General features: G+C 49.2%; 2 long non-coding RNA genes across 4 annotated transcripts; both read left to right on the forward strand.

Moving 5' to 3' along the window:
* The first annotated feature begins 8,011 nt into the window (after positions 1 to 8,011).
* LOC142931266 (uncharacterized) lies at positions 8,012 to 29,467 on the forward strand. Of its 2 annotated transcripts, none has more exons than XR_012947280.1 (3): positions 8,012 to 8,160; positions 24,047 to 24,198; positions 24,979 to 29,467. It is a non-coding gene; the product is annotated as an uncharacterized LOC142931266 (long non-coding RNA). The 2 variants fall into 2 exon arrangements; XR_012947279.1 differs by having other exon boundaries at positions 24,047 to 24,166.
* Positions 29,468 to 35,558: 6,091 nt separating this feature from the next.
* On the forward strand, positions 35,559 to 47,353 carry LOC142931267 (uncharacterized). Of its 2 annotated transcripts, XR_012947282.1 has the most exons (3): positions 35,571 to 37,490; positions 39,851 to 39,937; positions 44,958 to 47,353. It is a non-coding gene; the product is annotated as an uncharacterized LOC142931267 (long non-coding RNA). The 2 variants fall into 2 exon arrangements; XR_012947281.1 differs by having other exon boundaries at positions 35,559 to 39,937.
* Positions 47,354 to 72,089: the final 24,736 nt, after the last annotated feature.

Genomic DNA, 72,089 nt, shown 5'->3' on the forward strand with positions numbered 1-72,089 from the left:
CGTGACTCGCGGGTGAAATTTAATTTGGGTTAAGCCACGTGGCACTATTACTCCCCCACTTCCGGTTAGAAAAAAGGTAAATATTCACACTTGGGAAACGCTCCTGGGCAAACAATCTTTTAGCAGTAGTAATAATAAACAGTGTGCACACACACAAAGGTACTGCGAAATAAAATAAGAATATGTTTTACCCTTTCTGCCAATAAAAAACAGGAGGTGCTAAGATGTTCAAACACCAAATAGAAACATTTTGCAAGGAATAAAGTCTGCATTAACCGCACGTACTTGTGGTGAACATGCAAACAAACATGCTCTGATAATATAAGTGTAGTGGTTGAACTTTACACTGACAACGTTTGTCTTTCTTCACCCACGTCTTTATTTTCATCGTCTAACACGTCCTCCACACTCCACCGTATCCCGGACACCACGGCTCGCTCGCCGTGCTTCGCCCGTCTCGCTCACCACCTTGGTTCACAGTATCACGCCGTTCTGCTCCGCACACACACGTCTTCAACTCCTCTATTACTACACTCTCTCCACTGCTGGTTATCCTCCTCAGCTCCTCCGCTATACAGCGTCGTCGCACACAGCGAAACCCAATCTCACTTCTCTGTCTCCGCACCACTTCGTCTTCAACTCCTCTATCACTAGGCTCTCTCCACTGCTAACTGCTCCGTCTTGCTTCAGCTTCGCTATCACTATGCTCACTCCACTGCTAACTGCTTCGTCTTGCTTCAGCTTCGCTATCACTATGCTCACTCCACTGCTAACTGCTTCGTCTTGCTTCGGCTTCGCTATCACTATGCTCACTCCACTGCTAACTGCTTCGTCTTGCTTCGGCTTCGCTATGACCATGCTCCAACTCTCTTCTAAACTCTGTTTCCGAACTCCACGTCTTCACCGCACAGCTCCCAACTCCAATCTCCCCTCTCTCTCTGTCTCCCCCCAATTGATCTCCATTCTCATGATCGCTAATTAATTGGTCCGCGTGCCTCCGCACGCCTCGCGTCTTCAACCACCTGCCCCTTTTTCCAGACACCTCGACGCCTCCTCGGCCCCAGCAACAGCACCAACCAATCACAGCAACTTCTGTCTTAATTGGCCCGACCGTTACCTCATCACCCCAGCCTCTTCACCTGGCTGTCCTAACACGACCCCACTGTTTCCGGCGTCTCCTCAGGCTGACCCCAGATAAACCCCACACTGTCCGTGTGATCAATACAATCGCGCAGTTTCCCCAGCACACCTTCCTACTCCACAACATATGCATTGTCCTTGAAACTCATTGGCCTACACCAGAGACGGCTTTCTTTAGGGCCGAGTCTCACCAGTGTCAGATACTGGCAAAAAGGCTCCACACAGAGAGGTATTGTTCCCATCCTCGGTCAATTCCACCGATCCCAGATGCAATGAATGAATGCATTTAGTCATTCTCCCTTTTAGATGAAGAATTCGTTCCAAATGGGATGCAATCACACACTACAAAATAAAAAAAAACAAGGGGAGTGATTTGGAGGAAGGGGGAAAGAAGGATGAAGACTGTCAGCAAAACGTAGGAGAATGAGAGCCAAGGGAGGAAAAGTAGAATTAAAAAAGTTTTAATGCTTCGAAAGAGCAGATGAAAAGGCATACAATAATTTGACGTGACTCATTTAGCTCAGAAGGCGTCGGGCATCGCAACGGAGGAATTCTTAATTAAAGTTCTAGTGCCGCACAGTTCCACGGCTCGGTAATTACTTGGCATTTAAAATAAATCTGTAATTTTGTTTCATTTAATTGTCTTCTCTCCCGCTTATTTTGTATACTTGCTGAGCAGGACAAATAGTTTTTGCCGGTCCGGAGGGTGTTGGGAGTGCAATGTTTTTGTCATATTAATTACGGAAATAATGAAATAGCTTTGTTGCATTTTGTTTTGCTAAAACTTTAATTGCTTAAATACTATTCAAAGGGGATATTGTGATACGGTAAAGGGTGTTGACGTTTGTGATGGACGCGCATAACATGTCAACAAAAATAATGGTGGCGAAATAATTGGTTCAATTTAATGAACAAAATAATGGCCAAACTTGATTAAGGCATTGATTTTAAAATATAACGTAGAAGCAACAAGCCAAACGCAGTGCACCTGCGGAGGATTCTAGTGAAAGAGAGTCGTCGATGCTTTACCAGATAAGTACAAATACGCATTCCCCTCTACTATCAATGGGCACACGCCAGAATGTCCGAGCGAGAAACACCCAAAGCTTTGCGCAGATGCCAGTTGGTGAACTTTCTGTCCTGCCACGTCTTGGGCCAACTCGAAAGTACGGCAGGGTGTTTTGGGAAGTTTCACAAATCTCTGCGTGGTCCACCAAACCTTGCCTCCAAAGATTCCGAACCCACGCCCTTGCCCAATAACGTGCAAATATGACTGTAACAATATCCAACTATTACCATCATTACCATCTCCAAATATTACCATTACCAGTTGCAAACATTACCATAACCATATCCAAATATTACCATAACTATCTAAACATATTACCATAACCATTTCCAAATATTACCATCCCAAAATATTACCATAACCGCCTCCAAATATTATCATTACCATCTCCAAATATTACCATAACATCTCCTAATATTACCCTAACCACCTCCAAATATTATCATTGCCATATCCACATATTACCATAACATGCCCAAATATTAAGATAACCATCTCCAAATATTACCATCTCCAAATGTTACGAGAACAATCTCCAAATATTACCATAGCCACCTCTATATGGGATGATAACATTTACACCAAATGAATAACCTGGAAATTGGCCACAACATCCTTGTCTTTAACTCCTAGTTAAAATAATTGAACAAATCACGTGGGTGTGGAGCGGTGGCTCAGTGGTTAGGGCAACGCACGATTAACCCAGCCACCTCAACCGAGTTGGATTCCTGACCACGGCTACCATCGGTGTGGCGAGTTATATCTGGAACCCCCTTTTTGTCCCCCCTCCCATGCACCACCTCCTTTATCAATCTGTCACCAGCATGGTGAAGTATGGTCAAACAAGCCATGTAACCAAAAGGCCATCATCCTGCAGGGCTTGCAAAAGGGTTGTGCATTGTTACCGTTGTTGATAAACAAACAAGAGGCTGTGTGTAGTATTATCCATGCTCTGCGATTTGTATCGTCTAAAATCCAAATTGACAATGTCTCAAAATACACACATCGTGCTGCTTTAGTGCCAACTACTGTGATTTGTTTTTATATCTCTCCTCCTTAGATCATTTGTACATTTGGAATTCGCACCATTTATGAAAGTGTGCAAGGCTATCATTAAATTGCTATGTTGTTTTTTTTGTTTCCCTCAAGGACGGGTGATGTGCAGACGTGATGTTACAAAAAGTAAATTATAGAGTTGTCGAGCAGAGTTTGGGCAGATTGTTTATGACGATGTGCCCGACGCTACGCGATGCCTACTCTTTTACTTCCAAAACAATACCACGGGATATGTTTCGTTACCGTATGAATCGGTGACCAGAGCGATCCAACCATGAAAGTTTTGAAAGAATCGCCGATGCACGAAAGGGCTCTCCGGGTGATGTGACTGACCGACAACAACAAAAAAAACTTTGACCTTGCTGCGAAATCACATTTGTTACGTTGTTGTTGTTGTTGTGCCACTCGTCTTTGTTAATACTTAAACGTGAACTTAATTTGGAGTGGGGCGTCAATTTGGCAGAAAGGGGTGCTCTTCATGGGAATTTTTATTTGTGTGCCAATATTCAAGCAAAGAAAATGAAGTTACTACAAGCAATACTTAACATTGCAATTCAAATGCTACAAATTAATTACATTGTGCTTTGGAGAGAATGGGGTGAATGAAAAGTAACAAGGCACAATATAACAACATCAAAAAACGCAGTTAAATATGCAGTGTTGGCGTTATTGACACAATAACGCGATGCTGTTGTGGTTGGTTTAATTGAGATGTCAAACAATTATACGCACTCAACAAATATATTTTCCTAATTCTGGCTTGTAAAATCATAATCACATTCCATGCTGGAGCCTTCTCATTATAAGCACGCTGCCACGGTGCGGTGGTGAGCAGCACACCGGACTTGTAATCCGGAGGATTCCCCAAGTTCGATTACATTACCCGGCGCGGCAGTTTCCATTTTTCTTTGCAAAGTTGCTCGCTGACACCACTTCTGGTGGTGAAGAGCCTCCAGTGGAGGAGGCGCCAGAGAGCTCCCTCGCCCTTCGTGGGTTTCGCCGCTTCAATTCGCTCGGACAGGGGCACTGTTAGTGTACTCCGATGGGCGCGGTTGGCTACGTATGGTGTAAAGGAAGTTCAACCTACATACAAACTGTGTGCAGCTACTCGGCAGGCAGCTGTCCCGCGCGCTTTCGCTTTGTCGCGCATTTTTTTGGAACGCATCTACCACCGCATAGAGAGGCACCTGTACGGTACTACAACTTGCCCATGTTCTTTTTATAAACAGGTGGGAGTGCTCACACTTTACCCCACCGCACGTGTGAGCTACCAATGGCCTGTGCTGTAACCATTCATACTGTTACCATGCCTGGAGATCGGGCTGGCGATTTTTTTTATTTCCAAGTCCAGTTTGCTGACCTTTACACTACAGCCTTATCCATCGCATGCATACTGGTCGTTGATCATGTAAGGGCGATGTCTAGAACAGGAAGCACGATAGCTAAATTAACCTGAGCATGATCAGACTGTACCAGACCCAGACATCTTGAGATCTCGGAAGCTAAGCAGGCCTTTATCCTACTTACCACTTGCTGGAGGGCGGCTGCCTCCAACTGCCCCATCCCATCCTTCACGAGCCTACTCATACATTGGGGCCGATCTTGACACCGTTGGTTACAAGTCATCGGCAAGTCCGCTCAGCTCCATATCCTCTTGTACCCACGACAGCCAATCTTTTCTCCAGCCCGTGCCATGCCCGTTTAGCCGCTGTGGTTTGGCCAGGAGACGCCACAGACACTGGACAGCCCGGGGCCTCGGGCACGATGTTAGTTCGTGTTCTTGCATGCGGTTTAGTGGTAGTGGAATTGAAGGTGAGAGGGGTCACAAGTAGCTGTGCAAGGAGTGCAGGACAGGGGTTCAGGTTTGTTGGGAGAGAAACCGAATGTTAGCAGTGAAAAGCCAGCCTAAAGACATCCCTTAAACAAGTACGGGATCAGTGGGGTCTCCTTTACAAAAAAACAAAGACAAAAATCCCCCGTGTAGCCTTAATAGACTGTTGGGGCAGTGCTGTTAGCGAGCACCTATGAAGGCCTTCACGGCACACGAGGGGGTGGGTGGCCAGCACCACGCCAGACCGCCTTTGTCTCACCCAGTGGCGATGTTTACACATCGCACCAGGTACTCATTTGAGGCTGAGTCGACCTAGGGGATGCCCAGGACTGGTTCAGATAACACCGTGTAACAAATGTTTATTTATTTTTTGTTATTTCCTAATTGCTTATGCCTTTAAAGTATAGAAAACGGCTATTATTCCCCACACACTTTGCTTGTGTGACCAGGACAGTGATATTTTGAAATTTACCTATTTCTAATGTTAAAACGGGCGAATTTGTGTATTTTCGTTCATATAAAGTCAGAAAAAAAAACAACATATGAATCAAATTAACATGTATTTATACTGAAGCAATTCATAATTGACTACAAAAGATTTAGACACCAAGGCGCACTACCACAGGCTGGACTGGCCACAGCGGACCCAGTTCTGTGGGGAGGAACATTCTAGAAAAACTACTCACTTCTAAATCTTTCGTAGTCATTTTTGTATTACTTTAGTATGAATACATGTTAATTTTGATTCGCGTGTTTTTTTTTTCTGACTTTATGTGAACGAAAAGACAAATTCGCCGTTTTCTCATTGAAAGTAGGTAAATTTCTAAATATCACTGTCCTGGTCACAAAAGCAAAGTTTGTGGGGAACAATAGCCATTTTCTATACATTTTAGGGATAAGCAATTACGAAATAACACTTACTAGCCAGGAACAAAAATTGTGTTATATAGGGTAATCGTCACTGGTGTTCGCCGTGGGCGGGAATCGAACCCGGTGTGCCAGGTTCGTAGCACAGCGCGCTAACCGCTACACTACCGCTCCCCACACACACACACACCCATACACGCGCGCCCACGCACGCGCGCCCATGCTCGCGCGCACGCGCGCCCACGCACGCACGCACACATACACACGCACACACACAAATGGAATCGGACAGACATTTCAACGCAGGGCACTCTCGAAATGCGTGTGGAGAGGCATTTTACATTTGCCTGAATAATTAATGGACATTATCGTTTGCTTTAGGATGTCACGTGGGCGCTGACATGAAATCGGCACGTGTTCTTTTTTGCGTCCCATTGGAATATACGAATTGTTTCGCGGACTTTCATGTTCGTTGTTGTGAACAGGGGTGGTCTCATTACCGCACTTGTTAAAGGCACGATGTGCTGTTCGTGTCTTCCCCCTCACCCACCACCCTGATTATTGAGCGAATTAATTAACATTTGTGCCACAAATTCAACACGTGCTCATAACAAGCAAACAAAACAAATAAACCAGAAAAACATGAAACCAAGAACACGACTGCTGTGATAACCTCGGTGTGTGTGCGCTATTGTGTGTGAAAAACTAAGCGGGGAGCGGTGGCGGGGTGGTTAGTGCACTGTGCTACCGACCCTGGCGTCCCGAGTTCTATTCCCGCTCACGACCAATAACAGCCACAGTGGATATTCGAACCAGCCCTGGGCCTCCCCTTGGTCTACACAGCCTGATATGAGTACCTGGTGCCGTGTGTGGTCAACTTCAGCACTCGGGAGACAAGGGTGGCCCGGCTTGGCGTGATGCTGGCCACATCGCTTACTCGCCAGCCGTTCCGGCCTTAATAGGCGCTCTCTAATAGCATTTGCACCAACAGTCTGTGTAGGCTATGTCGGGGATCTTTGTTATTACTGCATGCACAGCCCTTTGTCAGTCGACTGCAGGATAAAGACCTCCCTATGCCGTGATGATCGTGAGGGTTACTGCCCCATTTCTAAACCACACTAGCGAGTTCAGGGTGGTGACGACACAGAGCATAGTTGTGGAACCATGGAGGTGCAGTAAAACATTTGTTTTTATTTACTGCCACTGTCATCTGCTGCCAAACACATAGCCTCACGGGTGAGAGAGGATTGACGTAGTGAAAATGAGAAGATTCGGACAACGGGCCAAGATTTAGTGAGAGTGAGACATCTATGAAAAAAGAGGTTGATAGCTCATCGGATTCCTCCAGTCTCAAGGTTCTGATTTTGAGATGAGTGATCTCAGCGAGAGAGATGTATGTGAATGAGAGAGATGTAGCGGGCACAGGTGGTGCATCGGCCAGTCATATCAGTTCGTTATCCCATGGCACCTGGGTCTGTCCCATGACCTCTTTCCAGCGGGCGATCGACACTTCACGTGGCCTTAAAGTGCACCTAGCTTGGCACAAGCGCCGTGGTGACTTCACCGCCAATTCGTGACGAATCGCGGTTGCTGTTGTTGTAAACAAAATACAAAGGAGTTGGATGAGAGAGAGAGATGTGAACAAGATAGCGATGTGAGAGATGCATCAGAATTTGAATTGGAGGTGATATTTTGATCGCCTCTATTTTTCCATGAATCCGGGGGGGTGGGGGGGGGTGTTTGATCCACTCGGGGCTCCTGGGCGTTGTGCCGAGCTTCCCCGTGCGTAGCACCACAGACGCGCCCGTCCGTGTCCTTCACCAAGACCCTCTTGGTCTGGCCCTTTCCCCCCATCCACTTGAATTATTCTCATCTCACGTCACCCCCTAATCCCCCCCCCTCCTTCTCTTGCTGCTGCCCTAATTTTCCTCACCTTGGCCTCTAGTCCTCATTGTGGCCACTATGGGTTGGTGGTGGTTTGTTGTTATTTTTAGCCGAGTGCCACTACGCTGGCCGCCCCCTAGCCCAGCCCTCCACCCCCACCCCGCCCCACAACCCCCTACATGTGAATGGGAGAACAGCGACTGCCGCACACTCTGCCGAGCGAAGAGTCAAGTCGAAAGGGCTCTCCGCGTCGGCGGCGCGAGCAGCAGCCTCCAGAGCAAAAGGGATCGCGACTCTTCATAATTAAAGGCAAGTTGACCTCAAGCGATGTATTACTTGGGAGGGATGGGGGGTGAGTTATGAGTTAGGAGGTGGGGGGGGGGGCACCACGGTGGGTGGACTGCTGAGTGCCGACACGAATATTGAAAGTGGAGCGCTGTTTGATTCGAGAGCCCCCACCCGAAAGTTTCGTCAAGAACGGGTCGCTCGCCACACAGCCAGCGCCGTTGCATTCCCATCGCGTCCTTCCTCTTGGCGTGATCCCACAATTGAGTCAAAATTCGAAATTCAAGGACTGTGCCTCGTCTCGTCATCATCCTCGTCATCATCGCCATAATGTGGATTTAGGTCTGCAATTACACTGCCCTTTGGAGGGAGAATTAATTATTATCATGATCACACTTGTTCATCCAGGAAAGCCTGCCTGAGTCTAAAGACGTTATTACGTGGATCCTGCCAAGTCCTTTTTCACAGTAGGAGGGGGAGATGTTTCAATGTTTAATGCTAACGGAGTAATTCTCAGAGCGTTGATTTTGCATTGGGATGCTTGGCCAATAGCATTCGCAGTCCTTTTGAACCCATGCGCTGAACCTACAACAATGCGAGTGGAGTTCAAAAGAACTGCATCATGGGAGTTCAAAAGAACTCGCAAACACCTGTTTGTGAAAGACCCAACGCAGAAGATTCCTGGGTTTGATCTTCTGCGAAGCTGATGGTCCACCCTAAATCGCATCCACTGCACAAACCATGGCAGATGCGGACACCTGATGCACAAATGTCAAATGCAAAACTCTCCAGTGGTGTGCGACTGTGGTCATCCAGAACAGAACGTGCAACGTATAATGACGCGATTCCCGATCCACAAATAGACGGAGATGTCGCAGCGACGCCGCTCCGTTGCTCCTGACGCGGTTTTTCTGGCTTGATCGCCTGAATGTGAAATCGTGGTTGTTGCTTTGAATCTCCATCAGCCATACGAAATAATAAAAAAAAAGTTACGGTGCATCTTGTTTCGGTATGGGAGGAAAGCGCAGGGTGCAGAAGAAACCCCCATGCAGAGCAGGGAGAAACGTACAAACTTCGCGCGGATGTGCTGAAGTTGCGATTCGAACCCAGGCTCTGCTTGCTGCGAGCCACAAGTTGTGACGGCCGCGCCACCCTGCACCGTCGCGCGTTGCGAACGCTGCTTCCTGACTTGATTCGAAGCTTTCGTGACTGCAGGAATTACTCTTTGGTTTTTTTTCGGTAAAAAAAGTCACGTATAAATAAGAAATAATTAAATAACATGACAGCGTACGACGTTTCGGTTGCAACACAAGCAGCCGTCGTCAGGTACAGAAGAGCTAAATTTACGAGAGAGAGGAAACACATAACCCCAGATGTATATACAGACACCCACGTGTTGTATCTGTGTTAGTTCCCCCCTACTTGGGTGTCTGTATATACATCTGGGGTCATGTGTTTCCTCTCTCTCGTAAATTTAGCTCTTCTGTACCTGATGATGGCTGCTTGTGTTGCAACCGAAACGTCGTACGCTATTATGTTATTTCATGAATCCTTATTTATACGTAACTTTACCGAAAAAACCCAAAGAGTAGAGCGCTTCCTTCTGCCCCTTCCCACAATTTTGGCAACGTTAATATTTGAACTTCAAGGAGTCGCTCGCAGAGTCTCACGATCAACATCGTCCGCCGTCTGGCTTGTAATTCTTCGAGTAATTGAAGAAGTGATGGCTGCTCTCAGAAAAAAATGAAAAACAGCAGGGCACCTGGAATTTGCAACATCTCGGCATAAATTCTGAAGTCCGGAGGCACAGCTGTCATCAAATGGCTCACAGGGATCTTCCAGCACACGTAGAGGACAGACTCGGTACCAGCAGACATGGAAGAAAGCCATCACGCTGCCTTTCGACAAGGGTAAGGGGGGGTAGACACGAGTGCAAGAGCTATCGGGGCATCGATCTACTCTCCAGCACCGGCAATTCGTTTGCATCACCTTTGCTGGCAAGAATCCGAGTAAACTTTTCGAAGTGCGCCGCATGGAACAGAGCGGCTTCACACCCGGACGGCCCCACCATAGACCGCATCACCACATTGACCTCTCTCAGACAAACAAGGGCAGAGTTTCGGCGTCCGTTCTGGGCAGCCTATGTAGACCTCAAGGCGGCTTTTGACTCTGTCGACCGCAATGCTCTTTGGCCGCTCCTCACAATGCATCGCATTGCCGCAGATGATCGTGAATCTGAGGAAGAAGCTCTGCCTGGACACATTCAGTTGCGTTCGTGTAGACCAGGGGGTGGGTGAACCTTTTTTTTCTGCCAAGGGCCATTTGGATATTTATAGCATCATTGGCGGGCCATACAAAATTACCAACTTAAAAATTAGCCCGTTATATTTGGTCAAACATTTTAATGAACTCGCCCCTAATGTGAGGGCTGGAACTGCTCCTCTTTGGTGAGGCGTGTGATGATGCTAGCTGGTATTGATGACGTTGCTACTCGCAACTGCTTGTCCAGGTTTGCTCCTAGATTTATTGAATTTCGAGTCCCGCCTGAGGTTGCCTTGGCAGGGCCAGACGCAAATGATTTCGCGGGGCCTTAAACGGCCCGTGAGGCCCACGGGCCGGACGTCCCTCAACCCTGGTGTAGACAGAGAGTTGTCCGAGTGGTTCAGTATCCAAAGCGGCGTAAAGCAAGGCTGTAACCTTTGCCCCGAACCTGTTCCTTTCCCCACTTGACTGGATACTTCAGCGCACGGTCCACAAAGGCCTGCTGGGTGTAACCATAGGCAACGAGGAGTTCACCGACCTGGACTATGCAGGCGATGTTGCCTTGCTTGCTCAAATTGCTTGAAGTTTTACTCCTCTCCCTGGAGACCGTGCATAGCGAAGCCCTCCCATTTGACCTGGAAATGAACTGGGCTGAAACAAAAATACAGACCACTGATAAGCAGCCGCACAACCTTGCCTGAAGGGCAAATGGCGGGCAATAATGTTGAATCGGCAAAATCGTTCAACTATCTCGGCTGCACTATGCAACAGACAGGCAGCAGCGAGATAGAAATTGAAAGGCGAAACTCAATGGCACGCGAGTGCACGAAGCAGATCGACAGACACATCTGGGCACTCCACCATGACAACAGCAACAAAGATTCGCTTATGTTCTTGGTTCTTTCGGTAAAGTCACGTGGAAGGGAAAAAAAATAACAAAAATATAAAACAATAAAATCCCTGCAGTCACGAAAGCTTTAAATTAATTTTAAAAAAGTATTCGCTTGCGCAACGCACGCATCAATCCCGTACTCGCGTATGGCTCAGAGACAACGGTCAATGACGGGTGTCCCCGGGCACGAAGCCGCATGCCTTCGACCGGTTTGTGGCTGCCAGGGATACTTGCCATCCGCTTCAGTGAACGTATCACGCCAACGGCGAGCTCCGTCTTCGCACGGTGATGCCCGGCAGTTCACGACCAGGCCAGAGGCAGAAGACATTCGGCCTCGTTGGGGGGGGGGCCGTCCATAAATGACGTCACGCGATTTTGGACGATTTTTGACCCCGCCCCCCGCCCCCTTCGTCACACGACGTCACAAAAAGTCAGACCCACCCCCCCTCAAATATGACGTCACAAATCTCTGCCCCCCCCCCACCAAAAAAAAATTATCTAAAACATGCTTCAAATCGCTTTAAACTGTTGTCATTGTAGTGCGTATGATGTTGTAGGAGAAAACATTTATTAAAAAGTATATTTAATTAAGTAGAACGTGTTGTCTATATTTAAAGTTGCGCATTTTGATGTGACGTCACATTTATCACCCCCCCCCCCCCCTCGTCAAACATCATCACAAATGTCTGAACCACCCTGAGGGGCATGCACGTGATGATGATGATGATGAATCATTGAACTATGGAGGAGAAACATGATCGGTGATGACCCCTCTTCAAATTAGAGATGTCAACGCGCGACACCTCAACCTCGTTAACATGGCGTTTGCCCCAATGCTGTATTCCTTGATCTTCCAACTGCGAAGAAGTAAAAAAAAAGTTTATATTTAGTGCAATATTATTGACGAATGTAATTTTTGTTGGTTTGTTGTTTGTGCAGAATTGCCAACAAGTATTGTTCTTTTGCGATGTTTCAATTTGACAAATCCCCAGTAAACCGGGAACGTTGGTCCACCAATACGAACAACATTCCAACGTTCGGCCAAAGTTGTCCCAGCGTTTGAATGTGTATTGGGGTTTTACCCTGTGGTGGGATCCCACCCACACCGTGTATATTGGGATTACACACACACACCGTGTATATTGGGATTACACACACACACACCCTGTGTATTGGGAGTACACACACACCGTGTGTATTGGGATTACACACACACACCCTGTGTATTGGGATTACACACACACACACCCCGTGTGTTTTGGGAGTACACACACACTGTGTGTATTGGGATTACACACACACACCGTGTGTATTGGGAGTACACACACACACCCCGTGTGTTTTGGGAGTACACACACACTGTGTGTATTGGGATTACACACACACACCGTGTGTATTGGGAGTACACACACACACCCCCTGTGTATTGGGATTACACACACACCGTGTGTATTGGGATTACACACACACACACACCCTGTGTATTGTGATTACACTCACACACCCCCTGTGTATTGGGATTACACACACACACCCCCTGTGTATTGGGAGTACACACACACCTTGTGTATTGGGATTACACACACACACACCTTGTGTATTGGGATTAGACACACACACCCCCTGTGTATTGGGATTACATACACACACACCTTGTGTATTGGGATTACACACACACACACACACACCTTGTGTATTGGGATCACACACACACACACCCTGTGTATTGGGATTACACACACACCTTGTGTATTGGGATTACACAAACACCTTGTGTATTGGGATTACACACACACACACACCTTGTGTATTGGGATTACACACACACACCCCGTGTTTCTTGGGATTTCACACCCCGTGTTTATTGGGATTACACCCTGTGTTTTAACCTAGAAAATTTTCACGGCATTTTCAACGTAGGCTATACGGTACCTTTGCAAAAATACCCATCAATTCGTAGAAAACTTGCGTTTCTAACCCATCAGAAATACTGCCAAGCACATTTATTAAATTATTACTTAACGTTCACATTGTTTGAAACTTTGCGTCAAATTTGTTTCGGGTTACTCTCCGCGCCTATAGATATGTTCAAACTAATCAATGTGCCGTGAAATGAAATGTGCTTACAAATGGATTGTAAACCGCTACTTAATTGTGCTGAGCAGAGTAATTAATTGTTTAATGAAGTAACTAGTCCCTTAATTAAATACAGACACCATTGATTAGCCTTAACCATGTGTGAAAGTGTAATACTTTATTTGTATTACAATATCGGTCAACATATTATTTCTAATATCTACACTTGTTCGTCACGCTTTTCTTGAACACACACAATTTATAATATTACGTGTTAGCTAACAATACTTGAAACACTTTTTTCAAGCACTTATAAATTGCATTGTAATTTCACAGCAACCTTTTTAAATAAAAATGTTACGATGATGGCCTCCTTTGCCACGTTGGTTGGTCACGTGGGGGTTGTTTGGCCAAACTTCACCATGCAGCTGAGGCGAGTTGCTGGGTTATTATCGCAGTGCGCTAACCACTGCACCACCGCTCTACTAGATACGAGAGTACAATACAAGGTGGTCCAGATGTCTTGTGACCCAACCCCCATTAAATTATATTTCTTATTCAGGTTTATTTAAAACAGAAATTAACATGCAAAGGTGAAGAACGTTAGGGGTCTATTACTTGGGGGCGGGGGGGGGGGTCACAAGACATCTTGACCACCCTGTATAGTACATTAAACTCCAGTACAATATGGTAAACTATAGTGCAGTAGTTCCACAAAAACTGCGATGAATAGCAATGGAGGAACAGCAGACTTACAAATGGTTAAACAAAGGGCATAACCAAATCAAACTACGCGTGTATACATATGTTTTGGTTCGCATTAATAATATGTATATATATTTTAAAATATTTGAATTGAGTGCAGAATAATTCATTTTTTTTCACTTGGCATACCGACAAAATAAAAATCGGACGTGACATTTTTGTTAAAAAATCCACGTATGTAATTTGAACTTTCATACAAATGCTTGTTTGACTTGTGTGTTGGTGGTTGTTGTTGTTGTGTTTGATTTACTAAACCATCTCTCTCTCCCCCCCCCATCCGGTAAAGTCGATCTTTCCAGGGTTAGAGAAGGGTGGGGGCTTTGTCAATGCCACCCACCCCACCCACCCCACCCCACCCACCCCACCCACCCCTTCTCCTTAACCAAACCAACCGGTGCTGTGTGCTTTTTGTATCTGTGAGTATGGGCCAATGCTCTGCACTTGCGAGAATATTTTCTCTCCGGCTCTTATAACCAGCTGGCACGGGCTCACAAAAGACACGCGCACACACGTACGCACGCAAGTACGAGCATGAATATGCACACGCGCACGCATGCATATGCATCACGAACTAATGCATGCACACACGCACGTACAAATGCGCAAACGTACGCAAGCATGCATACACACACACAAAAGGACAAAGATCCCCTGTGTAGCCTTAACAGACTGTTGGGGCAAGTGCCGTTAGCGCGCACCCATGGCACACGAAGGGGCGGGTGGCCAACATCACCTCCGGCAGCCTGTGTCTCCCGACAGGTGAACATGCACGCTGGACAATACATTTAGGCCGAGTCAACCTAGTGGCAGACCAGGATCGGTTAAGATAATCAAACTCGAGTCGCCGGGTTCGTAGAGCAGTGTGGGTTAACCATTGCATGACACTGGCAAAGACAGATGTACAGACAAAGACAAAGATCCCCCGTATAGCCTGCCCAGACTATGGGGGCAAGTGCTGTTAGCAAGCACCTATAAATGCCAGCACGGCACACGAGGGAGTGGGTGGCCAACACCACGCCCGGCCGCCTTTGTCTCCCCAGTGGCGATGTTTACACATCAAACCGGGCACTAAATTCAGGCTGAGTCGACCTAGGGGAGGCCCATGACCGGCGAAAGATATAATCGTCATTGGTGTTGGCCGTGAGCGGGAATCGAACTCGGGTGGCCAGGTTCGTAGCGCAGCGTGCTAACCGCACACACACGCACACACACGCATACACACGCACACGCATACACATACACGCACACACGCACACACGCACACACACGCACACACATACATGTGTGCCCAAGGGGTTTTTTTTTGTAGACATCGGCACAAAATTCCAAAGAAGGTAACAAACAGATTGAAGCAATTTGTACGAATGTCAACCGATGAAGTTTTGACAGCTAAGGATGTAAGAAGGTAGGGGGGAGGGTGATGTCTCTGGCATAAAAAAAAAATGAAACACGACAGCTATATAATTTATCGGGACGATAAAAATCACATTAAACTTTTTGCCCCGAGACACAAATGACCACGAGTAGCCCAAACAATAATCGCTTAAATGTTTGCCATCACCGTCTCGATGCGCTCTAAGTCCCCCGTGTTTCAATTAATTAAATCAACGCAAACTATTTTTTTTAAAGTCCTTGAAGTATTTTTTCTTCTTCTTCTTCTAAAATTTACTATTTGGGTGGTAATCGTCTCCCATTCTTTTTTTACAGCCCCATGCCAGTCGTGGAAGCTCCACATTCCTATGACGGGGGAGCGGTGGTGTTTATCCATCCATTCAATGGGGTAGCAAAAGTGGATGTCATCCCAGGGATAGAACGAGTCCGAGAGGAATGTCTATCGAAGAGATGGAGCAATGAGAATCATCCCATGAGGCGGGTGAGAATTGGATTGTTAAGATTGCAGGATGGTGAGATGTGGCTTGCCGTGGCGGCTTAAGGAGGCTTTCATCCAGCAGTGGATTAAACAAGGCTGATGATGATCGCGAGCAGAAGCAGTTGAATATATGGGACCGGTTTCTCCAGAGTGAATCTCATTATTTTACACGAGCCTTTTGCCCGTCCAAGGACGGGTGTATTGCAGTGATATTCATTGCATCCATTAGTGTGCAATTTGTACGGGCGCCGTGGCACAGACTTATTTAATTTAAAGGTTATAATCCCTTGTTCATCATGACGTCCTTTTTACTTCTATGTCTCAACAGCGTTACGGAGATCGCGTGATGTAAGGGTTCTGCCTTTGTAGTGAGGGTTGTAAGTTGACGCTGAGGAGGGGGTAAGAGGCGCCACCCCCTACCCCCATGTCGAGTGACGTCACCCGCTCATGATTATTAATTAGGGGGGTGGTCAATTTGGAGGACGTCACCCGGTCATGATTATTACTTAGGGGGGCTGGTCGACGTGGAGTGACGTCACGCGCGTTACACACTGACATTCTTGGGTAAATATAGTAGTCAATTCATGTTTATAGAGGGCCTTTACTCAAGGCGTTTTACGTGGCTTAAAACAATAATGATAACAAAATATAATGGTTCAGATGGCAATGGGCGTGCTACAAGGCTTGAGGAGTGTATGTATGTATGTATGTTGGACTTCTTTTGCACCGTACATATCCAACCGTGCTAATCGGAGATGCGGGGTAAGGACAACAAACTAAACACAAAAGGAGTTCTGCAGAAATGAATTTTGAATAAAGATTTTAAAATGCTTAGGACCAGTGGTTTCCTAATATTGGAATGAAGAGCGTTCCAGACGGCCGCAGAAGCGTATGCGAAAGCGCGCAGATGCGGTGACCGTCTTTGTTCGATGGTCAGCTAAAAGGTGCTGCGAGTGACTGCGATTGAGGGTACTCTCTGGGGTCACGACGGGGTAGGGGAGGGACGAAAAGGAGTGGAGCGGCGAGGGGAGAGGAAGGGAATGGGCGATGGAGAGAAGAAAATGAGACGCTATGGTGGCTAGGAGATGTTAACTCCCTCGCCTGGTGTGCAGGAGATCGTGGTTTCGATCCCGACCCTTACGTCTGCCTGTCTATTTGGAGTTTGCATGTCCTCCCCGTGGTCACGTGGGTTTTTCTCCGGGTCCTCCGGTTTATCTCTCCTGCTGTTACAAATTTCCACGCGATAAGCCACTTAGTTGAGCTATCACTTGCGGCTAGGTCGCTTCTGAAAAAGAGCTAATAAAAGCTAAATGGGCCTTACCCTGATAGAATAAAACAAATAGATTCTACTTCTTTGGTTCTTTCGGTAAAGTCACGTAGAATGAGAATAAAATAATAAATTGATCAAATAAAATAACACAATAATAACACAATAATATTCTCACGACGTTTTTTTAAAATCAATTTATTATTTTATTCTCATTCTACGTGACTTTACCGAAAGAACCAAAGAAGATGAATCCTTGCAGTCACGAAAGCTTTAAATCGAAATAGATTCTAGTTTATAGACGAATTAACATTGAAGCCAATTAACCAGCGGTGCGACATTACAAAAGGGCGGACAACACAGATGTTGGCATAGTTAGGTGCAAAACAAAACAAAAACGTGATGCGCAGAATAAAATAAACTGATGCGAGAACGATAAAAAGTCTTCAGCTTTGTAAAATAATGTAATGGAAAAACAAGCACGGTACTTATTTTGTTAGTGCACAGGGTCGGTTAGGTCTTTTTGTGAGTCTATGGGTCTCTGTGTTAGTCTATGGGCCTCTGTGTGAGTCTATTGGTATTTGCGTGAGTCGATGGGTCTCTGTCTGAGTCTATGGGGTCTCTGTGTTAGTATATGGGTCTCTGTGTGAGTTGATGGGTATTTGTGTGAGTCGATGGGTCTCTGTGTGAGTATATGGGTCTCTGTGTGAGTCGATGGGTCTCTGTGTGAGTATATGGGTCTGTGTGTGAGTCTTGTATGTACATGTATGCATATATATGTAAAATGTATGCGACACTGGCTTTAAGTTTAGAAACTAACACTGCTGCATTCGAAAATGTTCAATAATTTGAGATTGGCACTTGACGATTCAATCAATTAGTCTCATGTTGTTCGTAAAGAACAATGAGCCGATACAAACAAATAAGCGCAGAATTAAATAAATAGCGCCTACAATTAAAAGTTACACAACGTGTGCTGACATTTAATCATTTACTCGGATTAGATTTATTAAATGTGTATTTTTTTATTCACATAATACAAGTGTGCTTTAATGGCTTGACATTTTGCTTGTACTTACCTATGGATTAACTTTTAAAGGTATTCCATGCTTGAAGTTGATTTTAAGTTTGTTTATACTGGTAGGAACCTCCTGGTTCCAGCAGCCCACGGGGGATTATTGTGTCCGTCCGTCCGTCGTGCATCCAAAAATGGGAGGGGTGGTGCTGGGTGGGGAGGGGAGGGTGGGGAGGGGCTGGGTGGGGAGGGAGGGGCTGGGTGGGGAGGGGAGGGGTGGGGAGGGTGGGGAGGGGCTGGGTGGGGAGGGTGGGGAGGGGCTGGGTGGGGAGGGGAGGGGTGGGGAGGGTGGGGCTGGGTGGGGAGGGTGGGGAGGGGCTGGGTGGGGAGGGTGGGGCTGGGTGGGGGGTGGGAGGGGTGGGGCTGGGTGGGGAGGGGCTGGTCACCCCGTGGTGCCCTTATAAAACTCAACGTGTAACCTACTCACGCCGGCTTGTGCCCGCCCTCACAGTCGGGTATATTTGCGGAATACACCACGTGGTGCCGCCGTTGACCCTGGCCATTGACCGAGCAACCCAACGTTCCTACCAGCTCCCTCCGCAGGAGAATGTGTTACAAGACACCACACTTAAAAAAAAACATTTTCATGTCGGCGACATCGAAGCGTTGTGAGTTCAGACCTTTCACAGCTATCAGCCATCACCAGCCTTGTTGGCAGAGAATAATCATGGAGTCGCTTCCACTGACCCTGTCCACGTATAGGGGCTGGGTTTGTCGAATCACACGAATGTTGTGAAACTCCGTCCCGCGGCCGTTGAGGTGCAGAGGTGGCTCGTCCAAGGGAGACGATGGTACGGCAAGAATGTGAGCTAATCTTCATCTGTTCCATCTGATACAGGATTAAAGTGTCGCCCTTCGTCGCACGCGTGGTTTTAAAACTAAAAATAGTTTTTGTTTTTACCAGACAGGACCTACTGAGCTCTATAGCTATTTTTCAGAAGCGACCTGGCTATCACAAATGATATCGTAATGAATTGGCTTACCATGTGGACATTTATAGCAGCCACATACTCGAAATGCTCGTTGTTTTGAATGTGGAGGGAAAAAGCGGAGGACTCGGAGAAAAATCCACGCGACCACGGGGAGAACATGCAAACTTCAAATATACAGCAGGCGTCAGGCGATGTAGTTAACATCTCGCTACCGTGGCACCCACAGCCTTTCACAGAGTGCTTCGGTTTCCTCCCACGAGTAAGCACTCATTAATTGGCCGGTAACACCTTAATGTAAACAAAATAAATCAGAACATGCCAATTCGGAACGAGTACAGCACACCGGTGTGTTGGAGAGCCAAGCCACAACATTTACAATCTGAGTACGACGTTTCGCCAGTAATTGCAACTAGCTTCATCAGGCGACAGCCAGATTCGTGGAGAAGTCTAACTGTTTCGTTCCTCATATAGAGGCGTAGATGTGGTGACCACGCTTCTGCGCTCTTGTGTACGTGACAACCCTTACTGTGTCGGGTGGTGGCGGGTTTAACGACACATTTATATATTTACGCGATCTAACCAAGAAAAAAAACACTTCTGTTAAAATAAAAAAAACACCCGACAATTGTATTTAACAGGTAAAAACCCATCGAGCTATACGAACCCTCAATCAGAGGCGAGCTGACGGCCGTACGTGACGGCTCCTGCACAAGTGGTGGACATCGTCATCATCGCCGCACGTGGGAATTTCTTGTCGCTGCCGGTTCATCTGACCTCGTGTTGATGCTCACGTGGAAGAGGGGCAAAACCGGTGGATAGAACCCGGAGAACGATGCACGCTGGGACCACCACGCGGGAGAGAGGAGAGAGAGGAGAGAGAGAACTCGCGGACAACAGATCTACAACGACACGTTTGATGGAGATGTCGTCGACCGCGGTGCTGCAGAGCTTGGGAAATTGTTGATTCTGGTTCACTGGGTGGCTGCTGCTGCTGGGGCTGCTGGGGCTGCTGCTGCTGGGGCTGCTGCTGCTGGGGCTGCCTGCTGGCTGCTGCTGCTGCTGGGGCTGCTGCTGCTGCTGCTGCTGGGGCTGCTCCTGCTGCTGCTGCCTGCTGCTGCTGCCTGCTGCTGCTGCCTGCTGCTGCTGCTGCTGCTGGGGCTGCTGTTGCTGCTGCTGGGGCTACTGCTGCTGCTGCTGCCTGCTGCTGCTGCTGCTGGGGCTGCTACTGCTGCTGCTGCTGCTGGCTGCTGCTGCTGCTGCTGCCTGCTGCTGCTGCTGCTGGCTGCTGCTGCCTGCTGCTCCTGCTGCCCTGCCCGCTTGTCCCTGATTCCTCCTCGCACCGACTGAGTCGTCCTCTCTCTTTGAATGTCAGCAACTGCTGCGCGCTCCGTTGTAAGTCAACGTCGTCGTCGTTGTTGTTGTTGTCATCATCATCGTTATACATCTTAGATGCCAATCGGACCCGAGTGTTAGCAAAATCAGAGTCGGAATAAACCTGATGAAATGAGACTGCATTTAATTTTGACCTTATTTGCCACAAGTGCCTGGGTGCTCTGATTGCGTGACTCGTGAACATGACTAGTGGAGAGACAAAGGTGGCCGGGGCATGCTTGACGCGGGTCTCACCACCCCCCGCCCCTCATTCCCCCCACATCACCCCCCCCCATCATCAACCCCCTCTCTTCACCCCGCACGCCTCATCACCCCCTCTTCACGCACCTAAATGGGTGCTGGGGAGGAACACTTTTACCCGGTGACTCGCGGTCCATAATCTAGAACAAATACAACTTGGGCACCTCTCTCTCTCTCTCTTTTTGCGTGGCGATCTGCATATGAAGATGAATAGAATTAGAATATTTGTTTTACTTTAAGCCTGAATGTTTTAAATAATAACCTGAATATTTTAAATATAATCGTCCGCGATTCATAAGCTCATGATTAGGTACAGGCAAGAGAGGATTTATTTATTTATTTAAAGCTTTCGTGACTGCAGGGATTCATATTCTTGGTTCTTTCGGTAAAGTCACGTAGAAGGGAAACAATAAAATAATACAAATATAAAACAATAAAATTATCACGACAATAAAATAATAAAAATATAAAACAATAAAATTCTCACGACGTTTCGACTGCAACACAAGCAGTCATCAACAAATTTTATTTTTGTGGTTTTCACACCTGATGATGATTGCTTGTGTTGCAGTCAAAACATCGTGAGAATTTTATTGTTTTATATTTTTATTATTTTATTGCTTCCCATCTACGTGACTTTACCGACAGAACCAAGAATATGATATTTTTTCATTGAAAATGACAAGCACAAATAATTATTTGTAATTTACAAAAAAATATTTGTAATTTACAAAGTAATTATCTACAAATAATTATTTGTAATCGTTGACGATTCCAGTGATAACTTTTTGATGTACTCAAATTCTGTTACTTGGCCGCCAGCCGAGAAAGTGGAACTCATTCGGGAAGGGAGCATGTGCTTCTGAATCTAGCAGTGGATTGACCATGGCTGTGAGGCACCGGTGTATCGATACCCGTGTATCGATACCCGTGTATCGATAGTTACATTTTAACGTGACATTTTAACGTGGAGGGACTGTGTGTTGTCTTGGTGTGGTCTGGGACTGTTTTTCTTGTTTTGCTGCCTTGCCCGAAGCTTGCATTTGGTGTTGGAAAATCGGCAATAATTTATAGACTAATGCAATTTGCCCACAGATACTTTATCTCTTTGTTTATGCTTTAGTAACTCGTAAACCTTTCCTCTCTTTTGCACGCCTATCGGTTTTTTTTGGGGGGGGGGATTGTTGTTGCAATTTGCTTACCTGTCCCTAATGGACATCTGTGAAAAGAGCTTCATAGCTCATCGGATTCGTCCGGGATAGATCAATAATTATGGTTCTGAGGTTAGGCCTTCATCAAGTAGTGGATTGGCCATGGCTGATGATAGTGATGACGACTTTAATTCTGTTTCATTTCGGATACAGCTATTAGAAGTGCTAACATTATTACTTTCAATCGCCCATACTACATCTTACAACGGAGAGATCATTACCATCATTGATAATAATGGGAGTGCGGTTAGCCTGCCTGAGAATAGCATTTGCAAGTCTCTCCGTGTGCGCTCATTTGACCTCGATTCATTTGTTCACAACCAGAGCCAGCAAATCATCCTCTGATATCTGCTTTGAAAAAAAAACAGAAAAGGAAGAGAGAGAGAGAGAGAAATTGAAATTCGCATTTTTATCTAAACCACTCCGCTCGCGAATGGAAATTGCTGCTATCAAATTCCGTGCGTGGCCGTTGCTAGGGTGATGGCGAGGCTTGACTTTCAAAGAGTGTTTCATCTGCTTCGTTACGTTTCCTTTATTTCATTATTTTATTTGTATTACGATTTTCCTCTGTGTGCGCGTGTGTGTGTATATATAATGGGCAGAAAACCACTGGTTATCTGTGCCAGACGATGTGCGTACTCTGCCTGCGACCAAATCAACCAGAAGGCAACCGACATCTCGTCGGGTCTCGAAAGCGTCGTACTCCAATAAACGTTGATCCAACGTTGGGTCAACGTTGAGTCAACGTTGGCGCAACGTTTCCAATCACCTGGGCCGATGTTGGCCCAAAGGCCAAACAAATTCAATTGTCACGCGTTCAACCGTTTAACTCGCCAAATTGTTTTTGTGTGTGTGTGAGTTCAGCTCGCCGCGAAGTTGATGGAACACAATCCTCAAGACAAAATGTGGCAATTAGAAACCAACGTTTCGCTTGAAACCGCGCCAAGCATCTCCAGGACAGGATCCAGGAAGCCGCAACTGGCCACCTTTGTGTGTCCCCTAGCGGTGTTACTCGCACACCGCACCTGATCATCATTGCAGGTCGAGTCAACGTAAGGAAGGCACAGGACAGGTGTTCAGAAATTCATCACTGTTGTTGGCCGTGAGCGGGATTCGAACTTGCGTTGCCGGGTGCGTAGCGCAGTGCGCTAACCACTACACTACCGCTTCCCACTACAAGGCAAATACTCTCATACAGCCTTAACAGGCTGTTGGGGCAAGTGCTGTTAGCGAGCACCTATGATGGACTGCACTATACACGAGGGGATGGATGGTCAGCTCTACGCCCAGTCACCTTTGTCTCTCCAGTGGCGATGTTTACACACCTTAACAGGTAGTCATTTGAGGCTGAGTCGACCTAGGGGAGGCCCATGGCCGGTTCAGATATTCGTCACTGGATGTTGGCCGCGAGCGGGAATCGAACTCGGGTCGCCGGGTTCGTAGCGCAGCGTAGCGCTAACCGCTGCACCACCGCTCCCCGCGCGCGCGCGCGCACACACACACACATACGCACACGCGCGCGCGGACACACACGTGTAGGAATGTCTGTGTATGTGCCGTGTGTACATATTTCATTTTAATTCCCGCAAGTGCTCACTCTTGTCGGGTCTGCGGTGTAAAATAGCTTTGTTAGCAAATCCCGGGCAAATCACTTGTGATTTCACTTGTGATTTGCCCGGGTCTGCGCAATCACCCGAGCCGGCTCGACACCAAGACGGACACCGGAGACCGAGAATGGAATTTGGAGTCCCCCGCGAATTTTCGCGTTAAATGGGAAGGCGCTCAACATCGACCGGCGTCAAAGCTCTGTGCTCTCTCCTAAATTCATGAACTTGTGTTCCATTCCTTTTATAGAGAAGGGTTCCACCGCGAGTCTTTGTTTTCTTCGTGTTCTTTCATAATTTGCACGTGTGCGTGTCTTTGCCCAGACAGTCCGCATGGCTTGACAGGTGGATCTGTATCCGCGTGTGGAGGGGTTTGGCGTGCTGCGCTACGAACCTGCCTCGCACGTGTTCGATTCCCAGGCCACGGCTCACACAAGCGGCGAGCGATGTGAGAAGGGGTCACCAGAGCCTACACCTGAGGTTGAATCGGCCTGCAATTAATTATTTACTTGGTGCGGTGCGTTAACATCAGCAAGTGCAGAGACAAAGGCGGCCAGGTCGTGTTGCCGGCTACTCAAAATGCCCGTGAGCATTGTCGGCTTTTTTTAATAGGTACTCGTCAGGAGCACTTGCCACGTGAATAATTGTAGGGTGTACGAGGATCGTTGTCTTTTGTGTGTGTGGAGCAGTGGCGTAGTGGTTAGTGCCACTGTCATATGACGAGGGCGACCCGAGTTCAATTATTGGCAATGGTAATCGCATCCACATTTTTTTCTCGGTGCAATTCCTCTGCCAGAGACACCCCTGGCTACCTTTTTTTCCTTACTTTCCAGGTACTCATTAAACGCTGAATTGACCTCGGGGAGACCCTGGACAGGTTCAGGATACAATTTATAGATAAATGTTATTCATTGGTGGCGACTGAACACAGGTCGCTGGGATCATGGCGCCACTGGTGGTGCCTGTCCATTGGGGGCCGTAAGCAGAGATTATTTATGGACCCCCCCCTCCCTCCACCACCACCACCACCCCTCTCTTTTAATATTCACAAAATCCCAGTTAGACAGAAGAGATGTAGACAAGGGAGATGAATGTGTCGATGAGAGCTGAGTGAAATGTAGCTGTGAGGTTGAGATGACAGAAGAGATGTAGAAAATGGTGATGCAGTGAGACCAGAGGAATGTTGACGGATCTAGAGATCCGATATAACAACGAGGGATTAAGCACCACCTGGCTCCTCTCTCTCTCTCTCTCCCGCAGGACAATCATGGACATGGTTCTCCACCACGACGGCGGCGAAGTCCAAACCCATCGGACGCATCACCGATGGAGGCGAAGCGCAAATCGCACTCACCACCCTCGCTGAGTCGCAGCGATACACGAAGCGTCTACTGCGGCCTCCTCCCTGGACTGGTTGAAAACAACAACAACAACAATAAAAACAAATTTTGATTTAAAGCTTTCGTGACTGCAGTAATTCATATTCTTAGCTCTTTCGGTAAAGGCATGTTGAAAGGAAACAAAATAATAATATATATAAACAATAAAAATTCTCACGACGTTTCGACCATAACACAAACGGTCATCATCAGGTGTGATGACGTTTCGACCATAACACAAACGGTCATCATCAGGTGTGATGACCGTTTGTGTTATGGTCGAAACGTCGTGAGAATTTTTTTATTGTTTTATATATATTTTATTATTTTATTGTTTCCCTTCAACGTGCCTTTACCGAAAGAGCTAAGAATAATAACAATAAAAACACTTAGCCTCCAACCTATCACGTTTCAAAACTGTTGCTTTCATCCCGCCAGGCCATGAGAAATATTTTTTTTTTGAACGAGCTTGATATCAGAAGGTTTCTTTTGCCCGAGTAAAGCCCATTGAGCTGAGAAGATTGTTTCTCTCCTTCTTCTTCAAGGGCGACTGGGCCGGCAGACAACATCAAAGCGTTCCACAATTACAGATACAAATTAAAATGGTGAGAGCTAATTATCTAAGGGACCTTTTTGCCAGTATCCAAAATGATGAAAACTAAGAATAGGTTTTACCATTTCTTGCGATAGAGCAGGAGGTGTTAGATGTTCACACACCGAATGGATACCTTTTTGCAAGGCATCAAGTACTGCACTAACCACACGTACTTATGGTGAACATGCGAACGAACATCCTCTCAGTTTAACACGTAGGCTTTCGCGAATAATATCATCCATAATAGAGGTTTTTTTTCCGCATAGCATGCGTCAAACGCATCAGATTCTCAATTGAATATATTTACGTGATCTAACCCCCAAAAAACTCTCTATTAAACATGCTCTGATAATATGTGCATCGTGTTCGAAACCCCGAGCTATATGTGTTCTGATACTTGCATTGTCTTTGTACTGGTCGCCTTTTGTGCAGTGCCGGCCTTCATAGGTGTTGGCTAACAGCACTTGCTCCAACAGTCTGTTACAGCTATACGGGGGGGGGATCTTTGTCTTTTGTACGTATGTAGAACCTCGTTCGCACCGTACGTACACAAGACAACGTATTATCTGTATTTTGATTTAGCGTGCTGATCTTAAAGGTGCATTGAAAAATTTGAAACTCCGACTGATGCTTCTATTGTTGTGGAGTAACTCATGCAGCCAGCTATGGCTCTAGGATTTGGTGTTACATGTTATTTATGTAGTTTATTGTAAAAAAATTCGGTCATAGTCCCTATGATCACTGTTACGATGCAATTATGGCTTTATTTTTTGGTGATTTCTAAAACGTTTTTTGGTCTGGACATGTTTGTTTTGTTGTAGTACGGAGTTAGACTGATGGCCTTAAACTAAGTTTTCTTGTGGTTGTTGTTGTTGTTGTTTGTGTGCATGTTTTTCCACAAATACGTGTGGTTGATGCAAACTTAATGCCCTTGCAAACGATATCTATTTGGTTGTTGAACATCTTAACACCCATTTTATTGCCAGAAAGGGTTAAACCTTTTGGGGTTTTTTTCATCATAATAGCAATTATATTGTAAAATTGCATTAACGGTTCAACTTTAGTAATTTTAATAGTTGTTTTTCAATGAGGACCGAGATGGTAAAATGGAGATGCCACGAGATGAAATTAGGTGGTTCCCAATACTTTCGTGGCTACATTTTAATTGCTTTTGATCTAAATTGTGCGCGAAATCTGGAAACTATTAAACAATCGGATACGCGTAATAGATTTTTAGGATTGTCCAATGGTGATAACAGGTCGGACAAATGAACAGCAGATCAATATACAACAGCCTTGCATGTGAAAACAGCCCAATTTCAGCTGGATACGTACAGCTACTCAGAGTTTTTTTGGCTACACTACATTTCCACTGGGTGAGCCACCTCGTTTAGCTATCATTTGTGACAGCCAGGCCCCTACTGAAAAGAGCTGCACAGCTACAGTTAGCCTTACGTGGATAAATACAAATACAATGTTTATATCTTCTTTGGTTCTTTCGGTAAAGTCACGTAGAATGAGAATAAAATAATAAAATAAAACGAAATAAAATTCTCACGACGTTTCGGCCACAACACAAGTGGCCTTCTTCAGGTGAAAGGAACAAACCTGTCGGGACGACAGAGCTACAAAAAAAAAAACAGGACCCGGGTGGAGACGTGATGGGGCAGATTTCGCAGGGCAAAGTGTTACAAAGGAATCCATCTCGGGTCTGAACCAGGATCCGCTTGAGTTACTTGGGGCCCTGAGCTTTTGCTTCGTTTGCTTCTGCCTGGGACCAATGACTGCGTAGCACAACAGATGGGCGGACCACCGCGAACAGCAGCTCGCACGCTCTCGCATAGCACGCGTCAAGCGCATGCGGATTGTCAACAGGATTGCCGACTCGAGTGGAAGGGAAAGTCGGCCGTGTCACAATAAGTTGGGCACTTCACCAAAAGTGCTCGTTCAACACCGTCTATAATTCAACACCGTCTATAATTCTTCTGTTTGTTTCTCTTTCTGATTATATTTTTCCCGTGTTTTATTGTCTGTCTGTCCCAAATAACTGCGTCTGCCCATCTGTCTGCGTTCGTGTGCATGTGTAGCGAAACAACAACCCCTTCTGAAGATATTGCCACGGTGTATAAGGGACTTGAGAGGGGTTCTGCGACAAAGGGATGTGGCATCACAACGGGTAACTGCAGGGATGAGATTCTCGGACTCGTGATGCTGATCGCGAACGTAAACACCACCACCGAGTGGACAGCGCGTGGCTGTGACGTGGGGAGTGTGATCTGCGGACACACCACGTGGCTGTGCGTCAAGGCGGTTTTCATGGGCGCTCAGCGAGTGGAAGAGCAGATACAAAGGGGTGGAATGGCAGTCGGTGGTGGGTGAAGCCTGGGGAGGAAGAGGGCGGAGTGGCTGGGTTGTTGAGGGCTCTGTACGAAGTGGCGGAATAATAGTAAGTGTACGGAGGGAAAGTAGACACACGTTGGCGATTGTTCCAATTGTGGAGCAGTTTATTTTTGTATTAAATTGTATTCCCCACGTCGGGATCAAACGTACACGATTTACCGGAGTCTCCTATTAGTTTATATAATAGTACAAAATTAGGCGACGCTACACATGCTCTTCTGGCACCATACATAGCCAAGCGTGCTAATCGGAGGTGCGCTGGAAGATGTGGTGTCCCTACGTGATCCACTACCCCAACGTGTCCTTACACTGCCCTTGCACGTGTAGAGCACTCTGTATGTAGGTGTTTGCTAAGAACCCTGGTCTCATCGATACACCGAAAGGGGTCGGATCGCGCATTGTTCCGCGTGATGAGGGTGCCGCGGTGGCGAGATGTTATCTCCCTCGCCCGGTACGCAGTAGGTCGTGGGTTCGATCTTGACCCTGACGCCTGCTGTATATTTGGAGTTTGCCTGTCTCTTTCCCGTGGATTTTTGTCCGGGTCCTCCAGTTTTTCCCTCCACCTTTAGCATCACCGCGCGCTTAGAGCCTTTGGCTGCTCTAAGTTTCCACACTTCTGAAAAATAAAGAGCCGAATAGCTCAGTGGGCCTTACCCGCTTCAGTAAAACTAGTTAAACAGGACATGGATGTACGACGTTTCGCTCCCACGTGCCCGGGAGAGCTTCTCCGGGAACTGAATTGACACGAGGACGAGTCTCTATTTGGAGGCGAAACCGAATCGTCGGGCCAGAGACGTCCACGCGTACGAAGCGATCTCGTCACACGCAACCCCGCCCCCCCAGCCCACCCCGCAGGGCTCGGCTTCATAGCCAACAGCTGTCGGCGAAGGTGCACACCTCCTTGGATACAAGAGTGAGACTTCAGTTTAACACGCGGTAGGCTTTCGCAACCAATATCATCGATAATACAGGTGGGATTCTTTGGGGTGGGTGGGTGGTTAGATCCATCGTACAGGTTTTTTGGGGGTTAGGTTGTGTCGGGTGGTGGCGGGTTTCACGACAAGTGTATATATTTACGCGATATAACCCCCCAAAAAACCCTCTATTATGAGCGAGACTTCACTTTGCATGTTGTTATGCCAGCCCCCCCCCCACTACACCTCGCTCGCCCCCCCCCCTGCCCCCCTCGGCGCAAGGACACAAACACCCAGCGAGTTTAGCGACGCTCGTGAAAGGCTTTTCCAGTCCGTCGCCAGCTGATCTGTTTACCGTGCTTGTACTTGCACCCCTATATCGTGTTTTCTGTGAAAAAAAAACCGCTTCATAGCTCATCGGATTCCTCCTGCAGTAGAAATAAACGTTCTGAGATGCTCAATTCTCTCTCTCTCCTCACACTCGGGAGCGTTCTTTGCCCACCGTGGGATCGAGCAAGGCGGGGGGAGGGGGGGGGTGGATTTAGTTTTCAGAGATTTTTGGGAATTGTTATATTTCTCTTTTCGAGGTTGTGCTCACGTGGGATGTGCGTGCGTTTTTATTTCCTCGCGAGTCCGCATGCGTAAGGTGCGAAAGAAGTTCAACATACATCAGCGTACACCTCTGCCCTCGTTTTCCATGTTCAGGATGTTTGTATGAAAGTCACACAACTGCTTTTTGTGCTTTAGTTTGTTGTACCCCCCCCCCCCCCGCATGCACGCACGCACTTCGGATTAGCACGTACGGTGTGAAAGAAGTCGCACGTACTTACATGTGATGTAAATGAAAGTATGCATTTATTTATTTCGTTCCAGTAGTTCAGCTGCGAGTTTAGAATCTTGGCCATCGCGACGAGATCTGTCTCCGTTTCGCACGCCGTGTGCATCATCGCTGCCAGTGATGCGTGTGGTTCCTGAAGCAGTGGTCCCGCAGCCCCCCAGCCAAAAGATTACAAAAAACAATGTCCTCACTCTTCTTGTCCGTAACGCGAATGTATTACCTTCTTCAAAGAGTTGTTTTTTTTTACTGAAATGTAACCTCGCCTTAGGCTGTTGAATATATATACGGCGAGAGGTCGGGGAGTTGACCTCTTGAGTTGAACGCATAACCTTGCAGTTGAATCGCTGCTCTCTCTCTCTCTCTATAAGGCAGTGTTCTTCACTGATTCTCAGAGGGGGGGCGGGGGCGTTGGCCTATAAGACATCATCAGTGTGTGAGGGCCCACCACACATTTGAAACCATTGGGGTTTGACAGTACGACAATGGGCAGTTTTCATATTTGTGCATGAAACAAAACGACGTTTATTTTGCCGGGTAATGCCCTCTGAGCTACGTAGTTTTTTTTCAGAAGCCACAAACGATAGCTCAATGATGTGCCGTATCGTGTGGACACGTATAGCAGTCAAATACTCTAAACGCGTGTTTCTAAATGTGAAGGGAAAACGCAGAGGAGCCGGAGAAAAATCCACACGACCATAGGGCGAGAGAAATGCAAACTCCAAATATACAGGCGTCAGGGTCGGGATCGATTGCCACGACCTCCTGTATACCAGGCAAGGTAGTTAACATCTCCTAGCCACTGTGATGATGATGAGAGAGAGAGAGACACGCAAACTTCAGACATACAGACAAGCGTCAGGATCGGGGCCAACGCCACGACCTCCTGTATACCAGGCAAGGTAGTTAACATCTCCTAGCCACCGTGATGATGATGATGAGAGAGAGAGAGAGACACGCAAACTCCAGACATGCAGACAGGCGTCAGGGTCGGGATCGATTGCCACGACCTCCTGTATACCAGGCAAGGTAGTTAACATCTCCTAGCCACTGTGATGATGATGAGAGAGAGAGAGACACGCAAACTTCAGACATACAGACAAGCGTCAGGGTTGGGACCGACGCCACGACCTCCTGTATACCAGACAAGGTAGTTAACATCTCCTAGCCACCGTGATGATGATGAGAGAGAGAGAGAGACGCAAACTCCAGACATACAGACAGGCGTCAGGGTCAGGATCGATTGCCACGACCTCCTGTATACCAGGCAAGATAGTTAACATCTCATAGCCACCGTGATGATGATGAGAGAGAGAGATACGCAAACTCCAGACATACAGACAGACGTCAGGGTCGGGACCGACGCCACGACCTCCTGTATACCAGACAAGGTAGTTAACATCTCCTAGCCACCGTGTGTATTGTCAGGGGCCTGCACGTCAGGGGCTGCAATCAAAGCCATCAGGGGCCGCCAGTGGCCCCTGGCCTTGCAATGAAGAGCACTGCTTTCCGGTAACTCACAACTTGGGCCAACTTTCGGTACTGACGGGGTCTGCTGGTGTGGCTTGGCCTCTGCCGTGCCACGCCACCTGTGTGAGCACTCAACATCAGGGCAGAGGGCGTGGGAATGATCCGAGGTCAGATTTAACACGAAACACGTTTCCTTTACATTCATTCGTTCAATAGAGATACAAAATAATAGTCCAAACCTTTTTGTTCTCCTTTTAACCGCACGTTGTGTATACGTCGTAGGGAATAGTTGATATGCTCCCTTCATGGGTGTCTCGGTAGCGCTCTATTTGTTTGTATACCAATGAACTATTGCAAAAAAAACAAAGTAAACTTAAGTAGTGCAGTCAATCACAATGTTGTTTGCCGGCCGAGTCGCCTTTTGCACAAAGAGCTTCTTAGCTCACTGAGTTCTACTCGGGGGTGGGGGTTGGGTGGGTATTTCTGAACTTCTTAAAGTCCACGGGCAATCGGACCTTCAGCATCAGTGGCAGCACCTGGATTGTGGAACTCTCTGCCTACCGAAGGCTGTCAGGGAGTCCCGGTTCGGTTGGGGACCTTCCAGCCTCTGTCTAAAATCGTATTTGTTTTTTTTTTCTATATTGAAAACTAATTTCTTTAGAAGTGTTTTTTTGTGTGTGCTTAGTTTGTTGTCCTTCCCCCGCGCCTCCGATCATCACGGTTGGTTACGTACGGTGAACCATAAACCCATATTTATTTTAAATGTAATATCACCGACACTCAAGGGGGTATCGAAGCATTGTGCACTGAAATAAAATGCAAAAACAATGAAATAATGTTTAAGTAAAAGCCACGAGAAACAGCGAGTACTGCACTCCCTCCTAAACAAGTCAACGTACATACACTAATCTTTAAGGAAGAGTTTCCCATTTTAAAATGGCCGCAATCTTCTCCATCCTCCATAACTTTTACAAACATGAGCGCCTTGAAATTGTAATTATTCAAAGCAATGTTTGGTTCATTCCCCAATGAGCATTTTGCATGTGAGAGGAATCCAGTGACCTTGCATAGAAAACCCACCCAAGCGAGCAGATGATGTTTGAAATCGTACCGATTGTTAAGCACTTTGCTGTGCTTCCAAATACTCCCAGTCAACGTAGAACGTTGGGAGAGCCAACGTTGATCGCATGGTTCCGACCACAGTGCCAACGTTAGCACATTGACTGGACTGCCCACTTGTGATGTGACTGATTGTCCCAGTGAAGCTGTCACCAGGTCTTAAATTACCTGCGAAAAAAATCTAAGAGTGGCAGCAGAAATAAAAATTCCATATTTCTCATTTGGAACGCATTTATCGCGAGTGTGAATTGAGATGCATTCATCACATTAGCAGGCATGTGCGGCCCCATTGGGGATCATATTAATCTATGAATTACCCACCGTGCAGTGTTTTCACGAATGGAAATTTCTTCATTACGATGATGCATTTTGTTCGACAACACCAGGATTAAACCGCTTTGGGCCAATTTCATGCCAAATTTTTAGTTTTATGTTTCTGTGGAATACAATCGTGAGCGAGACATTCTCACAAAAAAGTGGTTCCATCACTATCCGTGCAGCAGTGGATGATGATTGTGATGATGATTGCTGTGGTGTAACGGTCAGCACACTGGACTTGCCATGCAGAGGTCGCCAGTTTCGATTCAATCTCTCGGCGCGGCAGTCAAAAGAATGGACACGTTTCTTCAATCCTACCCCATGCACGCAGAACCCGAGATCTACATTTTTAAATAAGGAAGTAGACAAGAGCAGGCTGAAGTTATTTTGGAAAACTGAACTCAGTAATTAAAAGGAAACATCAAGGTGCCTAAAGAATAATATTTTTTGTTTAAATGCTTCTCGTAGAGAACTCCGTTGCTCTGCAATGGAACATAAGAGACTCTCGCTTCAGGTCTGGGAGCGCTAAAAGTATTGTGCTTTTCAAACTAATCAAATGCCGATATAATATGCATTGTTAAGGGGCAGGGGTTAGGGTTATATTCTCTAAGATTAAAATATATATTCCGGCGAAAAAAATGCATTAATTGGAGCACAAATTGAAAAGTTGGAGCGATTTTAATTAATCCTTGACATTCGTCTGCATTTATCACACGAGACATCAAGAGACGGCGACTCAGATGGCTCGGACATGTCCTCAGCATGGACCAGGACCGTAGACCAAAAACGGCACTAAGATGGACACCACCGGGCAAAGGAAAACCCGGGAGACCCGAGACCATCCTGGCGCAGGGCCGTGAAGGCCGAGCCGGTGACAGCGATCGACCTCTCTTGGGGCGAAGCTCAACATTTTGCCAAGGACGGGGAGGAGCGGAGAGAACTCACGTGTGGCCTTATGTCCCACAGGGGATGAAGATGATTCATTAACTAACTATTTGTCCATACTTGTTACTGGCACCTCCTTTGATGTCGCTATCTTTAAGTATTATTACTCCTGCTACTACGTCTTCTGAACTCCTTCCGCCATGTCGGTGGAAAAAGCCGGCAGCACCCACCTAACAATGACAGCGTTACTGTTGGGGTCGAAAGTAGCCCAGCCAGCAGCCAGCCAGGAAACTCGAGTCATAGATTAATTTATAATAGTATTAGATATATATTATACACCAAGCTCTGAGAGTGTGTGTGTGTGTGTAAAACTTGCTCTTCCCTACAATGAAGTGTGGCATTTTAACGCTCGTCCAAGTATGGCTGATGATACTGACGATAGCATTGATGATGACACTGGCAAGTGTGTGACCATGATGACAATGATGAGTGTGATCGTGATAACACTGCTGCTGCTATGTTCCAGATCCCAGCTGATGGGACAACTCCTGGTTGTCTGCTAAGCTCGTAGGGCACGGTGATTTGGAGATGGTCAGAGGAGCCTTGACCACAACTGAAACCAGACACACGCTAATATCCGCGCGGTCACCCATGCAAATGGTGACATCGCTTAATTCTGCTAGGGTTGTGAGATAGTCTCTCTGGGGAGTAAAGCTGGAGGCGATATATATGTTTGTCTCGTGCTGAGCAACTCCGAGCCATTCATTCGGAAATGATTTACCCGTGCAGGTGCTTTGTCTGCGAGTGGATGAATCGCACGCCAAATGTCACCAAATCGGTGTAAAAAAAAATAAACCACCTTCTCTAAATGTACACATTTTAATTGGAATCAGAAAATCACACTCCGTGAATGTTTCTTGTCGGTGAGACTTTGCGGCATAAACAAGAACAGTAATACTAATAACAACAAAAGTGGCAATCAATCAATGCAAGATTTGTAACACGCTCCGTGTTCAGCAAGAACAAAAAAGAGCCGAGAGAGTAGCCCGGATGGCACGGAGGGAAACGCAATTGCACGAAACGAAGGAGAAAACTTAAAAATGTTCCGTCTGGTCTTGAACGCACCGAGCGTCATGGCTGAACGGACTTGAGTCGGCAGAGATTGGCCCAGACCGGGAGGCGTGGGGGCTACAGAAGTGGAGGGGATGGGGGGGGGGGGAGACTACAGATTAACAGGGAGGGAGGCTACAGATTAATAGGGGGAGGTGCTACAGACGAACAACTCCGTTCTGCTGTCCTCAGCCGAGCGGAGTCCACCTACATCACAACACATCCATATGGACCAGGTGAGCGTAGCTTTGCGTGATAGTGAGTCCGTGCGGATGGCATCGCGCGACGAGCTCACCTTGTGCGGCTCCTTCAAAGCGCGCGGGCGGGGGTTGGAGGGGGCGCAGACAAACGTCTCCGGCGAGGCGGAGACACTTGGAGATGCACCCATCGTGGTTTAACACTGCCCCACTGCCCCGTAGTTTACGCGGCTGGAAGGCCCTGCAAGGGAATTGAACAACCGATCCTCCTTGAAACCAGAGCGGCTTCAAATAAGGCTTGCAGAATGTTTCACTTGAGAAGCGCTCACCTAAGGGGGCGTCCATAAATGACGTCACGCACCTATGGGGAGCGGGGGGGGGGGTCAGACATTTGTGACGATGTGTGACGAGGGGGGTGGGGGGTTGAGAAATGTGACGTCACATCAAAATGCGCAACTTTGAATAAATATAGACAACACGTTCTACTTAATTAAATATACTTTTTAATAATTGTTTTCTCCCACAACGTCAGAGTGCAGCGGCACATTAAATACGCAGTACAATGACAATAGTTTAAAGCGACTTGAAGCATTTTTTTTTGGGGGGGCAGAGCTTTGTGAAGTCAAATTTGAGGGGGGGTCTGACTTTTTGTGACGCCGTGTGACGAGGGAGGGGGGGTCAAAAATCGTCCAAAATCGCGTGACGTCATTTATGGACGCTCCCTAAGGAGCTCGATTCGCCCTCCACCCCCCCCCCCCTTTTAAGTTTAAGCGTTCGTCTGCAGGAGGAGGTTTTTAAACCACTCGAGTTGAATCCAATTCTATCGCTTTCACTCTCTGCTACCCACGCTGCCCTGGCGAGAACGCGTGGGTTGGCCACGGAAGTCAACAATGAATGCAATTAAGCGCCTAAGTTTGCGCCGATGAATTTAGCGCGTTAATGAGCTGCATTGCCATGAATTTGATTAAAGTCTGCACGTGAGTCACCGCGTCTGAGAGGCGGACACTCAACAGTGTGTGTGTGTATGTGTTTGACCCACTAATTTGGCCGCGTTGTAATCTCGAGGGGAAAGTTGGCGTGCGGGCGACTTGCTCCGTGGCCCTGGGCACGTTGGACGAGGCCCACGCCGCTTCCTCTCGTCGCGCTCTCCGTTGCCGGTCGCTCAGAGATCCCACAATGACGACGGCATCGAATCGCCCTCGCCAAAGCGGCGCCGACGTCGCCGACTTCTCTAGCCAAAAGACGCTGCATCCCCATCGATGGTTGAGTTGTTTTGGGTGTACGGGAGGGGGGTGAGGCCACCGAACGATTTGGCCGTGAACCGCCCCCCCCCCCCCCGCTCACCCCCCGCGCACTCGAGCGCCAGATCCCGCACTGTGCAGGCAGCGAGGTGGCTGCTGGAGAACGACGAGTGCGGGGGACACTCGAGGAGCTGCCGTATACCCTGCCCGACTCGGGCAGGAGATGGCGTACAACACATCGGTGAACACCCAACTGCTACGTCTGTAACGGGATCGCGTGTTGCGCCGTCGCCTGCTTGGGTGTTCTCCGAGAACTGTTATCCCCTGCCACACGGTGGCGAGTGGAGCGCCACGGTGGCTCGCAGATGTTAACTGTCTCGCCTGGTACGCAGGAGTCCGTGGGCTTCTATCCCGACCCACGACGCCTGCTGTATCGTTGGGGTTTTGCACGTTTCTCCCCGTGAGCAACGTGCGCTCGTATTCGGCAGCAACAACAACAACAACAGCAGCAGCAACAAACAAAGATGAGAGACGAAAGTGGAGATGGCACTGAGTAAATGAAAGTGAATTAAAGCGAACAGCGATTGTCACGGCTGAGCGGACCCTACTTGGCAGACTCTACCTGGGCAGCGGGTGAACAAATCCCTTCTGCTGTTCTCAGCCCAGTGGGTTCATCACACAGCACAGAAGGTGCTGAATTAACTAAAATAAGCAAATCGTGTGGATCGGTTAAGTGTTCATCCCACGAGCCTTGTTTTGGATGTTACACACATTTTGTAAATGGAAAGGGAAAAGTTTTGTTCACCCGACAGACTCGAGACGTGAATTAACAAATCGATCGTCCTCCCCACGTGAGTGTTAACCCTTAAGATATCTGTGGCAGGTTTTTTTTTGTGATTTTTTTTAAAAAGTGTTATTCTGACGTTCGAATGGGAGGATGTTGAGAATTGCCACAACACGCACTCGGTCGGTTGAGTAGGGAAGTGAAAAGAACTGTTCGAGAGGTTACTTGGGCCTACTCTTCCACGCTTGCGAGATGTCTTGAAGCAACGTGGGCGCAGCCACATGTTAACGCGACCACACGCGACCGGTCGATGGCATACGACTGTGGTGGACCCGCTTGTGTTGATCGGTGGACAGAGGCGGAGGCATGGGGGGTGGGGGGGAGTTAAGACACCTCCCCCCCTCTCCCCATTGATTCGATCAAAAAGTAAGATGAGTTCCTTGTGCCGGACGCGTCGATAGAAGGAGCGGGAGGATCGGAGCGCTGGCGACGAGTCGTGCATTCACGTGGAAGGAAGCGCCCCCGGTGAGTGCGACCCACTGACACGTGGCAGTCTCTCACGATCCCCCGAGGCACAGCGTGTGAATGTGTCACCCTTTAACTTGGCTGCGGCTGCGAGTCGTGGGTGAGCAGTGAGTCACAGGTGCGGTCGCGATTAACAATCTGGTGAGGTGTGAGAGGTGTCCGGTGAGCGTGCGCAATGGGGGGGGGAATGATCTCTGCCCTGTACGATGGGCTGCCCTCTGCAGATCACGTGGCCAGATGTCTGTTTGTGGCTGTGCCAGTCTGACGTGTGTTGTTTATCTGTTTATGGTCAAAGACAAAGATCCCCCGTATAGCCTTAACAGACTGTTGGGGCAAGTGCTGTTAGCAAGCACATAATTTCAGGTCGGCACGGCACACGAAAGGGTAGGTGGCCAGCACCACGCCCGGCCGCCTTTGCCTCTCCATTGGCGATGTTTTACACACCACACCAGGTACCCGTTTGAGGCCGGGTCGACCTAGGGGAGGCCCAGGATCGGTTCAGATAATCGCCACCGATGTTGGCTCTAAGCGGGAATCGAACTCGTGTCGCCGGGTTCGTAGCCACTGCTCCGTATGCAGTACGTCCGTGTGTTCACGCATCAACGCATTCCATTTGGCGTTTTTATATGGTAATAATAATAATACCATGAATAAAATGGCTCATTTGCTCAGGTGTGTTCACCCCGCTGTTTTCCTTTAAGGGGAGCACTTCTCACCCATGTAATGCGTTTGGATCGCGTTCGTGGCACCGAACCACGCCTTCTGTGTCAAGCCTCCCGATAAAAAAAAGGAAATCGATCCTCCATCTCACCGCATTCCCCACGTAAGAGCGCGGTACGCGCGTAACCCAAATGGGTTCACATTCCCCCCACATAGCGAGGCGACGTTGCAGTCCAAACTCTTCTGCCCCTAATGGAAGCTCGCTCGCTCGCTCGCAAGCCGTAACGATTAACGGTGAACTATTAAATACATCCCTCGACCAATCACGCGCATATAAAGCGTCGCGGCGCGGTTCACGCTTTGCTGGATGAACGCGGTGAAGCAAAAAACAAAAACACGTGGACTCGGCGTGGTTCCAGTCGGCGCGTCCGATTCCTGAAAAGAACGTTGGGAGACGTTCGTCTGAAGCCAGTCGAGGAATTCCGCTGTCATATCCGGAGGGTTGTTGGTGGGGGCGTAGTAACCTTACGTTCTATCAGCTTAGGCTGGTGTGGAAATCGCTTTGAAGGGTGTGTGTGGGGGGAGGGGGGGGATATTTGATGTGCGCAATTAGCGGGAGCCTGAACGTCACAGCTCCGAATTAAATCGAAAAAAAAAACGTGGAAGGTAAAAGGAAATAATTTCCACGAGATACATTTTTTTTTAAATATAGAAGACATTTATTTAAAACGCCCTCGTTGCTTGTTAGCCACGAGGGTGGAGCCGCTTGTCACCCTGCCGCCCCACGAAATGCATCGGAAAGTTGTACACGGCGCGCGCGCTAGGTATCGGCAGCCTCTCGTTGTGTTATTGTTGTTGTTGTTATTGTGTTGTTGTTGTTATTGTCGTCGTCGCTGTTATTTTTACAACGAACGGTGGGACGCGCTACGTCCTCGGGGAGACGGACGCGGCACTCACCGGCGTCCTCAATCACACCGCGAGTCGCCGCCGCCGCCTCTCGCGGGGTGGGGGATGGTGAAGATGCAGGGAAGTTCCGTAAAGTAGGGCGCAGAGTGGGCTTCCTCTTCAATGTACGGTCGGATCTCGACGAGGGGAAATCTGACGTACATTTTAGGATGTTGGGGTAGTTGGGTGTGGGGGGGGGTTCCCCTTAACCCCCCACCCACCGCTGCCACGCAAGGACCATGCACTTTGATTACCATAGAGATAACCCAACCTGCAGTGGGTGCATATTGTCATTGACATGCAGTAATTAACCCCCCACCCCCAACTTGGCGCAAGAAGGGCTCACAAGTGACGTCATCACGCCTACCACAAATCTGGCTGTCGCCTGATGAAGCTAGTTGTAATCACTAGCGAAACGTCGTACTCAGATTGTAAATGTTGTGGCTTGGCTCTCCAACACGCCGGTTTAGTGCTGTAACAGTAACGAATTGGCCACGTTCTGTTCACGTGACAACCCTTACCAGTTGGCTGTGTCGGGTGTGGCGGGTTTTAACGACACAACATTTATATATGTACGCGACCTAACCCATAAACCAACCTGTATTATGGATTGTTAGTTTATTTATTCGCATTCTCTCTCTCTCTCACCCTCCCTCCCGCTCTCTCGCTGCTGCTGCTGCTGTTGCTGTGTCCGTGCCCGACGCTGCTGCGTGGGAATTGACCGCCTCCGCTCGCCTGTTCGGAGCCACTTAAAGATATAAGCGGCGTCACGTGACAATGATGACGGACGGGGACGCAGGGGAGCACGCGCGCCGGTCGATCGCTGCTGCCGAGAGCCACAGGTGCCCAAAGAACCTCCAAAAACTCCTCGTTTTAAAGTCACGCGGGGTTAAACGTGGCTCCTCGGCGACCCATGACTTCTCGTCTCACGTGCCACGTCCCGCAATCGCTACAACGCAGTGGGATTTGCACGAGTTTTCAGAAGGGGGGCCGTGGTCCACTTTCGCCGATGAGACATCATCGGTGTGTGAGGGCTGCCACACGTTTGAAACCATTGGTGGTTGACGGGGGGGGGGGGTGTATTCGCATTGGTGTATTGTCGGAGGGGGGGGGGGCACTACAAGTCGCTCGGGGCCGCCAGTAGCTCTCGGGCCTTGCAATGAAGGCCACGGCTATGACGGGTCCATGACCCTTGAGTTATCCGGCCGATGACCGAATCGGCCGGCAAGAGGCTCCCAAACTCGTCAAGATTTTATTTTAAATCACGTGTTGCCGAGCGCAAGGCCAAAGTGCCCCCCCATAGCCCCCCCCCCCCCCATAAAAAAGCCCCACGGCCAGCAACAAACAGCGCTACTGAAAGTTGCAATGGTTAAGAGACGACGATTGGAGGGAATTCCAAAGTGGAGCAGAGCGAGAGGGAAGAAGGCAGACGGAGAGAAGTGTTGTGACCTGCAGAGTGTGGCGAGCGGCAGGTGAGGGCGGTTTCGTGTGATTGTTCTAAGTGTCGGTGAATGGGTAGGTGAGTGATTGAGTCAGTCCGTGAGTGTGTTAATGAGTGGGTGAGTGAGCGAGCGAGCGTATCTTTGACACAAAGACAAATATCCCCCGTAAAGCCTTAACAGACTATTGGGGCAAGTGCTGTTAGCGAGCAACAATGATGGCCTGCACGGCACCTCGCTCGGCGACCTTTGTCTCCCCAGTGACGATGTTTACACACCGCACCAGATACTCATTCGAAGCAGGCCCAGGACCGGTTCAAATAATCGTCACTGGTGATGGCCGGGTTCGCAGCGCAGCGTGCTGACCGCTATGCCACCGCTCCCCACTTTGTGACACACACACTGAGACACAGCTTCAGGCACACACACACACAGACAAACACACAGACACACACACTGACACACACACACAGACACACACACACAGCTTTAGACACACACACACTGAGACAACAACCGCCATTCGCCACTCAGTGTCGGTGACGTCACCCCGGCGCTTCTGCCAGGCTATGTGCACCTTCAGGCCACGTGAAGTGTCGATCGCCCGCTGGCAGGAGGTCACGGGGCAGACCCAGCAGGTGCCACGGGTCGACTGACTGAGATGACTGAGATGACTGGCTAATGCACCACCTGTGCCCCCTACTGTGCCAGCCTGCTGTGCTTTAGCCACCCGGCGCTCTGCTCGTTGTTGTGAGCGTCGCTCCTCCGCCCTCCGTTGTTGTTGGAGGGCGACTGCCTCCAACTGCCCAGTAGCGTCCTCCACGAGCCTCCTCCACTAAGGCCGATATTGACAACGCTGGTACCAGTCAACAGCAAGTCCACTCAGCTCCACATCCTCCTGTACCACACCACTCCATCTATTCTATAGCACGTGCCGCGCCCGTTTAGACCCTCGATCCGGCCGAACAAAACCTGTTTAGGAATTCGGTGGCTGGGCATGCGGGCTACATGGCCCAGCCAACGCAGCCTTGCCTGCCGGAGGAGCTCACCGATGGGATTTTGTCCAGATCTTTCGAGGATTTGTGAGCTCCTCACACAATCCAGCCTGGTTAAACCCAGGATGGATCGTAGGCAGGCCAGCCTAAATGTTTCTAACCGGCGAAGATGTTCCATTAGGGGGGTTCACGTTTCGCAAGCGTTGAGAAGGGAGGGAATGACCGTGGCCGAGAAGACCTGAAGCTTAGTGCGGAGCAACAGACCAGGTAGCTTCCACACAGCGTTATGCAACCGATGAAAAGATATTGCCACTCGACTGATTCAGAGTGAGACCTCTGCTGTTAAACTGGAGCCAGTCATAAGCACACTGCCCAGGTATGGGAAACTCTCCACTCTCTCCACAACTGCCCCATCACCAATTGGGAGTTGTGGGGATGGAGTGTCCGATGGTACAAAATACCCAGCCAGGTGCTTAGTTTTGGGGGTGCTGATGGTAAGGCCCCACCTCTTAGTGGCACGCTCCAGTCTCAGCAGCAGCGTCTCCAACTCCTCCTCTGAATGAGCAGCTATTACCAAATTATCAGCATACATAACGTGGTTGAGCAATAGGGAGCCATCCCTTGACCGCACCCGGGCATCGATCAGCCTCCCATTATATCTGTACCATATGGAGATTCCCCCGGTACAGCTACTGAAGGCTTCATGAACTACGTGGTCAAAATAGATGTTAAATAATGTGGGAGCCAGAGGACATCCCTGTCGCACCTCAAGGTGTACAGGGAATGGCTCTGACTCCCGACCACGTAGTTTTACCTGGGCCCGCTCACCATCATGATGGTCCTTAATGATCGTAAGCAGAGGGTCAGGTACTCCAAAAGCACGAAGAACAACCCAGAGCCCAGGCCTACTGATGGTATCATAGGCCTTGACCAGGTCAATAAAGTTGGAATTCCCTACACCTCTGCTGTAGCAGAATGACAGAAAATATGGCATCTGTGCAGGACCGCCCTTTCCTGAAACCGCATTGGGGCTCCGCAAGCCTCTCCTCAGCGTGCCTGGTAAGGCGATGCTGAATAATCCTTGCCAGGACCTTTCCCACCACACTGAGGAGTGAGATGCCCCTGTAGTTGTTACAGTCTGTGCGGTCCCCCTTCTTAAAAAGGGGGACCACCAGGGCATCCTTGCAATCCTGCGGAACCCATCCAGTGGTCCAGACTGTTGTTATGATGTCATATAGGGCAGTCTGTGCACAAACGCCACCCTCCCTCAGCATTTCGCTTGGGAGATCATCTCTGCCCGCTGCCTTTCCTGGTTTCAGACTCCGGATCGCCTTCAATACTTCCTCAGCAGATGGCACCTCAGCCAGCCACCCACAGGGGGTGACTTCTTCCAATATTTGAGGCACCGCAGCCTCAGCAGGGTCATCCTCACTTTGTGCCACGATGTTTTCCTGGCTGAGGGATTTTCCCTCCCCCAGGACCTCACAGAAATGCTCAGCAAATCTGCGATCCTGTTCCTGGGGGTCGGAGATTGGATCACCGTTTTTTCCCCTAATGATAGTAATAGATGTGGCGCTGCAGGTTACTTTTTTGATGGCGTTAAATAGAGATTTGTGATCACGGGCCACTGAGGTAGACTCCATCTCCTCAGCAACCCGCGACCACCACCCATCCTTGCAGCGCCTCACGGCTCTCCGAACCTCCGAGCGAAGGCTCCGGTAAGCCTCCTCATTCTCTGACGTGGGATTCTGTAGCCAATGACAGTGGGCCTGTCGCTTTTTCTCAACCATCCTGAACACCTCCTCTGTCAGCCAGGGTCTCTGGGGAGGTCTGGACCGCGTACCCAAAAGCAGCCATTGCAGCTGCATGAGTTACAGTCCTAAACCTCACCCATTTACCCTCGACATCAGGAGAAGTCGGGGACGATGCCAATCCCAGCCGCAAGCGATGATGAAATTCTCGCTTGCAACTTTCATCAGATAACTGAGACCAGGCCACTTTATGTTGGAATGGGGTCCTGGGTGTACACCCACCACCGGAGTGGAAGAAGGGCAGGCGCATCTTACAGATGACTAGTCGATGGTCAGAGGGCAGATCAGCTCCACGGTAGGTCCTGGTGTCAAGGACATGGGCTCGCATTCGCTGGTCCGTCACTATATAGTCCAGCAGATGTTCTTGCTTGGACCCGGCATGCATCCATGATGTTGTGTGGATGCGCCGATGCCGGAACAGCGTGTTGGTAATTACAAGCCCATGGGCTGCACAAAAATCTAGCAGCCTCCTACCGTTGTCATTGAGCTGATCTGGCCCATGCCCTCCAATCACTCCAGACCAGGTGCCAGTATCATGACCAACTCGGGCATTGAAGTCACCCAACATGATGACTCTATCCCGAGGGGCCACTTTAGCCAGCACCTGTGACAGGAGGTCATAGAAGGCATCTGACTCATCGGCTTTGCCTGCATCCCTCCACGGATGTTCATCTTCGGTGGGGGCATAAGTAACCACGACCACCATTCCTCGCCTCCAGTTGATGGGAAGGCGAGCCCAAAGTAGCCTGGGGCTTACAGCTTCCCACACCTCACCGCCACGCTCCCACGCCCCCTTCATTCTTTTGTTCAAAAGAAGACCCACACCCTGTTGTTTGGCAGTCTGCTGCCCCGAGTAGAGGACTGTCCACCCCTCATGGTGGCAGGAGTCAGAGCCGGTCCACCGGACCTCCTGAATGCCACATAGATCCAGGCGGTACCGGTCCAGCTCCCGACAGAGGAGTGGCAGCCTCTCCTCTGCAGTGAGCGTTCGAACATTCCACGTGGCCACCCGTAGTGGCTTTTCGTTGTTTCACACACACACACACAGACACACACACAGACACACACACAGACACACACACAGACACACACACAGACACACACACAGACACACACAGACACACACACAGACACACACAGACACACACACAGACACATACACACACAGACACACACACACACACAGACACACACACACAGACACACACACAGACACACACACAGACACACACACACACACAGACACACACACACAGACACACACACACAGACACACACAGACACACACACACAGACACTACACACACCTGCGCTCACGTGCCCTCTGGCTGCCAGGCAACATCGGCGATGGAGACGAGAGACGACTTAATTTGGCGATCTGAATAAATGCATTAATATCGTCCTGTTTGCTTAAATCCTCCCGGATAATCTCATTAACATTTATAAATGGTGTCCCGGCGTTGTTGACCTTTCCTGCGCGAAAGCCGAGCGCGTCTGCGAGGCTCTGCGAGGCTCTGCCACCCAGCCACCTGCCTTTGGCTCCCCCCACCCGCTCTATTCCTCGCTCGCGACCGGCATTGTGTCTTTTTATTGATCGATTGTTGTATTTAATCGCAGTGGTCGTCTTCCTCCTCTTCCTACGTCGATCCGGAGGACCTGCGCCAGGAGGAGGGGAGTGTGTCCTTCCCCATCCCACCCGCCACCTCCGCCGCACCTTCGATGAGCTCCGTTGGCTACGTACGGTGCGAAAGAAGTTCGACGTACCTGCATGCATGCGTGGCTGTGACAGATGTCTTCCCCGCCCTCATCCGTCGTGTGCGTGGATCCGTTACGTGTCGATAAATGTCCCCACGTGTCTGCTCTCGCGAGATTTCTCCACGCAATGCTCATACCCAACGGGTAGTTTTAGAGGTCCCGTGATCCCAGTAAGATGAATGGAAAAGGTCGGGCCAACGTCGCTTCAACGTCGGGCCAACGTCGCTTCAACGTCGGGCCAACGTCGGTTCAACGTCGGGCCAACGTCGGTTCAACGTCGGGCCAACGTTGGTTCAACGTCGGGCCAACGTTGGTTCAACGTCGGACCAACGGTTCCAACCGTATACCAGAGATGGTCCAACGTTGCATATTTGGTGGGTTTAGCTACAACCACCAAACACACGTGTTTAATTCCGTACTCGCTACTTTAATTAACAAATGACATTTTCGGGAAATGAAAGTTGTACTTGTAAACACGTTGCGACACAATTGTTTGTTTGCACGTGTAATTACATCGTGCAATGCTGCTGATGACGACGGCGATTAACAAAAAATCGCTCGCAACGTTCCACATCTGCTTGGGATGTGGGTTTAGCCACGCAGGGGTTGGGTCGAGTTTGCCCATCGTTCCGACGGGATGACCGCCAATCTCGACAGGTCGTCAAGATCGCTGCTGCTACGGTCTCGACGTTTTCAAGCCCCGTGCGCCTGAAGTGTGGGCAATACCCCATATCCGAAGAGTGTGGGCTCCGCGTGATACCCGCACTGCGTGGAGCGACGAACGGAGAGCCGTGGACGTGCCAAGCGAGGCCCTCTAAAGCGATCCATCCGTCCAGATTCCTGGCGTCGACATCCCAGGGCGCCAATGGGTGCAGTTAAACCACTTCCTGTGCGACCACATGGAGTTGTTGATGCCTCTTCCGAACATCGATTAGGGCCCTGCTACGCGACAGCCCAACGTGTGAATGCATGGAGCAGTAGACCCGTGGCGCAAGTGGCCTTCGGCTGTGAAGTGCGCCTGGCCGTGCCGGGTGGACCGGTTGTCCAGCACGTGCTGGAGGAGGAGGAGCCTGCAAAGTGGCTCTGTGGCTGTGTGGCAGCTGACGTCCACTCAGAGAACATTTATTCATGTATATATATCGTAAACGTATCTGGTGTTTTGACTGTGGGAAGTCGCGTGAAATAGCATTCGGTGAATAAAATAAAATTTGGTGGGCAGTGCAGCAACATTCGACGTTGTAATCTGCTTTTACGCACACCGCCTTCACCACTTACTCACGCCAACCACGAGCATGGTGAAGCATGTTCAAGCAACCGCTTAGAGCCACCGCACGGCGTGGGGAGGCCCTCATCCAGCAGCGGATCGAGCAAAAAAAAAGGGCTCTGCGTCGTATATGCACGCGAGCCTCATCCCGCAGGACTGGTCATAGCTTTGCTTACATGAACACAGGTTTGCGTCGCTAAAGATATAACGCTTCTGAAATGGTTCTCACTCTGTTAAGAAGGGTAAACCAAATCAATTGAAAGGCGTAATTGTATTTTACTGGGACAACATATTCCTTTTTTTGGTGGCAAAATTTACATCCTTATCTTGGACGAGTTTGTTTTTATTAGCCACGATTGTTCATTTATTCAATTATCTACTCAATTATTTACTTGTGCTGCGAGTTATAATTTACACGCAAATGGATTTTTGGCGAAATGTGTGGGACAGCTTGTATACGTTGTAAGATAAACGCACGGCGCACTAAATTAAAAGGAGATTACCTGCAATTTTAATCTGTACCGTCGGTCTCGTTTCATCACAGTTGTCAACATCATGATCAACTGTCTATCTACTGCTGGATGAAGGTCAATCTGGCGACACCACAAATCCATCTCATTGTTGAACAGGAGCTGACCTTACCGTTTCGATATCCATAGTGGGCCATGGACCTCTCCAGGGAGTCGATGGTGGTCTCAACCTGGTCACACGTGGCCCAGTTTAAACTCGGTGGGCCCAAACCTCAGATTCGAAATCTTTGGATCAGGCTCAATGCTCCTGTCACAGCCATTATGATGCCACTTCGTCACACGGCGTCACAAATAGTCAGACCCCCCCCCCCTTTAAATACGACTTCACAAAGCTCTGCCCGCCCCCTAAAAAATAAAACATACTTAAATCGCTTTAAACTATTGTCATTGTAGTGCGTATTTAATGTGGCGCTGCACTCTGATGTTGTAGGAGAAAACATTTATTAAAACGTCTATTTACTTAAGTAGAACGTGTTGTCTATATTTATTTAAAGTTGCGCATTTTGATGTGACGTCACATTTCTCAACCCCCCCCCCCCCTCGTCACGCATCGTCACAAATGTCTGACCACCCCCCCCCCCGCATGTGCGTGACGTCATTTATGGACGGCCCATGACGCTGAGTGGAGAGAGGCGGGGGAAGGGATTGAGGGAGCCTGCCCCGTTGATTTTCTAACTCGACTTTGCGACTTTCTGGATTGCAAGCGCAGTAAGCTGACCCCCGGTACCACACCGCTACGTTGCAGGACCCGCGTAAGTCGAATTCAACCTCGGGAGGCCGTGAAACGTCGCTGAACGTACCCGGCTCCAGCAAAGAATAAGTTGACAGAGCACACTTTTACTTGCAAGGGCCATTACCGGTCGGTGTCACTTGACCCCCTTCATAACATCGACCGACAAGGTGCGGTTGGATCGTTTGCGGCACGCACGCACGCACGCGCACGCGCGCGTGACATTCGTGATAACTTTGACGCGTTTTATTTTATTTTTATTTAATGCACAACGAAGCGGCGTTGTCGCCGAGCTCGGCGACAGTGTGCGAGCTCGCAGACGCTCCACATTTCAGGGCCGACCCACCGCTTTTGAAACCGTCGCCTCCGCCCGCCACTCAAAACTCCCCTCTCTTTCACTCTCTCACTCTCTCTCTCTCTCTCCAGCAACGAAGGTCAGAGGGCATGGCGCCGTCTAAGTCATTGGTCGACCATCGTTACGATCGTCATGTAAATTTTAAAAATATATATTTATTTTACCAGGAAAGGCCGACTGAGCTGTACAGATCGTATTCATGAGCCACATAGCTGCAAATAATAGCTCAACGAAGTGGAAATAATGTGGAAATGTATCGCAGCCAACTCATCTGAACGCGTGTTGATTCTAAGAGCGACAATGGGACGATAGTCACGAGTTGTTTAATACCTCGCCTGGTATACAGGAGGTCGTGGGTTCGATCCAGACCCAGACACCTGCTGTACTCTATATTTGGAGTTTGCGTGTTCTCTCTCTCTTTCCCGTGATCGCGTGGATTTTTCTCGCGGGTCTTCCGGGTTTTCCTTCCACATTTAGAAAACACGCGTTTGGAGTTTTACGCTGCGATAAATTTGCGCGTGATAAGCCGCTTCGTTGGGCTATCATTCGTGGCCAGGTCGCTTCTGAATAAGAGCTACGTAGCTCAGTGGGTCTTACCTGGTAACTAAATAAATAAAACAAATGTGAAATAGATTAGCACCACCCAATGTCCACGCTCAAATCGTCGCGCAGTGATTAAGGGAGAGAGCAGTCCTGAGTTTGATATCGTGAAGAATGTTTCCTTTCAGTAAGAGTACGTGCGTGTGTTCTTGTAGTCTCACCGTGGAAGGCTTAATCACTGGACGCAGATGGCGCAGATAAATGATTTCTCGAGTAAAAACGTTGAGCTGAGAAGTTTATTTTTAGTTAACATTAAAGCCTTCCACAATTACATATTTAACAACAACAACAAAACGGAATAGCAATGATGTATTCACACTTAAACTTTACTGATTTAATAGTCAGTTTAAATGAGCACAGGATGGCAGCATGGATATGCCAAGAAACGAAACTAGGTGGTTCTAAAAGTTTGTTGCAGCTCATGTTTCATATATCGACATGTTATGCGTAATATAATATTCCGCACATTACTTGAATGCGTTATTTACATGACGCCCTTGACCTCCGCAATTCTGATGATGATGATTATTATTATTATTAACTTTCCCCATTGAATAATCCACATTGTAGACGTATTCCCTTTGCCGAAAAGAAGATTGCGAACCCCTACACAGACAACATTCCCGTGGTGATGATGGAGAGGGACACACAGACAACATTCCCGTGGTGATGATGGAGAGGGACACACAGACAACATTCCTGTGGTGATGATGGAGAGACACACAGACAACATTCCTGTGGTGATGATGGAGGGACACACAGACAACATTCCTGTGGTGATGATGGAGAGGGACACACAGACAACATTCCTGTGGTGATGATGGAGAGCGACACACAGACAACATTCCCGTGGTGATGGTGGAGAGAGAGACACACAGACAAAATTCCCGTGGTGATGGTGGAGAGGGACACACAGACAACATTCCCGTGGTGATGGTGGAGAGAGACACACAGACAACATTCCCGTGGTGATGATGGAGAGGGACACACAGACAACATTCCCGTGGTGATGATGGAGAGAGAGACACACAGACAACATTCCCGTGGTGATGATGGAGAGGGACACACAGACAACATTCCCGTGGTGATGATGGAGAGGGACACACAGACAACATTCCTGTGGTGATGATGGAGAGACACACAGACAACATTCCCGTGGTGATGATGGAGAGACACACAGACAACATTCCTGTGGTGATGATGGAGGGACACACAGACAACATTCCTGTGGTGATGATGGAGAGGGACACACAGACAACATTCCTGTGGTGATGATGGAGAGGGACACACAGACAATATTCCCGTGGTGATGGTGGAGAGAGAGACACACAGACAAAATTCCCGTGGTGATGGTGGAGAGGGACACACAGACAACATTCCCGTGGTGATGGTGGAGAGAGACACACAGACAACATTCCCGTGGTGATGATGGAGAGGGACACACAGACAACATTCCCGTGGTGATGATGGAGAGAGAGACACACAGACAACATTCCCGTGGTGATGATGGAGAGGGACACACAGACAACATTCCCGTGGTGATGATGGAGAGAGAGACACACAGACAACATTCCCGTGGTGATGATGGAGAGGGACACACAGACAACATTCCCGTGGTGATGGTGGAGAGAGACACACAGACAACATTCCCGTGGTGATGATGGAGAGGGACACACAGACAACATTCCCGTGGTGATGATGGAGAGAGAGACACACAGACAACATTCCCGTGGTGATGATGGAGAGGGACACACAGACAACATTCCCGTGGTGATGGTGGAGAGAGACACACAGACAACATTCCCGTGGTGATGATGGAGAGGGACACACAGACAACATTCCCGTGGTGATGATGGAGAGAGAGACACACAGACAACATTCCCGTGGTGATGATGGAGAGGGACACACAGACAACATTCCCGTGGTGATGATGGAGAGAGACACACAGACAACATTCCCGTCGTGATGATGGAGAGAGACACACAGACAACATTCCCGTGGTGATGATGGAGAGAGACACACAGACAACATTCCCGTGGTGATGATGGAGAGAGACACACAGACAACATTCCCGTGGTGATGATGGAGAGAGACACACAGACAACATTCCCGTCGTGATGATGGAGAGAGACACACAGACAACATTCCCGTGGTGATGATGGAGAGAGACACACAGACAACATTCCCGTGGTGATGATGGAGAGAGACACACAGACAACATTCCCGTGGTGATGATGGAGAGGGACACACAGACAACATTCCCGTCGTGATGATGGAGAGAGACACAGAGACATTCCCGTCGTCGTGATGATGGAGAGAGAGACACACAGACAACATTCCTGTGGTGATGATGGAGAGGGAGACACACAGACAACATTCCTGTGGTGATGATGGAGAGGGAGACACAGACAATATTCCTGTGGTGATGGTGGAGAGCGACACACACAGACAACATTCCCGTCGTGATGATGGAGAGAGACACACACAGACAACATTCCTGTGGTGATGGTGGAGAGGGACACACAGACAACATTCCTGTGGTGATGATGGAGAGCGACACACACACACAACATTCCCGTCGTGATGATGGAGAGAGACACACACAGACAACATTCCTGTGGTGATGGTGGAGAGGGACACACAGACAACATTCCTGTGGTGATGATGGAGAGGGACACACAGACAACATTCCTGTGGTGATGATGGAGAGAGACACAGAGACATTCCCGTCGTCGTGATGATGGAGAAAGAGACACACAGACAACATTCCTGTGGTGATGATGGAGAGGGAGACACACAGACAACATTCCTGTGGTGATGATGGAGAGGGAGACACACAGACAACATTCCTGTGGTGATGGTGGAGAGCGACACACACAGACAACATTCCCGTCGTGATGATGGAGAGAGACACACACAGACAACATTCCTGTGGTGATGGTGGAGAGGGACACACAGACAACATTCCTGTGGTGATGATGGAGAGCGACACACACAGACAACATTCCCGTCGTGATGATGGAGAGAGACACACACAGACAACATTCCTGTGGTGATGGTGGAGAGGGACACACAGACAACATTCCTGTGGTGATGATGGAGAGGGACACACAGACAACATTCCTGTGGTGATGATGGAGAGGGACACACAGACAACATTCCCGTGGTGGTGATGATGGAGAGAGAGACACACAGACAACATTCCCGTGGTGATGATGGAGAGAGACACACAGACAACATTCCCGTGGTGATGATGGAGAGGGACACACAGACAACATTCCCGTGGTGGTGATGATGGAGAGAGAGACACACAGACAACATTCCCGTGGTGATGATGGAGAGAGAGACACACAGACAACATTCCCGTGGTGATGAAGGAGAGAAACACAGAGACATTCCCGTCGTCGTGATGATGGAGAGAGACACAGAGACATTCCCATCGTCGTGATGGTGGAGAGAGAGACACACAGACAACATTCCCGTGGTGATGATGGAGAGAGACACACAGACAACATTCCCCTCGTGATGATGGAGAGACACACAGACAACATTCCCGTGGTGATGGTGGAGAGAGAGAGACACACAGACAACATTCCCGTGGTGATGATGGAGAGAGACACACACAGACAACATTCCCGTGGTGATGGTGGAGAGAGAGACACAGACAACATTCCTGTGGTGATGGTGGAGAGAGACACACAGACAACATTCCCGTGGTGATGATGGAGAGAGAGACACAGACAACATTCCCGTCGTGATGATGGAGAGAGACACACAGACAACATTCCCGTGGTGATGGTGGAGAGAGAGACACAGACAACATTTCCGTGATGATGGTGGAGAGAGAGACACACAGACAACATTCCCCTCGTGATGATGGAGAGACACACAGACAACATTCCCGTGGTGATGATGGAGAGAGACACACAGACAACATTCCCGTGGTGATGATGGAGAGAGAGACACAGACAACATTCCCGTCGTGATGATGGAGAGAGACACACAGACAACATTCCCGTGGTGATGGTGGAGAGAGAGACACAGACAACATTTCCGTGATGATGGTGGAGAGAGACACACAGACAACATTCCCGTGGTGATGGTGGAGAGAGAGACACAGACAACATTCCCGTCGTGGTGATGGTGGAGAGAGACACACAGACAACATTCCTGTGGTGATGGTGGAGAGAGAGACACAGACAACATTCCTGTGGTGATGGTGGAGAGAGAGACACAGACAATATTCCTGTGGTGATGATGGAGAGAGACACACACAGACAACATTCCCGTGGTGATGATGGAGAGAGACACACACAGACAACATTCCCGTGGTGATGGTGGAGAGAGAGACACAGACAACATTCCTGTGGTGATGGTGGAGAGAGACACACAGACAACATTCCCGTGGTGATGATGGAGAGAGAGACACAGACAACATTCCCGTCGTGATGATGGAGAGAGACACACAGACAACATTCCCGTGGTGATGGTGGAGAGAGAGACACAGACAACATTCCCGTGATGATGGTGGAGAGAGACACACAGACAACATTCCCGTGGTGATGGTGGAGAGAGAGACACAGACAACATTCCCGTCGTGGTGATGGTGGAGAGAGACACACAGACAACATTCCTGTGGTGATGGTGGAGAGAGACACAGACAACATTCCTGTGGTGATGGTGGAAAGAGAGACACAGACAACATTCCTGTGGTGATGATGGAGAGAGACACACACAGACAACATTCCCGTGGTGATGATGGAGAGAGACACACACAGACAACATTCCCGTGGTGATGGTGGAGAGAGAGACACAGACAACATTCCTGTGGTGATGGTGGAGAGAGACACACAGACAACATTCCCGTGGTGATGATGGAGAGAGACACACACAGACAACATTCATGTGGTGATGATGGAGAGAGAGACACACAGACAACATTCCCGTCGTGATGGTGGAAAGAGAGACACAGACAACATTCCCGTGGTGATGGTGAAGAGAGACACAGAGACATTCCCGTGGTGATGATGGAGAGAGAGACACACAGACAACATTCCCGTGGTGATGATGGAGAGAGAGACACAAAGACAACACTCCCGTGGTGATGGTGAAGAGAGACACAGAGACATTCCCGTGGTGATGGTGGAGAGAGAGACACACAGACAACATTCCCGTGGTGATGGTGGAGAGAGAGACACACAGACAACATTCCCGTCGTGATGATGGTGGAGAGAGACACAGACAACATTCCCGTCGTGATGGTGTAGAGAGAGACACACAGACAACATTCCCGTGGTGATGATGCAGAGAGAGAGAGAGACACAGACAACATTCCCGTGGTGATGATGCAGAGAGAGAGAGAGACACAGACAACATTCCCGTGGTGATGATGCAGAGAGAGAGAGAGACACACAGACAACATTCCCGTGGTGATGGTGAAGAGAGACACAGACAACATTCCCGTGGTGATGATGCAGAGAGAGAGACACACAGACAACATTCCCGTGGTGATGATGCAGAGAGAGAGAGAGAGAGACACACAGACAACATTCCTGTGGTGATGATGGAGAGAGAGACACACAGACAACATTCCCGTGGTGATGATGGAGAGAGAGACACACAGACAACACTCCCGTGGTGATGGTGAAGAGAGACACAGAGACATTCCCGTGGTGATGGTGGAGAGTGAGACACACAGACAACATTCCCGTGGTGATGGTGGAGAGAGAGACACACAGACAACATTCCCGTCGTGATGATGGTGGAGAGAGACACAGACAACATTCCCGTCGTGATGGTGGAGAGAGAGACACACAGACAACATTCCCGTGGTGATGATGCAGAGAGAGAGAGACACAGACAACATTCCCGTGGTGATGATGCAGAGAGAGAGAGAGACACACAGACAACATTCCCGTGGTGATGGTGAAGAGAGACACAGACAACATTCCCGTGGTGATGATGCAGAGAGAGAGACACACAGACAACATTCCCGTGGTGATGATGCGGAGAGAGAGAGAGAGACACACAGACAACATTCCTGTGGTGATGATGGAGAGAGAGACACACAGACAACATTCCCGTGGTGATGATGCAGAGAGAGAGACACAGACAACATTTCCGTGGTGATGATACAGAGAGAGAGACACACAGACAACATTCCCGTCGTGATGATGGTGGAGAGAGACACAGACAACATTCCCGTCGTGATGGTGGAGAGAGAGACACACAGACAACATTCCCGTGGTGATGATGCAGAGAGAGAGAGACACAGACAACATTCCCGTGGTGATGATGCAGAGAGAGAGAGAGACACACAGACAACATTCCCGTGGTGATGGTGAAGAGAGACACAGACAACATTCCCGTGGTGATGATGCAGAGAGAGAGACACACAGACAACATTCCCGTGGTGATGATGCGGAGATAGAGAGAGAGACACACAGACAACATTCCTGTGGTGATGATGGAGAGAGAGACACACAGACAACATTCCCGTGGTGATGGTGGAGAGGGAGACACAGACAACATTCCCGTGGTGATGGTGGTGGAGAGAGAGACACACAGACAACATTCCCGTGGTGATGATACAGAGAGAGAGAGACACACACAGACAACATTCCCGTCGTGATGATACAGAGAGACACAGACAACATTCCCGTGGTGATGATGGAGAGACACACAGACAACATTCCCGTCGTGATGATGGAGAGACACACAGACATCATTCCCGTTGTGATGATGCAGAGAGAGAGAGAGACACACACAGACAACATTCCTGTGGTGATGATGGAGAGAGAGACACACAGACAACATTCCCGTGGTGATGGTGGAGAGAGAGACACAGACAACATTCCGTGGTGATGGTGGTGGAGAGAGAGACACACAGACAACATTCCCGTGGTGATGATACAGAGAGAGAGAGACACACACAGACAACATTCCCGTCGTGATGATACAGAGAGACACAGACAACATTCCCGTGGTGATGATGGAGAGACACACAGACAACATTCCCGTCGTGATGATGGAGAGACACACAGACAACATTCCCGTTGTGATGATGCAGAGAGAGAGAGAGAGAGACACACAGACAACATTCCCGTGGTGATGGTGGTGGAGAGAGAGACACACAGACAACATTCCCGTGGTGATGATACAGAGAGAGAGAGACACACACAGACAACATTCCCGTCGTGATGATACAGAGAGACACAGACAACATTCCCGTGGTGATGATGGAGAGACACACAGACAACATTCCCGTCGTGATGATGGAGAGACACACAGACAACATTCCCGTTGTGATGATGCAGAGAGAGAGAGAGAGACACACAGACAACATTCCCGTGGTGATGGTGGTGGAGAGAGAGACACACAGACAACATTCCCGTGGTGATGATACAGAGAGAGAGAGACACACACAGACAACATTCCCGTCGTGATGATACAGAGAGACACAGACAACATTCCCGTGGTGATGATGGAGAGACACACAGACAACATTCCCGTCGTGATGATGGAGAGACACACAGACAACATTCCCGTTGTGATGATGCAGAGAGAGAGAGAGACACACACAGACAACATTCCCGTGGTGATGGTGGTGGAGAGAGAGACACACAGACAACATTCCCGTGGTGATGGTGGAGAGAGAGACACAGACAACATTCCCGTGGTGATGGTGGTGGAGAGAGAGACACACAGACAACATTCCCGTGGTGATGATACAGAGAGAGAGAGACACACACAGACAACATTCCCGTCGTGATGATACAGAGAGACACAGACAAGATTCCCGTGGTGATGATGGAGAGACACACAGACAACATTCCCGTCGTGATGATGGAGAGACACACAGACAACATTCCCGTTGTGATGATGCAGAGAGAGAGAGAGAGACACACAGACAACATTCCCGTGGTGATGGTGGTGGAGAGAGAGACACACAGACAACATTCCCGTGGTGATGATACAGAGAGAGAGAGAGACACACACAGACAACATTCCCGTCGTGATGATACAGAGAGACACAGACAACATTCCCGTGGTGATGATGGAGAGACACACAGACAACATTCCCGTCGTGATGATGGAGAGACACACAGACAACATTCCCGTTGTGATGATGCAGAGAGAGAGAGAGAGACACACAGACAACATTCCCGTGGTGATGGTGGTGGAGAGAGAGACACACAGACAACATTCCCGTGGTGATGATACAGAGAGAGAGAGACACACACAGACAACATTCCCGTCGTGATGATACAGAGAGACACAGACAACATTCCCGTGGTGATGATGGAGAGACACACAGACAACATTCCCGTCGTGATGATGGAGAGACACACAGACAACATTCCCGTTGTGATGATGCAGAGAGAGAGAGAGAGACACACAGACAACATTCCCGTGGTGATGGTGGTGGAGAGAGAGACACACAGACAACATTCCCGTGGTGATGATACAGAGAGAGAGATACACACACAGACAACATTCCCGTCGTGATGATACAGAGAGACACAGACAACATTCCCGTAGTGATGATGGAGAGACACACAGACAACATTCCCGTCGTGATGATGGAGAGACACACAGACAACATTCCCGTTGTGATGATGCAGAGAGAGAGAGAGAGACACACAGACAACATTCCCGTCGTGATGGTGGTGGAGAGAGAGACACAGACAACATTCCCGTGGTGATGATACAGAGAGAGAGAGAGAGACACACAGACAACATTCCCGTCGTGATGGTGGTGGAGAGAGAGACACAGACAACATTCCCGTGGTGATGGTGAAGAGAGACACAGAGACATTCCCGTGGTGATTATTGAGAGAGAGACACACAGACAACATTCCCGTCGTGATGATACAGAGAGACACAGACAACATTCCCGTCGTGATGACACAGAGAGACACAGACAACATTCCCGTCGTGATGATGGAGAGACACAGACAACATTCCCGTGGTGATGATACAGAGAGACACAGACAACATTCCCGTCGTGATGACACAGAGAGACACAGACAACATTCCCGTCGTGATGACACAGAGAGACACAGACAACATTCCCGTCGTGATGATGGAGAGACACAGACAACATTCCCGTGGTGATGGATGCGCGTGACGGGCGGCGCGCGTGCGAACTGGCAGGAGCGTGACGAGGATGTGGGGACTCTCATATTTCAAACGCTAATTAAGACGTTTGAAAGTATCAAGTAATTGATTATATTGTTTAATTATTCTTGTGTTTATGTTGTTGTTGTTGCCGCCAGTCGTGAAAAACAATTCCACCGCGCTCCGCCAGGTACTTGGCGTTCTGTAAGCGTAAGCGTCGAGGCGACGTTATTGATTGTTTATTTACTTGTTATTTGTTTGTTTTGCCTCTGTCGAACCTCGCCGGTTTCCAACCCCCCACGCTGCCGACGGGTTTGACCGTCGGCCGGATCAGGAGCGGGCCGTGCGTGGCCGCTGGGGGCCCCACCTCGTGCCACGAATGCAAAACGATCGCCACGCATCGTGAACACTCCGCCGCTGCCGCTATCTCTTCACGGCCTTGATGGAGGCGCCGACGAGTTCCACTCCGCTTCTGAACGGACAATTGAGCGGATAACGACATCTAAAATGACATGTTTAATCTGCTGCTATTAATCCGGACGAAAGATGAAAAAGACGGAAGAGGCCTCTTCTGTCGCAAATAAAAATATATATATATAATGCGATGCTTTGGGGAGGCCAGGGTGGTGATGGCGACTATAATGATGATGGTGGTGGTGGTGAGTGCAGCAGCAGTCTAGAAACAAACTCTCGACGGCTCCCGAGTGGAGGCACGAGGATGAGTATTCGTCGGAGCGGCCTGTGCAAGAGGGCACGCAGTTTTGTTTTTCGTTGGCTGGTGGGAGAAGTTACCCGAGGAGAGGGTTGTGTGGACCGGCTAATTTTTATCGGGGTCATTTAGCGCCCACCACCGGCACCTGGTGATCGCACGGTTGGTTACATTCAGTACATGTATACTTACTTACGTGACTACGTTTGGGTCACAACGGGGCGAGCGGCGATTTAAACTCCCGCTTTTGCCGCCACGTGCTTTATTTCTTGGTCGATTTTTTTTCGCGACCCCTGCCACCACCCCCCCACCCCACCTCACCCCCTGGGCGCGAGGATCGGCGGCTTCAAACCGACCCCAACGTCAGGTGAACGTCGCAACGCGCCAGGGGGCGCGGCGCGCTACCGCCTGGGCGAGCGAGGCCGACGTAGATAGGTCGTAGATAGATCGTAGGTAGATCGTAGGTAGATCGTAGATAGATCGTAGGTAGATCGTAGATAGTTCGTAGGTAGATCGTAGGTAGATCGTAGATAGATCGTAGGTAGATCGTAGGTAGATCGTAGGTAGATCGTAGATAGATCGTAGATAGATCGTAGGTAGATCGTAGATAGATCGTAGATAGATCGTAGGTAGATCGTAGATAGATCGTAGATAAATCGTAGGTAGATCGTAGGTAGATCGTAGATAGATCGTAGATAGATCGTAGGTAGATCGTAGATAGATCGTAGATAGATCGTAGGTAGATCGTAGATAGATCGTAGATAGATCGTAGGTAGATCGTAGATAGATCGTAGATAGATCGTAGGTAGATCGCTTCCCCGACCAGGGCGACGTTGTCCCTCCTGCGTGCGACGAGGGAGGGCAACAAGCCGGCAGAGTAATAATGTTCGTGCCGGTGCGTTCATATTACAACTACACACATATATATCTTGTTACAAGAGTTGTCTTGTTACAAGAGTTGTCTTGTTACAAGAGTTGTCTTGTTACAAGAGTTGTCTTGTTACAAGAGTTATCTTGTTACAAGAGTTGTCTTGTTACAACAGTTGTCTTGTTACAAGAGTTGTCTTGTTACAACAGTTGTCTTGTTACAAGAGTTATCTTGTTACAAGAGTTGTCTTGTTACAAGAGTTGTCTTGTTACAAGAGTTGTCTTGTTACAAGAGTTGTCTTGTTACAAGAGTTGTCTTGTTACAAGAGTTGTCTTGTTACAACAGTTGTCTTGTTACAAGAGTTGTCTTGTTACAAGAGTTGTCTTGTTACAAGAGTTGTCTTGTTACAAGAGTTATCTTGTTACAACAGTTGTCTTGTTACAAGAGTTGTCTTGTTACAAGAGTTGTCTTGTTACAAGAGTTGTCTTGTTACAAGACAACTCTTATTCTTAGTTTTTTCGGTAAAGTCACGTTGAAGGGAAACAACAAAATAATAATATATATAAAACAATAAAAAATTCTCACGACGTTTCGACCATAACTCAAACGGTCGTCTTCAGGTGTGTTGGTTCGCATAAATTTATTTGTAAACGTCCCCCCCGCCCCCCGCCCCCCGCCCCCCCAATATTCTTTTGCGTCGCGCTACGGTCGCACCTCAGCTATTGCATGTCGCGACTTCCTCTCGCCTTGTCAATAATACAGACGTTGACGTTGTTGTTCTTGTTGTTGTTCTTGTTGTTGTTGTTGTTGTTCTTTGACGCTGTTGTTGAAGACATCGCTCACGGTGGCTGGCAATGGGTGGGGGGGAGGGGGAAACTTCTAGCTTTGGCCACCAGCGGGTGGGAGGGGGGGCAAGGCACCCCACACCCCCCCACACCCCCACACACCCCCACCAGCGGGTGGGGGTGTGTGGGGGGCAAGGCACCCCACACCTCCACACACCCCCACACACCCCCCCACACCCCCACCAGCGGGTGGGGGTGTGGGGGGCAAGGCACCCCACACCCCCACACACCCCCCCACACACCCCCACCAACGGGTGGGGGTGTGTGGGGGGCAAGGCACCCCACACCTCCATACCCCCCACACACCCCCCCACACCCCCACACACCCCCACACCCCCCCCCACACCCCCACCAGCGGGTGGGGGTGTGGGGGGCAAGGCACCCCACACCCCCACACACCCCCCCCACACCTCCACACCCCCACCAGCGGGTGGGGGTGTGTGGGGGGCAAGGCACCCCCTGCCTGCCCCCCACGCGAGGGACCGCTGCTGGTGCCCGGCGTGCACACAAAGCGACGGCACGGAGCTCTTCGGGGCAACTTGACACCGTCGTAGAGTCAAAAAACACAAAACTACAAAAAGCTTTTTTTTTATTTCACCAGCTAAGGCCCACCGACCTATGCAGCTCGTTTTGTTTTCAGAAGCGACCTGGCTATCACGAATGATGGCTCCACGAATTGGCTCATCGTCACGTGGACATTGATAGCAGCAGCCAAATCCTCTAAACGCCGTGATGTTGATTCTAAATGTGGAGGTTTGTGGGGGGGGGGAACCCGTAGCGGACCCGCAGACAAGTCACCCAAACGTCGTCACGTTTGGGTGAATATCCCCCTTCTCCCAACTCTCCCTCCCCCGTTGTTGTTGTTGTTGTTGCTGTGATGACAATGTTCGAGAAAGTTGGCACAACAACAAACAATATATAAACATAACTTCATTAATTGGTGCGCACCACCTGCTCTGGCGTATGGCGCACAAACACCACCCACAACAAGCTTGGAGAGGAAGAGAGAGAGAGAGAAAAATAACTTAAAATGCACACACAAAAATAGTGAGATTACGTCGAGAGACAGAGAGAGAGAGAGGAGCACGTGGATCACATAACGGCGCGGTCTCGGGTTAGTGGCATCATTCAACGTGTCCGCAAAGTTGACGGGGCTTGTGTAACAAGCGTCACTCCCTGAAGGGACGATGGGCGAGGGACAGCCAGGGAATGGATAATGACTGCACGATGGCCCAGGGATGAGACGCGTCCTGGAGGACGTCACAAGGGGAGTCGGAGCGATGGACTCCGCGCGTATCCACGTGCCAGGTGGATTGGCAAGGTTGCAGGCCTACTAGAGATAGGGCGACAGCTTCGGGGAGGCCTTCATCCAGCAGTGGATTAATCGTGACTGATTAATCCACATCATTTACAAGCTTGCCCAAGAATATCTCTAGGGTTTTATTTTTTTTTCTCTCGAGCCGCCTCTAGCGGAGGTGCCTTCCCGCCAGCAGTGGCGTGAGCAGGAAATTGCAGGGCTGCCACCTTTGTCTTTTAATTACAATTTTTTTTAATTTTCATTGTCAAATTGTAACGCACTCCGGCCAGCTGGCGCAACAGGAGTCGAGTGAGTGGCTCGCTATCGGGAGGGCGGTAAAATAGGTACCAGTTTGTGGGTGAGTTGAGCAGTGGTTGAGCTGTGGACAGACTCTCCCCTGACGCAGGCCAAAGCAACGTGGAATGTGTCTGCCACGATGACGCTGGGGTGGGCTGTTAAACCGAACAAGGGGCACCGCTTTAATCACATTTGAGCAGGGAGTCACTTTTGGCCCTTTGTAGCCATTTTTATTTCAGCACTACGTTTTAAATGTTCTTCCGCAACATCATCATCATCGGTATTTTAAAACAGGCGAATGTTCAATTTGGAATTCGCTTTGCATTGGTGGCGATGTGGGCGGGGGGTGGGTTAGGGGAGGGGGGGGCTATGGGGGGAGGCGGGGCTATGGGGGGGGGGGGTGTTCCTTCGCCTGGCTGTGTGAGCCTCGGGCAAAGCCGGCTGAACCATACACGAGATGCCAGCCCATCTCCCGTTGAATGTGGACACAGCGCATTAAGCATCAGGCCGAGCGTGGCGTCATCTCGGCTCTCTTTTAGAGAATTATAGAGAGAGGGGTGGGGGGGTGGGAGACGCCTTGGGCAAACACTGAGGCTCTCTCTCTCTCTCTCAGCAGCACGTTGGCACGCCAGCTTTCCCTTGCTCAACATTCTTTAAAGGTCACCGCGAGACTAATCCCCCCCCCCCCCACATTCCCCTTAAAAATCAAACGGACGAACGAGATAAACGCCTCCGATTTTCTACTCCCGCTGCGCGCTGTTCCGCCACGCGCTCTCGGATGTGTCAGCCTCCTGGTAGGCGCGACCGTTAAATTGTGAGGGCCTCCGTATGTTCGCATGCCCGAGTAGATTGATCGTGGATGATGATAATGATGACGGTGAATCTGTCCGCACGTCTATTGTTTGGTCAAGTTGAGAGTTTGTTTGCTTATTTCCAATGACTGCCGTTCGCACGGGAATTCGGCAGCGATTGTCCTTAGAATTAACTTGATTCTGCCATAAGAATGTGGAATTGTCAACGATGAATAAGCGCCACGTGACAAGACAATTCGTTGAGCTATCATCTGTGGCCAGGTGGCTTCCGAAAAAGATCTAAATAGCTCAGCGGGCCTTAACTGGTAAAATAAAAATAAATGTTAAAGTTTTGTTTTAGTAGCTTGAACTTCTTTCGCAAAGTACGTAGTAGGACTGCACGATTTGGGGAAAATATCTATTTGCGATTTTTCTGACAAGTCAAGCTTCAGTTAATTATTCACTGTGTAATAGATTAAAAACATATGATGGAGCATTACCACATGATACTATCAAAATATGAACTCCTCTATATATTCTAATTAAATTATGAGAACTTAAAATATATTAATTGCTTCTGACATGTATTTATATTTTTTGTTTTATTGAAATAGAACAATCAAACATAGAACAATTGTTAAGTTAAATAAATAAAGTTATAATAATAAAATAAAAATACAATTCCAATCAGAAAGTAATAGGACTTTTCAAATCGCAAAAAATCGCAGCCTTTGCGATTTTGCTATCGATTAATCGTTCAGCCCGAGTACGTAGCCCACCGTGCTCATTCGGATCTCACGACAGCAACAACAAAAAAAAACGCGTGACCGCTCTGGACAAACGTTCGACGTTTCGGGAGAGAATCCCGGCCGAGGCTCGGCCCCATACTTCGTGTGCGCAGTCTCGTACGGGGGCGTCACCGCCACCGCCGCCGTTCGTTTGATACCCCCGGGGATGACGCTCCTCACTTCATCCCAATCAGTACTTTTTAGCAAAGTAAATTCGTCACAAGTGGGGGGACGGTGTGGGGGGTAGAGGTGTACAACCGCATCGGCGACCTCAGCTGGAGCATCGCCCACGGCACCGTCACCACCAACGTCTCCCTGGCGCGCTTCACCGACACGTCCCCGGAGTGCCGGTCCTGCGGTAAAGTGGAGACGGTGGCGCACCGATACGTGGAGTGCAAGAGCCTGGACTCGCTGTTCAAGGTCCTGAGAAACATCCTCCTAAGGTTCAGCCTCCACTTCTCCCCGACGGTCCTCATCTTTGGATACCCGAAGGGCGACGGACCCCAACATCTTCTTGGTCAACGTGCTCTTCGGCTACGCCAAGCTCGCCATATACAGGGCGAGGAAGGTGGCCCTGGAGGGGAAACGTCCAGCCAGCAGCCTCGGCATCTTCCGCGCTCTGATCGGAGCCAGGGTGTGGCTGGAGTTCCGCCACGCGCGGCTGACCCACGCCGTGCCGGCCTTCAAGGAGCAGTGGGCGCTGGAGGAGGCCGTGTGCTCAGTGGCAGATGACGGAGAGGTCTGCATACAGATCTAAGCTACCCGTCGGAGGCCGTTTGACTGTGGGAAGGGCTGCGTGCAGATGCAGCACTTGTCGTAGTTATAAAGAAAAAAGAGAGAGCGAGAGAGAGCCAAATGGAGTAGGAAGAGAAGGGGCAGAGAGAGAGGGGGGGTAAAGAGAGGGGGTAGAGACAGAGGGAAGGGGAAAGAAAAAAAATATTTTTTGGGGTCTTTCACTTAAAAGGGGGGGGGGGGAGGGTTACAAAAAGCAAAGCATTAAAAAAAAAACCGAAATGATGAACGGAGCAAAGTGCCGACTACACCGAGCATCTTCTTGTTTCTTCTGATCGTAAAAAAAAAGAGAGAGGGAGGCGTGGGTGGTTGGGGGAGGGGGTCACGAGAGAGAAGAGAAGCGCTCGAGAGGAGAGCTGCGACCCCTTTTGTCCAGCCCAGGCAGAACGACTCCTCCACTGCAGCGCGAGAGCACGCGGGCCCAATCAACAGCGAAAGGAGGCTAATTACAGAATTAACCTTCCACGGTGCCTAATTGAATCCGTTTTGTTTTGTAAGCGAAGTGGGAGCGTCGGTAGATCCCTGTGGTTCCTAACCCCCCCCCCCTCCCCCATCCCTCACGCGACGTTTCGCGCCGCGTGTCGATGAGGATTCTCTTTGGGCGTTTTGTTTTTCCTTTCTCCAACGCCGCGGCTATCGCTCGCCTCCCTCCCGGCACCGGCCGCGTTTGTAGTCGGGCCCTTCGCTCATAGGGGCGAGCGAGCGAGCGAGCGAGCGTGCGTGCGTGACTCGCATCGCAGAAGTCTGCTCGCTTCAGTTGCTCCTCAATCGGTGAGGACCTTGGTACTGACCCCCCGCCCCCCCCGCCGGGACAGATGGTGTCACAGAAAGCACGGCCGTCGGCCAAGGCAATATAATTAGAGGAAAAACGGAGAGGTTTTTTAGGGGGGGTTTGTTTGCGCAGTAATGCACGGAAGAGTTGCACCGCTTGGAATTACATCGAGAGACGACGGCGGCGGCGGCGAGAGGAGCCTCGTGCATCGGAGAGCACGCGCAGATTAACGAAAGCAAATGGCACTGCTGACAACGTCGTGTCGCCACTGCGACGAGATGTTGACGACCTCGCCGGGTGTGCAGGAGGTCGTGGGCTCGAACCCGACCCTGGCGCCTGCTGCTGTAGAGTTGGAGCTTGCGCGTCTCTCCGCTTTGTTCCCCTCCACATGTAGAATGTAGATGGTGGCTTTCCGCTGTTTGGCTGCTATAAACATTCCACGTGCTAAGGCACTTCGTTGAACAACCTCTTTTCATTGCCAGGTCGCTTCTGTATAATAAAATAAAATAAGATAATAAAATTTTCACGACGTTTCGGCCACAACACAAGTAGCCTTCTTCAGGTGAAAGAACAGAACTGTCGGGACGACAGAAGATGAATCCTTGCAGTCACGAAAGCTTTAAATCGAAAAAAGAGCTGTATAGCTCAGTGGCCCTTACATGGTAACATAAAAAAAATAGTTCGTAGTTTTGTTTTGTTTTATAGTCTCTTCAGAACAATGCTTCGAACGCATGTCCGACAGCTCATAGCAGGACAGCCATCACTGCATCGCGCGCTTTCAATTGCGCTTCTGCGGCACGGTTGGGTACGAACGGTGGGAAAGAAGTTCAAAATACTGTACACACATACAGCCTTGGTGCACATTTACCAAATGATGTCTGTTTGCGTTGGGAGCGGTGGCGCTGCAGTTAGCGTGCTGCGTTCTGAACCCACCGACCCAAGTTCCATTCACGCTCACGGCCAACACCGCTGACGATTTTCTGAACCGGTTTTGGGCCTCCCTTGATTTGACACGGCCTCGAATTAGTACCTGGTGCGGTGTGCAAACAACGCCACTGGGGAGACAAAGGCGGCCGGGCGATGTGCCGTGACCGGCCTTCATAGGTGCTCGTTAACAGCACTTGCCCCAACAGTCTGTTAAGGCTATACGGGGGATATTTGTCTTTGTTAGAAAGATACGCTCGCTCACTCACCCACTCACCAACACACTCACACACTCACCAACACACTCACACACTCACCAACACACTCACCCACTCTCCAACACACTCACTCACTGCCTCACTCACTGACTGCCTCACTTACTCACTCGCCAACACACTCACTCACCTACTCACTCATCCACTCACCAACACACTCATCCACTCACCAACACACTCACCCACTCACCAACACACTCACTCACTCACCTACCCATACTCGGGAGACAAAGTTGAGCCCGGCATGGTGTTGGCCACTCACTGCTTCGTGCGCCGTGCCAGCCTTAAATACCTCTTGCCCAACAGTCTGTTGAAGCTATACGGGGGATCTTTGTTTTTGTGTGTCCGTATCATTGTGTGTAAACGCTGTGCATGATTCACGTCTGCATAAATAATAAATATGTAAATGTAAATCTTGGATATCTTTTAGATGGAAATGAGCAGAATTACGAGATAAAAAAAAATTAAATTCATCACCAAATGTGACAATTACCATATTAAACGTATCGGAACAAAAGGAGACGGCGGAGGAAACGAAATCATACATAAACATGAAATGTAATCGTTCAACTCGCATTTGCAATTAAGCCCGTGGCGATGCTGCTTCATTGTGCTAAAATGTTGAGGCCAGAGGCATGCGTTTGTTGTGGTTGTTGTTGTTGTTGTCTCTCTCTTCTGAGCGCTTGGTCAAATCCACCAACCCCGACTCAGCGGCACCGCGATGGGCTGTCATCCGAAGCGCGCCCAAGTCGAATCGATGTCGATCGCAGCAGCAGCAACAACAACAACAACAATATCCTCGCTACAATTCGACAATCTATCAGCAGTCGCCTCCGTTGCAAACAAACAGAAATGATTGTTGAACACGTGGTAGGCTTTCGCGAGCAATGTCATCCAGAGTACGTTTTTTTTTAATATATATAAAGTTAGATCGCGTAACAAAATAAATGTGTTGTTAAACCCGCCACCACCCGACGCAGCCAACTGATAAGATTTGTCACGTGAACAGAACATGACTTACTAATTGGCTGTGTCGGGTGGTGGCGGGTTTAACGGCCCTTTTTTTTATTTAAGCGATCTGACCCTAAAAAAAAATTACCTGTATTATGAAAAAATAAACATAAGGTAAACACAAATTGCAACATCGTACACACGCCTGTGTCTCTGAACTTTTTTTTAATACTCAGGGAGTCAATGTTCTCGAGATAAAGGCGCAGCCCTGCAAGTTGCTCGCTCACCCCGCCGCTGGCAGAAGATCCTCCACTCGAGATGGGCCTGGAGAGGGCCTTTGTCCTCTTCAATTCGCCGGTGAGCGCGTGTCTCGCAAAGACTCGGCAAGTCACCCACACTTTACCCCGCCACACGCGTCTATCAACTTCACTGCGCCCGTGACCCATTGAGGTAGAAGTCGGAGGCAGTGTCCATGAGAATCTTGCGCTACGTCAGGAGATAGAAACTGGGATTGCCAGCGCCTTCGCAATTACCTTCACTGTCCACCACCACCGTGCTGTTATTTTTATTTTCACGAGGCCAGGTTCCAACTGAGCTGTGTATCTCTTTTTTCAGAAGCCACCTGGCCACCAATGATAATTACCCAAAGAAGTGGCTTAGCATCACGTGGGCATGTATAGCTGCCGAATACTCGAAAGGCGTGTTGTGTGAACGTGCAGGGGAATAGCCCGGAGGACCCGGAGGAAAATCCACGCGACCACTGAGCGAGAGAACTCCAAATCTATAGCAGGCATCGTTAGGGTCGGGCACGAACCCACGACCTCCTGTATACCACGCGAGGCAGCTGACATCTCCTCGCCACGCTGTTGTGCAGCATGCACCGAGGCAGTTAAATGTCCATAATGCAAGGGGGGTCGTGCGAAGGTCGAGCGATGTTGAGTGGAAGTGTGTGTGTGGGGGGGGGGGGGGGGGGTGACGGACTGCATAAACCACTTTGGAAGAGCAGAGAGGGCGTTTACCGTGCCGGGGTCACAGAGCCAGGCCTTGAACAAAGCGACAGAGGGCACAGAATCTCCCGGGCCCTTTGAATATGACCGTGCAAGTGCGTGCAGAGGATGCGATGGAAGTTGTGAGAGAACGGAGCAATGCAACACGCCTGGGGATAGAATGTGGCAAGGGTGATGTCAGGGAGAGGAGGAGGAGGAGGTTGTGACGGGTGGGACAAGTGTACAGGGTGGAGGAGGAATGCCGGTGGACACCAAGACGAGAATTTGAGAGGCACCCAGAGATCGGCGATCTAGGGGAAGAGAAGACCTAAAGCCACGTGGTGGTGGTGGTGGTGATGATGAGACTGTCAAAGAGGTTTTGGAATGATGCGTCAACTGTGTAACAAGGTGGGGGGACTCAACCACCTACTCACCCATTTAACCACTCAACCACTCACTCACACACTCAGCCACTCACACACTCACCCACTCGCCTACTAACCCACTCACACACTCAGCCACTCACTCACACACTCAGCCACTCAAACACTCACCCACTCACACACTCACCTACTAACCCACTCACACACTCAGCCACTCACACACTCAGCCACTCACTCACACACTCACCCACTCACACACTCAGCCACTCACACACTCAGCCACTCACCTACTCACCCACTCACACAGTCACACACATGCTCACCCACTCACACACTCAGCCACTCACTCACACACTCAGCCACTCACACAGTCACACACATGCTCACACACTCACCCACTCAAAAACTCACACAAATACTCACCCACTCAAACACTCACACATTCACCGACTCACACACTCACTCACACACCCACTCACCAACTCACGCTCACCCACTCATCCACTCGCACAGTCAGCGACTCACACACTCAAACAAACGCTCACCCACTCACACACTCACCCACTCACACACTCACTAACTCACACACTCACACACACACCCACTCACACACTCACTAAAATAGTAACCCACTCACTTACCCATTAACACACTTACCCACTCGCACACTCACACACTTGCTCATTCACTCAACCAAGCACTCACTCACACACTCACCCCCTCACACACTCACTCACCCACTCCAACACTCGCCCACTCGCACACTCACACACTAACCCATTCAACCACGCACTCACTCAACCACTCAACCACCCACTCAAATAGTATCCTACTCACTTGAATACCCACTCACACACTCACCCACTCAACCACCCACTCAAACAGTCACTCACTCACCTACCCACTCAAAAAAACAAAGATCCCTCGTGTAGCCTGAACAGACTGTGGGGGCAAGTGCTGTTAGCGAGCGCCTATGAAGGCCGGCACGGCACACGAGGGGGTGGGTGGCCAGCACCACGCCCGGCCGCCTTTGTTTCTCCAGTGGCGATGTTTACACACCGCACCAGGTACTCATTTGAGTCTGAGTTGACCTAGGGGAGGCCCAGGACCGGTTCAAATAATCGTCACTGGTGTTGGCCGTGAACAGAAATCGAACCCGGGTCGCCAGGTTCGTAGCGCAGCACGCTAACCACTACACTACCGCTCCCCTCGCACATTCACCCACCCGCACACTCATCGACTCACATACTCACTGACTCACTAACACCCTCACCCACTCACTCACCCACCCACTCACCGACTCACCCACCCACTCACCCACTCACTCACCCACCCACTCACACACTCACCGATTCACTAACACACTCACCCACTCAATTAATCACCCACTCACTCACTCACCGACTCACTAACACACCCACTCACCCACTCACCCACTCACCGACTCACTACTACACTCACCCATTCACCGACTCACTACTACACTCACTCACCCACTCACCGACTCACTACTACACTCACTCACCCACTCACCGACTCACTACTACACTCACTCACCCACTCACCGACTCACTACTACACTCACCCACTAACCGACTCACTACTACACTCACTCACCCACTCACCGACTCACTACTACAGCCATTCATTCACTCACTCACCCGCCCACTCATACACTCACCGACTCACTACTACACTCACCCACTCAGTCACTCACTCACCCACTCACACACTCACAAACTCACACACTCACCCACTCACACACTCACCGACTCACTACTACACTGACTCACCCACTCACCGACTCACTACACTCACATACTCACTACTACACTCACCCACTCACTACTACACTTACTCACTCACTCACCGACTCACTACTACACTCACTACTACACTCACTCACCCACTCACTACTCACTCACTCACCCACCCACCGACTCACTACTACACTCACTCACCCACTCACTACTACACTCACCCACTCACTACTACACTCACTCACCCACCCACCGACTCACTACTACACCCACCCACTCACTACTACACTCACTACTACACTCACACACTCACCCACTCACTCACACACTCACTACTACACTCACACACTCACTACTACACTCACACACTCACTACTACACTCACACACTCACTACTACACTCACTACTACACTCACACACTCACCCACTCACTCACACACTCACTACTACACTCACACACTCACTACTACACTCACCCACTCACTACTACACTCACACACTCACTACTACACTCACACACTCACTACTACACTCACACACTCACTACTACACTCACTACTACACTCACACACTCACTACTACACTCACACACTCACTACTACACTCAAGCACTCACTACTACACTCACACACTCACTACTACACTCACTACTACACTCACACACTCACTACTACACTCACACACTCACTACTACACTCACTACTACACTCACACACTCACTACTACACTCACACACTCACTACTACACTCATACACTCACTACTACACTCACACACTCACTACTACACTCACACACTCACTACTACACTCACTACTACACTCACACACTCACTACTACACTCACTACTACACTCACTACTACACTCACACACTCACTACTACACTCACACACTCACTACTACACTCACACACTCACTACTACACTCACTACTACACTCACACACTCACTACTACACTCACACACTCACTACTACACTCACCCACTCACTACTACACTCACACACTCACTACTACACTCACACACTACTACACTCACACACTCACTACTACACTCACACACTCACTACTACACTCACACACTCACTACTACACTCACTACTACACTCACTACTACACTCACACACTCACTACTACACTCACTACTACACTCACTACTACACTCACACACTCACTACTACACTCACACACTCACTACTACACTCACACACTCACTACTACACTCACTACTACACTCACTACTACACTCACACACTCACTACTACACTCACACACTCACTACTACACTCACACACTCACTACTACACTCACCCACTCACTCACACACTCACCCACTCACACTCACTACTACACTCACACACTCACTACTACACTCACACACTCACTACTACACTCACACACTCACTACTACACTCACTTCTACACTCACTACTACACTCACACACTCACTACTACACTCACACACTCACTACTACACTCACACACTCACTACTACACTCACCCACTCACTCACACACTCACCCACTCACTCACACACTCACTACTACACTCACACACTCACTACTACACTCACACACTCACCCACTCACTCACACACTCACTACTACACTCACAGACTAACTACTACACTCACACACTCACTACTACACTCACACACTCACTACTACACTCACACACTCACTACTACACTCACACACTCACTACTACACTCACACACTCACTACTACACTCACACACTCACTACTACACTCACACACTCACTACTACACTCAAACACTCACTACTACACTCACACACTCACTACTACACTCACACACTCACTACTACACTCACTACTACACTCACACACTCACTACTACACTCACACACTCACTACTACACTCACACACTCACCCACTCACTCACACACTCACTACTACACTCACACACTCACTACTACACTCACACACTCACTACTAC

Source organism: Petromyzon marinus, chromosome 51, assembly GCF_048934315.1.
Source record: "Petromyzon marinus isolate PM22_M1 ecotype Great Lakes invasive population chromosome 51, UKy_Petmar_22M1.pri1.0, whole genome shotgun sequence".
In the NCBI taxonomy this organism is placed as follows: Eukaryota; Metazoa; Chordata; class Hyperoartia; order Petromyzontiformes; family Petromyzontidae; genus Petromyzon; species Petromyzon marinus.